General features: G+C 44.4%; 6 protein-coding genes and 1 pseudogene across 9 annotated transcripts; 6 read left to right on the top strand and 1 right to left on the bottom strand.

The window, feature by feature from the left end:
• The first annotated feature begins 4,142 nt into the window (after window positions 1-4,142).
• On the top strand, window positions 4,143-7,208 carry LOC112899227 (nudC domain-containing protein 2). The gene is made up of 5 exons (XM_025967610.1): window positions 4,143-4,303; window positions 4,413-4,561; window positions 4,692-4,740; window positions 5,789-5,931; window positions 6,808-7,208. Exons 1-5 carry the CDS (start codon window positions 4,255-4,257, stop codon window positions 6,889-6,891), a joined length of 474 nt encoding a protein of 157 aa, XP_025823395.1. The 5' UTR covers window positions 4,143-4,254; the 3' UTR covers window positions 6,892-7,208.
• A 423-nt stretch (window positions 7,209-7,631) lies between these two features.
• On the top strand, window positions 7,632-12,460 carry LOC112899226 (dnaJ homolog subfamily C member 2). Its single transcript, XM_025967609.1, has 2 exons — window positions 7,632-7,880; window positions 9,819-12,460. The coding sequence occupies exon 2, from the start codon at window positions 9,881-9,883 to the stop codon at window positions 11,846-11,848; it is 1,968 nt and encodes a 655-aa protein (XP_025823394.1). The 5' UTR covers window positions 7,632-7,880; window positions 9,819-9,880; the 3' UTR covers window positions 11,849-12,460.
• Window positions 12,461-14,330: 1,870 nt separating this feature from the next.
• Window positions 14,331-22,256, bottom strand: LOC112901720 (TBC1 domain family member 13-like). The gene is made up of 9 exons (XM_025970689.1): window positions 21,825-22,256; window positions 21,618-21,710; window positions 20,247-20,351; window positions 16,452-16,604; window positions 15,789-15,887; window positions 15,572-15,700; window positions 15,091-15,270; window positions 14,873-14,989; window positions 14,331-14,788 (listed from the first exon to the last, which is right to left on the bottom strand). The coding sequence occupies exons 1-9, from the start codon at window positions 22,116-22,118 to the stop codon at window positions 14,624-14,626; spliced, it is 1,335 nt and encodes a 444-aa protein (XP_025826474.1). The 5' UTR covers window positions 22,119-22,256; the 3' UTR covers window positions 14,331-14,623.
• A 1,568-nt stretch (window positions 22,257-23,824) lies between these two features.
• On the top strand, window positions 23,825-27,232 carry LOC112900378 (ER lumen protein-retaining receptor). Its single transcript, XM_025969209.1, has 6 exons — window positions 23,825-24,070; window positions 25,074-25,339; window positions 25,460-25,575; window positions 26,460-26,533; window positions 26,625-26,688; window positions 26,798-27,232. Exons 1-6 carry the CDS (start codon window positions 23,980-23,982, stop codon window positions 26,832-26,834), a joined length of 648 nt encoding a protein of 215 aa, XP_025824994.1. The 5' UTR covers window positions 23,825-23,979; the 3' UTR covers window positions 26,835-27,232.
• Window positions 27,233-29,300: 2,068 nt separating this feature from the next.
• LOC112900640 lies at window positions 29,301-30,536 on the top strand (annotated as a pseudogene).
• A 2,325-nt stretch (window positions 30,537-32,861) lies between these two features.
• Window positions 32,862-36,316, top strand: LOC112900049 (protein XRI1-like). 4 transcript variants are annotated; one of them, XM_025968766.1, is made up of 9 exons: window positions 32,862-33,568; window positions 33,998-34,053; window positions 34,153-34,269; window positions 34,354-34,490; window positions 34,670-34,748; window positions 34,828-34,930; window positions 35,021-35,073; window positions 35,455-35,535; window positions 35,627-36,316. In XM_025968766.1, exons 1-9 carry the CDS (start codon window positions 33,372-33,374, stop codon window positions 35,881-35,883), a joined length of 1,080 nt encoding a protein of 359 aa, XP_025824551.1. In that variant the 5' UTR covers window positions 32,862-33,371; the 3' UTR covers window positions 35,884-36,316. The 4 variants fall into 4 exon arrangements, with proteins under 4 accessions (XP_025824551.1, XP_025824552.1, XP_025824553.1 ...); XM_025968767.1 differs by having other exon boundaries at window positions 32,866-33,258; XM_025968768.1 differs by having other exon boundaries at window positions 32,867-33,258; window positions 34,001-34,053.
• Window positions 36,317-40,863: 4,547 nt separating this feature from the next.
• On the top strand, window positions 40,864-45,858 carry LOC112901400 (eukaryotic translation initiation factor 3 subunit H). The gene is made up of 12 exons (XM_025970310.1): window positions 40,864-41,033; window positions 41,138-41,235; window positions 42,068-42,184; window positions 42,302-42,405; window positions 43,230-43,296; window positions 43,729-43,862; window positions 43,948-43,996; window positions 44,071-44,142; window positions 44,242-44,343; window positions 44,437-44,504; window positions 44,678-44,830; window positions 45,586-45,858. The coding sequence occupies exons 1-12, from the start codon at window positions 41,024-41,026 to the stop codon at window positions 45,641-45,643; spliced, it is 1,032 nt and encodes a 343-aa protein (XP_025826095.1). The 5' UTR covers window positions 40,864-41,023; the 3' UTR covers window positions 45,644-45,858.
• The last annotated feature ends 8,488 nt before the right edge of the window (window positions 45,859-54,346 follow it).

The raw sequence follows: 54,346 nt of genomic DNA, 5'->3' as shown, positions 1-54,346 counted from the left end.
TTATTGGAATCTTCCTTCCTTTTCCTCTGCGATGCAATTCCTTCAGCCCGACTACTTTGCTGCTTCCGCACTCTGCAAATCCAATCCAATGCCGATCCCTTCCCCTCTCCTATTCCATTGGGTGCCACCAACACCATGATGACATCGGGGTCGCTGGCCATGGCGATGACTGTCGAGTGGCTGCTTGGCACGTGGATGGCGTAGGCGGCGAGGCACACGACAGCGTTGGTGACCCCTGCAGCCATGGACAGCCCAGCCATCACGGCGCAGCCACAACTGCCACGAGGACTGAGAAGAGCATTCCCATATCATCCTCACGAGATCTGCTCAACCTCAGATCGGTACCCTGCAAAGCACGAGCATCGATCAAAGCTGCTAGAGTCTTCGGCCGCTTGAAAGCTCTGACGGGAACCAGATAGGGGAATTGACGTGATGGAATGTGTGGTGAGCATGATCGAGTTCAACACGGCGTGGTACGTGGGGCAAATACCAAGCCAAGGATCCACCGGTCATTAGGTATCAAAGTTAACATATCGCAGAAATGGTCCTTTTTTAAAAATAGGTAAAGATAATCTGTATCAAATTCTCTATTTTTAATTCAATATCAGGTATGTATTGTTTATAAAATAACGCTATTGAAATGTTAGAGCAAGTGTTAAAAGCATACGCTAACCGATTAAAGCTACGTTGAACTGTTGAAGACAATACAAAACTAAGACTTAATAATTATGGGTGGGTTGCAAAATCAAAGATACATCAAATTTATTATACATACAAATATATATTATGTTGGGCATAATTTTTTATTTCTTAAATTATATTCAGCCCAATGAAGCAATGAAGAACATCTCTTCTCAACTCCTTTCACTAGGCAAGCTGCTCACACACCACAACTAGCCCACAACTTGGCGTCCCCCACCTCCTCCTCGTCTCTCTCTTCCCAGTTGCACAAATCGGCAATTAGTCTCTCTCTTCCCACTTCCCAGTTGCACGAATCGGCGATTAAAGTCTGTTTGGTAGAGGTCCATCTGATTCTAATTCTCTATAAGAGGTGATTGTCTGAGAGAAGTGATTCTGTGGTTGAAATGATTCTTTTTTATTCTCTAGCATAAACTCTTAAAATTATGATAGAGAATCACTTCGCAAAATCAGGAGAAGCTACTTTTTTCCAGCTCCCAGCCTCTTAGTTCATTTCACAGAATTTCTTCATAGAATCAGCAGAGAATCACTTCTCTCAAAAAACTATTCGGCAGAACTTCTGCTGGATTCAGTAGAGAATCAGTTCTAAAAGCTCTGCCAAACATACCCTTAAAATCCCCAAATCACAAACACTACACAAACCGTATGGACGACAGGTATCAAACTGATCGCCAACAATGTTAGATCGGGATCCACATTTGTGGAGTGTTTTTTTTTAGCTTTGAGCGGTAGCTGGGACACGATGGGTGGATCCAAACTGATGAACATACCGTAGGAGTTGGCATCTGGTGATAGCCAACAACAGGGGCGGATCTACGGGGTGGGCTAGGTGGGCCCTAGCCCAACCACCTTTATCCCATATTTTTCTCATATATATATACTTATATATTACTAACAAAAAAATAGCTGCTAGTTATTTTCTTATTTTCTTATGTACAACAATCGATAATTGAATTGAGAAGATGAAATATGAGAAATTATATTTTTTATAAGATTAAATTGACTTATCCACTAAAATATGCCTAAAATTCTAAAAATTGTTCTATTAGACCACCACAAATAGAAATTCTAGATTCGCCACTAGTCAGCAATATTTCATATTAACACATCCAGCAATAGACGCAACGTAATTGATGAGAGCACTAAGCGCCTCACAACCTCTGTAGACTGCAGTCTCGTAAGTTAGTGTTCTTATTAGTTTCATGGATATATTAAATTTGATCAGCATGAACCTTCATCATTTTGATTATCAGTATTATGAGGCTCTTTTAGAATGGACTTCTTTTGAGATGGAAATAACCTAATTTTATAATCATGGCTCTACCATTATTAACAATTTGGATATAACTTAAGTTAATTCACAACAATATAAAGCTAAGGCTTAATACTATACTATGACTTAGATCATATCAGTTGCACAATTATATTGTCAAAATTCCTTCTATTTATTATGTTTGTCAACTCAGCATGGTATCACGACATGTTAAAGCACAAAACTTGAAAATGGATGCAATCGAAGGTTGAGGTACTCTGCTAACAAAAGGTTATCTTTTTGAAATGACCAAAGAAGTTTGGAAGAAAGAATATCTGTTGATTTAAAAAAAAGATACGAGGAGTGATGAATACACTTTAAGACAAAAATATGTCAATATGTTTGGTTGCTGAAACTAGACTAGAGAGATTAATGGAGATAAAAAATCTTTGCTTTTGTGACAATGATGCCAATAGGGATGAGAGGTGCTAATGTGAGAGTTAGACCAAGCCAAAATCATGCTGAGGCATAAATGACCTACAACATCATGTCATAAAAAATAAATGTATCGTGAAATAGGTATTTTATACCTTAATTTTCTTCCAAAGTTTAAATTCATTCCTCAACGATCAGATAGCTCTATTTTTTTCTCCCCAAGCTTGTCATCTAGACCTAGTTTTATCTCTTGTGTGATGTGGCACGTCTATGTGACCTGCAAGTCATCTAATAGTGCATGCAAAGATCTTGTTGTGTTACCAAGTCAAACATCAGTATCCATTCAAATACTATACTGACCTAGAATTCAACACCATATATAGCAAAATAAGTGATTGTTGATTTTGTATCTACGAATAAAATGCTTAGACATTTTTAATTTGTGCATTCTTTTTATCATTGAGCTATACTTGTCACGGTACATAAAATCAGAGACAAAGAGTCTATTTATATTTATTGACCCGCTTTACATCACCCATCCCTGACTAAGCATGCTAACATAGCACATCAAATTGGACCATGGATAAAATTAGTCCAAATAGAAAGTTTGAAGATTAGATTGACTAATTTGATAATTGAGGGACGAATTTGAGGCAGTTGAGAGATCAAACCGACTACACCAAAATTTTTGCTATTTGCTACTCATTTATGAAAATGCTGCTCTTTTTACGTGAGATAAGATAAAAGAGCTAATTATGAAGCAACTCGACTAGGGGGTGGATCCAGCATGGAAGCAGGGTGCTGGAGCTCTCCTGCCCATGAAGCCCATGGAGCCTCCCTCCCCAAATCCTTAACAATTTTAGCCATTGGTGAAGAAGAAAATAAGGGCCTCAAATTACAATAAAAAATTTCTTGGATCCATCCTGAACATGGCATAGATCATCGCTCACTCATGTAGCTTGTCACTTTTAATCATAGAATTATAATATACTCATGTAGTTTGTCACATCTAATCATAAAATTATAATATTATCAGTTGATTTATTCTTCTGTAAATATTTATGTTAGTATTCAGGGGCAAGCCAATCAAGTCATCAGGATCGGCTCTATTGGTACAACGGGATCAAATACAATAGCGAACAATATTTTATACTGAGTTTTGCAAAATTCATCGGGGTCTGACGACCCTAACGGCACAAGACAGCTCTGCCCCTGTTAGTATTACTTAGTCAACCTTTTACTTTTGACGTGGAACCAAGAGGTAGTGTTGTACCGGAGAAAGTGATACTAAGAGGGTGTTGGATTTTAGAGGGCTAAACTTTAGCCCTGTCACGTCAAAGAGATCTTATCATTTATGAGTATTAAATAAAGTCTAACTATAAAATTAATTGCAGAATTTTTAGGCTAATTCGTGAGATGAATCTAATAAGATATATTAATCCATAATTAGCGGAGGGTTACTGTACTATCACTATAACAAAACATAGATTACTTAGGCTCATTAATTTTATCTCGCGAATTAGCACCTATCTGTGAAAAAATTATGTAAATAAATTTTATTTAAATTTCTAAATGGCATGTGAAAAAAATTTGTAAATAGATTTTATTTAAATTTTTAATTGGTAAGATTCTTTTTAACGTGATAAGACTGAACTTTAGCCCTACACGACCAAACGGGGCCTAACCAGTTATCAGTGTTATTTTTTTGAACGAATTATTAGTGTTATTTTGGTGAACGGAATAGATGAAGTGGTACTTTGTCGAGTGGAGCATTTTGCCTCGTCAAAGCAAGCAGTCTTGGAGGGCCGTCACGAGCGCCGGAGTCTAGAATCTTCCAGAAGCGTCAGGAGAGCCGGACGCTGCCAGCAATGGCGGAGAAGCTGGCCCCCGAGAAGCGTCACGCCTTCGTGCACAACGGTGAGCCGCCTCCCCCAACCTCCACGCCCTGCTCCCCCTTCTCCGCGGCCGCCCCCAGGCCCCACCCCTCTGACCTAGGGTTTGATCCCCATCCCCCCGCTATGAGCAGGGCAGAAGGTGTTCGAATGGGACCAGACGCTGGAGGAGGTGAACATGTACATCGAGCTCCCCAAGGGCGTGCCCACCAAGCTCTTCCGCTGCACCATCCAGGCGGGCCACGTCGAGGTCGGCATCCGCGGCAACCCGCCATACCTCAACGTCCGTGCTTCTCCTTATCCTACCCTTGCTATTCGGTTCCACTCGATTCCCTGCTGATAGATGCTTTTTACCCACTTGGATTTCGTCGCTTGTCGGTTGGGAATTGAATTTTTTTGGGGTGATTTTGCAGCACGACCTGACGCACCCCGTGAAGACGGACTCGTCGTTCTGGACAATAGGTGTGGCCCAATTCCATCACCTCTGCAGTTCTTGCTCTTGAACATTTATCGTTTTCTCTGACTCGTGTGGACTTGTGGAATGCTGTGGCGTGATTTGTGGAGCATTTCTGACATCATGCGAGAACAGTTCTTAAAATTGCTGGTGCCTTTTAATTCATCTGCAGTGCGAGCTGTTTGCCTGCTAATTCTAAAATTGGCACAATGCTTTTACCCGTTCAATGTCTACTTGATGGATACAACTTGAGGTTGGTTTTAGTTTTGGTCAGGGTTAGCTGAGAAGTAGAAAGTAGAAACTTGTTGATGAGTAATACTTCTCCTGATTTGGCATGCTTTTTGTTTTATTTGTCATTCCAGACAACACCATATGTCCCCGTCATTTTACTTTGATAGTTTGACAAAAAGAAAATTTAAGTTGTATGCTGGCAATAGTTATCATACTATAATGACATAGATGTATCTTTCTTGACAAATGCTATATGTCAGAAATCATATTAAATTTGTGTATATTACTGGCCAAATATGTTAAAATTTAATTGCACGTATTCACACAACATCTATTGAGAATGAAGGTAGCACTAGAAATAAGATTATTTGTCTTCACTGTTCTGGGAACTACTGGCTGTTTTTAGTTTTTTTTTATATAATCTGAGTTAGTGAAGGAGTAGAAAACCTAACTAACTTTAGTGCATCTCATCTATAAGTCTTTTATTGGCTTAGTTCACTCGTAGAGCCAACTTAAGGACATAGGAAAACACATCCTTTCTTTCAGGGTACATAGCAGGTGAATTTGGGAACCTTCGCTGCCTTTACCAATCAGAATGCTTCTGTTCTGAGGTTATTTTTAGAACAGCCAGTCACCTGTGACTTGTGAGTTAGTGATAGCATGAGAATGATTTCTCTGATATTGATGAAGAATGATATTATAGCAAGAACCTGCAGCCACTCGCATGAAGTTTAGTAATTAGTACTATGGATATATCTGTACTTGCATTTAAGTCAGTAGCACCTTTCTCCGCTCTTAACATGGACAATGGTGACAATAATGCAGAGGATGGTGAGATGCATATCACACTGCAAAAAAGAGAGAAGGGGAAGACATGGTCATCTCCCATACAAGGGCAAGGTATCTTGGATCCGTATGCGGCAGATCAAGAGCAAAAACGGCTTATGCTGCAAAGGTTTCAAGAAGAGGTATACTCACCTTTTTGTACTAGTTTTCTTGCTGTGCATATCTTTTTGTATATAATTGGCCATGCTTTATTTTGGTGGCCAATATGTGGAAAAATGTCTAGAGAATTAAGATAAGATGATTAAATCAGAATAGTATAGAGAAATATGTGGAAAAAATGTTTTGGTGTCTTCGAGTTGGACCTGAGCAGTTTTGCTGCAAACTGTATCTGTTTCCATCTGATTGGTGACTGTGATGGCCCCAAAAGAATGAATCATTCACTTGGGTGTGGGGAGTGTTTATATTGAAAATGGTTGCTACCATGTAATCAGGTGGAGTTGGACAATACTTGGTCTAGCCAAAAAGCTTTTGCATTTACGTCTTTATATTATTGTGAATGCTGAAAAATTATATACTTCATCCCTTCCCTAGACAATGTAATCATCAATACCCAGAATGAGGATAATATCACCCAGCTGTTGGCAGTTATTTGCATTTAGCAATATTCTGACTGATCATACTTAACTCTGCAATTTCCCAAAAACAGCCTAACTGCAAGTATAAGAAGTTTATTAAGAGTATTGTAGTGTCAACTCCATGTTGTCAAATATCAGAAAAAAAAAGATAGAAATACCTGACTTTATAAGTTTGGTAGAAAGAGCAAATATGGCAAAATATTACTCAGATGTTAACAGAAGGTGTAGCTGAAACTATTCGTGCTCATGCCAACTTTTTGGAAGGCCCTTTTGAAAGCTAGAACAACATGAATATACTATTCTATTCTAGTGTAAATCTACTTGAGGTAAAAAATCACTTATAACATGCTCTAGCTTTAACATATGCTTTTCTAGTTTCGATTTGCATGCACCTTTTCTAATTCCGCTATCTACCATGCATAGAACCCCGGGTTCGACTTTTCGCAGGCTCAGTTCAGTGGAACTTGCCCTGACCCAAGGACCTTCATGGGAGGAATACGCCCCTAGTGAAGCTTCATGGCTGAACAACATTTTCTCCAGATGCTCCTGCAGCCACCCCTGCATCTTTGTTAGATGCAGCAGCTGTACTGTACCAATTCATATTGTAAATTGGTTGATGTTTACCCTTCAAATAATGATGGTGTGACTGTGTGACCCCATTCATGACTCCTGCAAGTTCATCAGCTGACTGTAAGTTCCCTGAATCGGGCTACCTGTGTAAATGCTAACTATAGTTGTGATCATCACCGGATGAGTCAGTATTTGGTGAGAACTGATGACATGGCAGTCTATAAGTTGGCTTCTAGGATTCGCCACTGTTTAACTGGACCTAAAGCTTGTGCGACTTTTCACAAATTTAAATTCTCAGGGTATGATGCTTTTGCTGTGGAGTATATCCCCTTTTCCCATCAGCCAAAATTCCGTACTGTCTGTCACCGTTTCATTACAGACTTGTAGCCAAACTGTTTGGCAAATTCTTCAAAAAAGATTCTAATATCTTCGGTGATAATAATAAATTTCTGATACTAAAGAATTACAGAACGGGCATGTGCTTACATAAGATTCTTGATGAAGACAAAATGTACGTATCGTGGGCCTATCCTGCTAAATGAACTCATCAGTTGGGCCTTTCTTCATTTCGGCCGGCCTCGGAGGCCCAGCAGCGGCAAAGCAGCCGAGCCCAGCCCAAGAAAGAGAGAGACGTGAGGGTCAGAAGAAGCGTGCGGCATCCGGCAACGAAGCCATCTTCGCTTCCCTTCTCCTCCCCACCTGGCCACCTATTTATCGCCGGCTGCTAGGGTTTTATGGTTGCCGCCGTGTACCCGAGCATCACCGCCTCCACCCCCGACGCCCCCATCGCGTGGCCGGTCCTCCGCGTCGCCGACGCCCTCTCCTGCGGCTTCTCTTGTCACATCGCGCGCCGCCGCCGCCTCCCATCGAGCTGCCGAGCGTAGCAGAGAGGAGATCCGTCTGGGTCGGTTCCTTCTCTTCTTTCGGTAAGGAAGCCCCCCAACCTGCTTACTTCGATTCATCGGCTCCGTTTGTTCCAATCCGTGTTCAAATTTCGATTTTCTTGCGATTCCTTGCGAGGAAGGGGTTAAGCCGCCCGATTAGTGCGGATGAGTCCACGCGTAGGGAATTTATGATGCTCCACCTGGGATTTTTTTTATTCTTTTTGTACGCACTCGGTGTGGATATATGAATCGGTGGGAGCGGGAGGTAACCCACCCGCCCCGGTTTCTTGTTAGCCTTGTTTTGCTTAGTTTTTATGATTATTATGATCGGATGTGATGGTCTCATAGCTCGTTCTAGGTTGTGTGCATGGTGTATTGTCTTCGTAACCTTGATCAGCGGTTGGGTAGCATTTATTTACCTGCTGCATGTAGTCAGAACAGTTCACTCTTCATTGCAGAACTATGGGCTATTGGCCTTGCAAATTGAACGAAAGGGCCTGCATTTGTTCAAATGGCCCTCCATGCTTACGAATCCCCGGTGCCAGGGCTTCAGCTGGTTTGTGGGCTGACAATTGAAGTATTGCGAGTTTTGTAGCCTTGCAGTATGAAAAGTAGACTTCATTTGTTCAAATGTCTTAGGTTTCATGTTCCATTGAGGCACAGAAGGGCTTGTGTGTGCACTGTTGGACAGTTATTGGTTCTGTAGCCTTGTGAATCAAAAAAGGGCATGCATTTATTGAAATATCCCAGCTTACATATTTTAGGGTGTGTTTGGATGGAGAGCGAGGTAGAATGGAATGGTTCCGTTCCAGATTTTTAGGATGGAGTGATTCCATCTCTACGTTTGGTTGGAGGGATGTAGTGGTTCCATTTTTTGTTCAGTTGGAGGAACCAGGACGAATCTGCTCGTGCTCTGTTAACTCCCGTTACGCGGGGCCAGTTTGTCAGCCACACTGCTTCTCCCTCTCCTCCCTGCCACCGCTCGTCGCGTGCGGCCTGCTGCCCGGTCACCAGCCGCCGCAGCTTGCAGCCCGAGCAAAAATTGATCCGATGTAGCCTGCCAGGAGGGGCAATTTCCAATCAATTGAACCCACACAACAAAAAACTAAGGATAAAATGCAACTTCCAATCAATCTAAATCAAAGTTTGGTCGTGGAGCCTCCGCCCCGCATGCCAAATTCGTCCAGGAGCTCGCCATTCCAGGCAGCAGCTTGCGATACCGGCTAGCAGCTCGCAAATCCGACCGCTCTTTGCAGCTGCCTGCCGCTCACGAATCCATCCAGGAGATGTTGCGCCTTGCTGGCCCTCACTTCCTCAGGCCTCACACATGGTTCTCCGCCTTCGCCCGCGCATGCTCCGCTCGCGCAGGTTTGTAGCTGCGCCTTCGCTCGAGCATGCTCCGCCCGCCCAGATTTGCAGCTGCTCCATGCGTGCCCGCGCGAGAGAGAGGGCGACGGCGCTCACGCCGTTCAAATGGGGAGAGCTCGTCCGGCTGTTTTTTTGGGACGGGCTCGTCCCAGTATCTGAGCGAATATTCCCCTCGGGGAGCCGCTCCGCTCTACAGCTCTCCAACCAAACGCCATCCGGAGCAGAACCACCATTCCATTCCTTCTCATCCCACCAACCGAACACTACCTTAGTGGCAACGAAGCTTGTAGGAGTAGACAGGGATGATTGCTTTACTTTAATTGAATGTTATGATACATAACGGTAGTATCGTACATGCCGTTTTAGTTGTCAAGATGTACTATGGGTTAATATTGGGTTGGTCCTAGTATGTAAGTTATTATACCCTACCACCCTTTTCTTCACTAGATAGCAGATGGCATGCCAAACTTTATATATCGCTATTCAAGTCATGTAATTTCCATTTGGTTGCATCGATTACTTATATTCATTTTCGTCTAGTTTGATACTGTTTTCAGTTTGGAACTTAGTTTTTACTAACTTTCTGGCTAATCAGCTCATGTATTTCTGCAGGTTGTATCCAGTTGTACATCTTGACTCAGGATCTCTGTTAAGAACTTAACATCTTTGTTCATATGGAGCCCAAGAAGAGTTGTCTTCTGATCACTTACTCCCAGGAGATCATAGATGGGGCACCTTTGTATGTCTCATCTAACTGCCTGCCCATAAAAGCTTTGAAATATGAACCTGCTGGTCATTCGTTCCATGCTGCGGCAATGAAGCTTCTTGGTCTTGCGGAGCAAGAAGACACAGAAACTGATGATCGCAGTGTTTCATCGGATGACAAGAGCCAAGATTTTAATACTGCCTCTGATACCTTTAGCAGCAAAGGGAAGAAGAAGTCTTCTGGCAGTCAACAACAGGATCACTATGCATTGCTTGGTTTGGGACACTTGAGATTCTTGGCCACTGAAGATCAGATTCGGAAGAGTTACCGTGATATGGCACTTAAGCATCACCCAGATAAGCAAGCTGCTCTGATTCTTGCAGAGACAACGGAGGAGGCAAAACAAGCAAAAAAGGATGAGATAGAGAGCCATTTCAAGTCCATTCAGGAGGCTTATGAAGTTCTCATAGATCCTACAAAGCGGAGGATTTACGATTCAACAGATGAGTTTGATGATGATGTCCCAACAGACTGTGCCCCACAAGACTTCTTCAAGGTTTTTGGCCCAGCCTTCATGAGAAACGGACGCTGGTCTGTTACCCAGCCTATTCCTTCTCTTGGAGATGATGCCACTCCCATAGAGGAAGTTGACAAGTTCTACAATTTCTGGTGGTACAACTTCAAGAGTTGGAGGGAATTTCCAGATGATGATGAGTACGACTTGGAGCAAGCTGAATCTCGTGAACATAAGAGGTGGATGGAGAGGCAGAATGCAAAGCTACAAGAGAAGGCTAAAAAGGTAGAGTATGCACGAGTGCGTACTCTTGTTGACAATGCTTACAAGAAAGACCCAAGGATCCAGAGGAGGAAGGATGAGGAGAAGGCTGAGAAGCAGAGGAGAAAGGAGGCGAAGTATTTGGCAAAGAAACAGCAGGAGGAGGAAGCAGCAAGAGCTGCTGAAGAGGAAAGGAAAAGGAAAGAGGAGGAGGCTAAGAAAGCTGCAGAAGCTGCTCTCAATCAGAAGAAGCAGAAAGAGAAAGAGAAGAAGCTGCTCCGCAAAGAGAAAACCCGTCTGCGCACACTTGCAGCACCTGTAGTTGCAGAGAGTCACTTTGGTCTATCAGATGAAGATGTTGAAACAGCATGTGCCTCACTTGATATGGAACAGCTAAAGAAACTCAATGACAGTGTGGAGGGTAAGGATGCAGCTGAAAAGGCCAGGTTGCTGAGCAGTGCACTTCACAAAGAAAGTTCCTCAAAGGAAGCAAAGAAAAGTGATGCAAATGGTGTGGAGAGTTCTGCTTCAAAATCCAACTCTACAGGAGGAAAAGCAACACAAGGCAGCAGCATATTGAACAGCTATGAGAAAAAAGAGAGACCATGGGGAAAGGAAGAGGTTGAAATGCTTAGGAAGGCAATCCAGAAGTATCCAAAGGGAACTTCAAGGAGATGGGAGGTTGTTTCTGAGTTTATTGGAACGGGCAGATCTGTTGAAGAGATTCTCAAGGCCACGAAGACGGTTCTTCTGCAGAAGCCAGACTCAACAAAAGCTTTTGACTCTTTCCTCGAGAAGCGCAAACCAGCCCAATCCATTGCTTCACCGCTTTCAACCAGAGATGAAACAGTTGGTTCATCAACTGAAGGAGCTGGGACTGCTTCATCCAAGGTGGCGGCACAACCTGCTAGCAGCCAGACAGCCAATGGGAAAGCAGCTGCTGATCCTGTTCCAGATATTGCACCTTCTATGACTGATCCAGATGCCTGGACAGAGACACAAGTGCTGGCTCTTGTCCAAGCTTTGAAGGCTTTTCCTAAGGACGCAAGCCAAAGATGGGAGCGTGTTGCTGCTGCTGTCCCTGGTAAGACTGTAGTCCAGTGCAAGAAAAAGGTTGCCGCAATGAGGGAGAATTTCCGAAGCAAGAAAAGCGGGGAGTAGTGTTGTGTCATCGCCTCACCAAAGTACATTTTGCGAGGAATATAGCTGTACGGAAATATTTATGGAGTGAGCATCTTGGCTGGTGGCTTGTGCTGGGGATTACACTTGACAAACCTCTTACACCACCAGTGGCGAGAATAATTTTGATCTGGTTCTGTGACAACTCATTCATCCTGCCAGCGATGTCGGGTTTCTTAGTAGTAATGAAGTTTGGGACTGCTAGAGAGGAGCATATGCCATTGAAGCTCATCTACTGTTGATGGACTGATGATTGGCCATTTGTAGCACTGGTACGCATGGGTTTTATTTCAGCTGGCACCTGGGGTTGTCTATGCTTTGCTGGAAGCCATTGGAATATTGCCTTGCTGTGTAGTGGTATGGTCCGGCCTGGCTGAGTAAAAATGTAGGGAACCACATTGTGTTTTTATTTATCTACTAAGATAGAAATATTTGTTACATGGCGAGACCTTTTATTGAAGTGAGCATTATTTTGCCTAGCTGCATTTTGTAGCTGGACAGTTCTTTCTTGGTCGCATCTTAATGCCCCATACTATGAGAATAATCTTTCACCTGCCGAGTGGCTATTCTTGTTAAGATGGTAATTTCTGTGCATCGGTGGGTAATTTTGGCATGTCATCTCAGCCTTAAGTGAATTTTCAGCTGTACCATATATCTCCATGTTGTTTGATACTTTGCCAGGATCTTTGTTTCTTGCCTTCGCACAACAAAGGCAGGCACACATTACAAGCGATTGCCACAATTTTTTACAGTATTCTTTCTTTCTTTTTCATGTCTTGATACAGATTGTAATACACACTGTAAACGACACAGTTTAGCAATCTTAACAACATACGACAGTTTATATGGGTAGCGTGTTCTCACACTAGCTAGACTACAGACTAGTGTAACCATGGTGCAAGTTTAGATCCTATTCGAATTATCTAGAACTAAAGTTTAGTCAGTGCTAAAGTTTAGCTGGCTAAAAAGTTAACTGACTATTTGGATACATAGATGGGTTACACAAAAGAGCGCCTTCAGCTTGTTGGGATGTGAAATGGGTAGGGTTTAGAGGCTGGAGCATTTCCGTCTTTTTTTTTTATCTCTCATCTGTGCCCTCCTTCCAGGCTCCAGCCACCCTTTAGCTACTTTGAAGGATTAATGGACTAAACTTTAGTCACAGTGTGCCTGATTTTTAGTCCAACTTTTAGTCCTATTTGGATAATCTAGCATTGAAGTTGGAGAAACTTGTTTAATTGATACTGGTAAAGTTATTTATTCCTTCATTAAGCATCGAAAGTTCAATATTTCCTATTCGATACTAAGTCTGAAATTAGTTCCCACCGTCTATTTTCACCGGTGACGGTGTTGACGGTGTCAAATTGGGAAGATTGAATTTTGAGGGCTAAGGAAGTAACTTTGCCAATGTCAACTAAGAAATTTTCTCCTTAAATTTAGCTGACAAAAAATTTATGATGGGATTTCTCCTTAAGTTTAGCTGACTAAAAATTTATGATGTGATCCGAAGGACCTTAAACGTAGTATTCCAAAATAAGCACTAAAAGTTAGTCATGGGATCCAAACAGAATCTAGCTCAAAATTGCTCTGACATACAATACGCCTTTAATATTTAACTTTGCAACGCCCTTTTCAAATATGTAATTTCATGGCAAGCAGCATCAAAAGTCTCTACTTCTGTGTTGTAGTTTTGAAATCCCTTAGGCCCTGTTTGGAATCTTGGAATTGAATTTCATTCTAATAATTAATTTAGATACAAATCTATTAAGCTAATATGATTATATATGGAATATATTTGTATATTATTATTGGCCATACGAGAATATTTGCTATATTTTTACTATAGAGAAGTGAGCTAAAAAGCGTGTTACAATTTACTGAATAGAAATATAGTTTGGTGGTGTATAAAATCAATTTTTATCTCCCGCTCTATAAATTTAGGATAGGCTTATATTTAAACTTTAAAAATTCGTTGGAAAGGTTGGTGGGATGTCAAATTCTATACACCACCAACCACCAAGTTATATTTCTATTCCGTAACTTATAGCATATTTTTTTGACTCACTCCTCTATAGTAAAAATATATCATATAAATCTCTCTTATATCATATTTTTTAACTCATTCTCTACAGTAGAAATATAGTATATAAATATCTCTCTCGTATAGCCAGCAATAGTATACAAATATATTTCATATATAATCATATTAGTTTAATAGATTTGTGTCTAAATTATAATTATTAGAATAGAATTTAATTTGAAGATTCCAAGCAATTATGATTATTAGAATAGAATCCAATTCCAAAGTTCCAAACGAGATAGCTTTTTGATAATTCTACCGATCGTTTTGCGAGATTTACCTAACAACTCAATAACGCCAAAGCGGTATTTGTGGTTACCAATAGACTACCCGAGGCCCCAGCATAGTATTACGTGGGAAAAGAAAAATACTCTAAGACCACAAAAGGAAAGAAATTGACAAATTGCCCAGCTCGATGGCCAAACCTTTGTGCACTTCTTTACTTGACCTGCTGAATGCACGTGTGCTCCCAGTGGTGGTGCCTCGTGTTCAGCCGAACACTAAAAACAGCAACCAAGCTATAAAGGGCATCGAACGGACAATGCACGAGAACTAGTGCGCTCAATTTCAAATCAACAATCACCCAGCACCTATGGGAAGTCCATTTACAGAGCTTCTAGTGCACCATTTCTTGGATCGTATGAACCGGCATCAAAACATATGAAGTGGAAACAGAAACATCAGTAGGGAAGCGGCCCTCGCAGCTTGTTAGCGATGTGCAGCAGGTGGTCGATGTTTGTGGGCGGGTAGCTCTGGAGGAGCTTGAGGTTCGCGGTGAAATCTCCGGCCAGGAGCCGCCTTCGGACGAGTATCAGCATCGCGCAGCAGATCCGCAACAAGGTAGCCTGCACCCGGGGCAAGAGAATTTTAGTCTAGCGTGCATCAAAATGCACCTCGCAGCATGGAACTGAAGATGGTAGTTCCCTGACCTGAGGGCCCTCTGGGTCGCCTAGTAGGGTGTCCCATAGGTGGAGGCAGTCACTGAACTTGAACTCCTGTGTTAACAGCAAGGTGATCCATCTGAATGCGTAGAACTGAGGATTAACCTGGAACACAGCGGGTGTTAGCCTGGGAAGTGGGAACAGATGTACATGTACTCCATATGCTCAATCACGAGAAAAGAGTTCTTCGGGATTCAAATAAATACCTTGGTTACGACCTCTAAATGCCGCCAGAGCTCCTCGTCATGCCTTTTCAGAAGTTGCGACAGTCTGGTGATTGTGGAGCGTATACCGACCACACTGTTGTCAAGTTGCTTGCAGAAGTTATCTCGGAACCCACTAAGCAGCTCAACAAAACAGAAAAATGCATCTGCCTCCGCTGAAGCCTGTTCACAAGGTACATCTGGTCATCAGCATTGAAGTTATCTTTGCCTCGACATGTTTCAGAAGCTGAAATAAACATTTGGAGGAAGTGCTACACCAGATTAGAAACATACTCCAACAGGCATGCTATCTTTCAGAAAATCCAAATTAAAGAAAACAATGTCTAACCCATTATGGGATATTAAGGCCAGGAAATATCACACAGGATTGATGTCATCAGTGTTTCTTTCCATCAGCAAATCAGCATGAACACATTTTCATTTTTCTATGTGTAAGCATGTAGTGACATTAGAGGACACTTACAGCATGATTTTCATCTGAATCGTTCTTGAAAACATAAAAGAGAGGTGCCAAAACCTCATTCATTCCTTGTACATATCTTATACCCGGATTTAATTTTGCAAAGATGGTAAGTATACGCTTCAGTGACTCCTGAAAACAAAACAAATCATGTCAGAGAATAGGGAAAACAGCGTGAATGACAACGAAAAAGTGACCTCATGTCATAGGATACACCTACCTGATTAGACAAGGAATCTGAAGCGTCCCCATTGAAAAATTGCATCTCAGGATGAGTACGTTTAACATCTCTATCAATCTGCTCTATAATTTCAGATTCCTGCAGTATTGAATGGTCAATATTTTAGTTTAAACTGCAGAAAAGATATTCGCAATAAAAGTTCGCTAACGCTTCAAACAAAGGGAGGTCAGTGAATACTGAACAGTAGCAAATTGCAATATCAAATCAAACAAATTACAGCTGCAAAGCATGTACTAGGAACAACAGTTAGCGATTCAAGAACCTATAAGTCCAGAGTGAAAACTAGTCAAGTCACTATATGGACCCCTCTCCAGATATAGAAATTCAGACCCATTATTTTCACTTTTCTAATGACAGATGGGCACAGTTAGGCATATTTTAAAAACAAGATGCGAAGTACAATAAATAAAGAGTTGAATCACCATAAGTTTGTTCACATTGCAAGAAAATTGTATATGATAAAATCTGAATGTTGAAAATATGGTCATATAAGCACGTGGCAAAAATAGTCGGGCCACCATGAGCAATTACTATGGAACAATACCAATGATGATACCACAGACTCCACACACCAGAGTGCAACATATAATACAAAAATGGAAACACCCACCAGCAAGTAATTTTAGTTTTCATTAAAGTTACCTGAAAGTATTGGTTCCAAACACTAGTTTTCCCAAGGCTTAAAGGATGCTCATCACGAACAATCTCCGCCCTTGGTAGCACACCAGTTCCTTCAGCATCATGTTTCTTCCGTTTGGAAACAGTCATTTCCTCCATTCTTCGAGTAACTTCTGACTGACCAGAACATAAATGTATTACTACATAGGTGGGTACAACAACAACAACAACTTAGGCTTTTGTCCCAAGCAAGTTGGGGTAGGCTAGAGATGAAACCCACATAAAACAAGAATAAGAAACACAAAAAACACAAAAAGGGCACAAGCCAAAGGAAGAGTTAGGGGTTAAATAAAAAGTAACAAAGGTCACGGTTCAGATACGTTAATTGCTAATCTCCAAGCGCTCCAATCCATAGCTAATTCCTTAGCGATATTCCACTCCTTAAGGTCTCTCTTAACCGTCTCGTCCAAAGTTAGTCTAGGTCTACCTCTACCTCTCTTTACATTATCGCCCCGCTTTAAAACTCCACTACGCACCGGCGCCTCGGGAGGCCTCCGTTGTACATGTCCAAACCATCTCAACCGATGTTGAATCAACTTCTCCTTGATAGGTGCCACCCTGACCCTATCTCGAATCTCTTCATTCCGGACTCTATCCCTTCTTGTATGCCCGCAGAACCAACGCAGCATATGCATCTCTGCTACACTCAGTTGCTGGACATGTCGCCTTTTTGTAGGCCAACATTCAGCACCGTATAGCATCGCCAGGCGAATCGCCGTCCTATAGAACTTACCTTTTAGCCTCTGTGGCACCTTCTTATCACAGAGGATGCCCGAAGCCTGCCGCCACTTCAACCAACCGGCTGAAATTCTATGTCTAACATCTTCATCAATGTCTCCATTTTTCTGAAGCATTGATCCTAAATACCGAAAAGTATCCTTCTTGGCCACCACTTGACCTTCGAGGCTAACGTCCCCATTCTCATGCCTAGTCGGGCTAAAGTCGCACATCATATACTCGGTCTTGGTCCTACTCAGTCTGAACCCCCTCGACTCTAACGTGTGTCTCCACAGCTCTAACTTCATATTAACCCCTGCCCTACTCTCGTCAACTAGCACCACATCATCAGCAAAGAGCATACACCAAGAGATATCACCCTGTATGTCCCTTGTGATCTCATCCATCACCAAAGCAAATAGATAAGGGCTCAATGCTGACCCCTGATGTAGTCCTATTTTAATTGGAAAGTCACTGGTATCGCCATCACATGTTCGAACACAAGTCATCGCATCCTTGTACATATCCTTGATGAGGGTAATATACTTAGTTGGGACTTTGTGTTTTTCCAAGGCCCACCACATGTCGTCTCTCGGTACTTTATCATACGCCTTCTCTAGGTCAATAAAGACCATGTGTAAGTTCTTCTTCTCCTCTCTATATCTCTCCATCAACTGTCGTACTAAGAAAATCGCCTCCATGGTCGACCTCCCAGGCATGAACCCAAACTGGTTTTGGGTCACCCTTGTCAATCTTCTTAGGCGATGCTCGATAACCCTCTCCCAAAGCTTCATCGTATGGCTCATCAGCTTAATCCCCCGGTAGTTAGTACAACTTTGAACATCTCCCTTGTTCTTGAAGATCGGTACTAAAATACTTCTCCTCCATTCCTCCGGCATCTTGTTTGACCGGAAAATTAGGTTAAAAAGCTTAGTTAACCATACTACCGCCCTCTCGCCCAGGCATCTCCACACCTCAATGGGGATGCCATCGGGACCCATCGCTTTACCTCCCTTCATCCTTTTCAAAGCCTCCCCGATCTCTGCCTCCTGAATCCTCCTCACAAAGCGTCTGTTGGTATCATCAAATGAGTCATCCAACTCGAAGGTAGGACCCTCATTTTCCCCATTAAACAACTTGTCGAAGTATTCTCGCCATCTGTCCTTGATCTCCTCATCCTTCACCAGAAGTCGATCTGTCTCATCCTTGATGCATTTGATTTGGTTTATGTCCCTTGTCTTCCTCTCGCGGATCCTAGCTATCCTATAAATGTCCTTCTCTCCTTCCTTCATACCTAGCCGTTGATAAAGGTCATCAAAAGCCTGACCTTTCGCTACACTTACAGCTCGCTTTGCAGACCTCTTCGCTAATCTATAGCCCTCGATGTTGGTTGCGCTCTTGTCGAGGTGAAGGCGTTTGAAACACTCCTTCTTCTCCTTAATAGCCCTTTGCACCTCGTCATTCCACCACCAAGTTTCTTTCACTTCCTGCTTGCCTCCCCTACTCACACCAAACACTTCTGAGGCCACCTTCCGAACACATGTCGCCATCTTTAGCCACATATCATCTACATCTGCTCCTTCTTCCCAAGGCCCCTCGCCTAGCATCCTCTCCTTAAACGTTTGTGCCTCTTCCCCTCTAAGCTTCCACCACTTCGTTCTCGCAATCTTGGCACGTTTGTCCCAGTGGGTACGTACCCGAAAACGAAAATCCGCCACCACAAGCTTGTGTTGGGGGACAACACACTCCCCAGGTATCACCTTACAATCTAAGCAGGCACGTCTATCCTCTCTCCGAGCAAGGATAAAATCGATTTGGCTCGAGTATTGTCCACTATGGAAGGTCACTAGATGGGACTCCCTCTTTCTAAAGAGGGTATTTGCTAACAGCAGGTCGTAGGCCAACGCAAAATTCAAAACATCCTCCCCCCTCGTTCCTACTACCATACCCGAAACCCCCGTGTACTCGCTCATATCCTACATTAGTCGCACCCACATGGCCATTGAGGTCTCCTCCTATGAAGAGCTTCTCACTGATAGGCACGGTACTAACCATGCTATCAAGATCTTCCCAGAAGTGACTCTTGGAGCTCTCACTAAGACCTACCTAAGGGGCATAGGCACTGATCACATTCAGAACCAAATCTCCAATGATCAACCGCACTAGGATAATCCGGTCGCCTTGCCTCCTAACATCTACAACTCCATCCTTAAGGCTCTTATCGATCAAGATGCCTACACCATTCCTACCCGAAGTTGTCCCCGTGTACCAAAGCTTGAAGCCAGAACCCTCCACCTCCTTCGCCTTCTGGCCCTTCCATTTAGTCTCCTGCACGCATAGAATATTTACACGCCTCCTAATTGCTACATCGATTAGTTCTCTTAACTTACCTGTTAGAGACCCTACGTTCCAACTACCTAGACGAATCCTAGTTGGCTCGGCTAGCTTCCTTACCCTTCGCACCCGTCGAGAGAAATGCGAAGACCCTTGCTCATTTTTCACTACACCCGAGCGCAGATGTAGCGCGGCACAGAGGCTGCGACGACCCAACCCTTGCTCACTTATCATCGTACCCGGATCACGATACGACGCGCCCCTGAGGGGATGACGACCCGGCCCTTGCCCATTTAACACCACACCCGGGTTCCGATGTAGCGCGCCGCTAAGAGGGTTACGCCCCAACAAATTTCTTATGGGTTTCATTTCCATTAGAGTGGCTGATTTTTACGCTGGTTCGCCAAACCTAACACAACCCTCCACATTTTCTCATCGCGGGCTTGGGACCGGCAACGGCAGTAAAATAGACAAATCAACAAATCTGCAGCACTCTAAAATACTGGCCATATGCGTGATTGATTGCTCCAAAATTCAAAATTGTAATATATTTACTCCTCTGATGAAAGCTGAGCTCTATTGCTAATGGCTGAGATTGGTCTTTCTTCGATAAATCATATAGTTTGGTCTTTCTTCGATAAACCATATAGTTAGACACTCACTAGCAATAGTAAACAACTAGTGAAATTATATGCATGAAGAACTTACAGGGTTAACCAGAAGCTCATCTTTGAAAGCACTGTACTGGGACCGCTTTTTCTCCAGTTCATAAGGCCATAGAGCACGATCAGTTGGCAAGTATCCCAAGAGAAGCTGCTAACTATCAAAAAAGTCAAATAAATTTGTAGTGTACAGAACAAGGAGAAAATTTCTAAATATCATAACTAGGCAACTAGCACCCCCCCCCCCCCCCCACACACACACACACACCAGGACCAGAAAAATTTTACGTTGATATCTAGTTACCTAAATGCTCTTATTCAATTTCTTTAAGTTTGAAGCCAATCACATAACAGAAGTTGTCCATCACAGAAATCCGAAATGATCCATGCAATGGAATATAATTCAGTACAAATAACACAGCAATGCCAAACTGACGAGCAACCCTGGGGTCTCGTCAGTCAGGTGCTAAAAATACCCGGTTATAGTTTCTACTTAACCACTAGGCCCCAAAATATCATGATGTGATACTGCCAAAGAAATGTATCTACTCAACCGTTTCTTAGGTGTGCACTGTGCATCAATGAAAAAAATGTATGGAACCTATTGGCAACCTACCTGCTAACCAAAACTGCTGCAATCATACCAAACCAGGGTAAAGAACATTTCTTCAGTAATACTAAGCATAGAAGAAAGGAAATAAGATGGTATGTACGTAGGGCCAAAACGGAGAGCATGAGGTTAAGTTGTTTTTGCATCTATCATCTTGGTGTCGGAGTAGCCTAGTCTTTTGTTTTTTCTGTATAATAATTATCTGGCTCGGGTTAAAACCCCACCCACCCCCAGCCCCCACCCCACCCCAACACACGCGCGCGCACACCCCTAAGATCAAAAACTTGTAATCCAGTACTATTTTTCTTCCATCACGGCTGTTATCTGACGGTCCAGGATAGGGGGCCTGAATCAGGAACACCCTCTTCCTTCTGGAGCGATTGGGTAACACCCAGTGTCAAGGAAAATGTCAAGGCAGCATTGTTTGTGCCTTCAATCTCCAGCTTAGCCCTACCATCTCACTCTGCTGACAAACTCTCCCTACCTGTCCAGGCTCTTGTAACAACGCTGTGGTATTTTCATTGATCCTTGATGGAAATGGGGTTCAACTCGAAAAGAAAATGTATGTGATTGGCATTCATATACAACATGAACTTTCAAAAGAGTTAACAGAGAAAAATTGCCCATGTAGATGTGACTATCCAATCCGGAACTAGTACAGGACTACAGGGCCATCAACATGATCACCAACATAGGCAATGCCATTTCTCTAGCATGTAACTACGTGAGTGACAGAACAAGCACTCGATCGGGCTAAACATGCAGTTATGCAGCCAATAGAGAAGAGCATAAGGGAGATGTCCGGACCTTCCAGACGACCGGCCGCAACCCGGCGGCGTCGGGCACGCCCTGGCACGCGAGCCTCCGCAGCTCCGCCAGATCCACCACCTTCCTGTCCAGCTGCAGCGATCGCGGGGAAGAGGCACAAGGACACGAACAAGCGAGGTGAGCCCGAAACGTTCCCGAGCTCAACAATCAGTAAGAATCCCATCCCGATCGCCGAAAAGTACTCACCGCGACCCTGAACTCCGCGACGAGGTGGGCCCGCGACCGGCCGGCCGCGCCCGCGCCTTCGCCGTCGTCGTCCGAGCCGTCGCCGTCGCTATCGCGGGGGGCGTTTGGAGGAGGGGTGGGGACCGGATCCCGGGGCGGCTGGGGCGGGGGCAGGGGAGGCGGCGGCGGCTGGGGCGGGGAGGGCGCCGCGCGGGGCGGGGAGCGGTGGCGCGGGGACGAGGGAGGCGCGGACCAGATCGGGCTGTTGAGCCAGTCCGGCACGGATTTGCGCCTGGGCGTGGCGCCGTCGGCCATGTCGCCGGCGGCGGAGCTAGCTGGCGGGGTTTTGGAGTGGGGACTGTGCAGATGGGGGCCAGGTGGGGAGCGGTGGCGGCCGGTCTCTTTCTCGGGGATCCAGCCCGACCGCCGACGGGTGGGTTGGACCAGGGACCTGGTGCGCAGCGGCCGATGGTTTTTTCTGCTCTTTTTGCTTAGGTAAACGGCATCGGTAATTTGGATTGATGCCACTAATTCAGAAGCTAAACATTTATTTAATTTGAAGAATGGACTTATGAACTTATTTCCCACGGGTACGGGTCTATTACAGGAAACGAAACAAATATTATCAAAAATAAGTCAGGTGACAGAGAATTCTATCTAAATTGCAAATGTGAAATTTCAAGCATGATAAAAGAAAGATTTGAAAAGATGATCAAGATCCTGCAAAAGATGAAAAATGATATTTTGAAGAATAACTCATGACTGCTTGCCTACGTAACGCAATGCAAGTATAGACACATTCCAAAATTATATACATGTTGATTTTGTGGCGTGAGGAAACTATTGAGCATGCTCCGCTAAGATGCTAATATGTTGATAAGATATGACAGGGGTAAAAAGGACTTATGAGCTTAAAAGAAATGTCAAATCCTTTAATTTGATTAAGCAATACCTTTTTATTTTATTGTTGAAGCACCAAATGAGAACATGACATTCTTTATTATGAATATTTAGCACTTGGGAAGCATGAAATACAGCTTGAAAGCTAGATTCATTACTGTTGTATTGCTGTGAAGGTGAAGGGATATGTACAAGTGGTATTTTGCATATATTTAAACCATCAACATTGCATAGTGTTGCATCTAATTTATCCATAGCAAAAATAAGTTCCGCCGTCAAATAGATGTTGATCATCTTTGATGACCCACCATGGGTGAGTACTGGCATTGTGATTAGAAACTGATTCTTTTATGCTGCTAGAACTTAATATTGATTAAATCTTATTCGGAAGATACACTCTCCGGTGAAGTATAGATCTAATGTTGGAGTCATTATTCAAGATATAAAAAATTATCTTCGAGATCTCTATCTCTTTCGTCCATATTAGCAAATAGTGCAACGAGGCACTAAGCAACCGATTTGTGATGGTTGTATTTGGATTGATGAGACCTGCAAATTTATCTTCTTTATAAACCATGAGTTTTATATCATATCATACGGCATTTTAAGAAAATAAATAAATGCTATGCATTTAAGAAACTAAACTTGTATAGTGATACTCAAAGAACATAAAATATGGGTGTGATGGTTCTCAAACATGTGTGTTCACACTTTATACGGATATAGATAATCATATAGATAATTATATATATGCGTGTGACATGCTACTTATCAATCATATAAATAATTATATATACGTGTGTGACATGCTACTTATCAATTGTATAGATAATTATATATACGCGTGTGATATACTACTTATCGATATGCCACCAGAAAACAACTTACACAAAAAAAAGTGATCGACAAAAATGCAACCAATACAAACTTCAGGAGATAAGGAGTCAGCTGAAAAAAGAAAACGTTGTTGGTCAAGGCAAAATCACATGATCGTCCACTCAAAATTCGCACAAACACCTTCCCCATCTAACGGACGGCCAAAGCTTTAATCCGACGGCTGAGAACTCGCGAGCGCGATCCTGCCGTCCCCGCGCGGCACCTCTCCTTCGCCCCCACTCCGCCCGCCTTCTCTCGCCAACCTTTCCGAGATCCCACGTGCGCGCGCGGATCGGCAGGCGGGCGGCGGCTCACCCACACCCGAGACGCCGGCGGGAGGGGGAGCCGGAGCGCGCGGATCGAGGACGGGAAGCGTGGTGATCCCAGGAAGGCCGGCGAGATGAACGCCTTCAGGCTCGCCGGCGACATGACGCACCTCATCAGCGTCCTCGTCCTCCTGCTCAAGATCCACACCATCAAGTCCTGCGCCGGTGAGAGACACCCCCCCCCCGCCCCGCCCCAACGATAATGCATCTGCTTAGGCGAGTTCCACCGCCTCCCGTATCGTTGCTCCCGAGTCCCGAATCGTGGAATAGGCTGCCCGCTGGCAGCTCCAAGAGGTTACTCGTTGCATTATTTTTAAGTTCGGTTCTGGAACTGTATGGGTAGGAGGCGGGGAAATTCTGATCTTGGAGGCCATGGGATTGCCTGTATTTTGATGCATTTTGAGGTTTTAGGTAATTTTACGGTGGAAATTCAGAAGGCAGTAATGGCCGTACACTGCAATTGGAGGGGGCTTTTTTTGAGCTGTTGTATCTTTTCTCCCTGTTTCTGGACATTATTTAGTACTTCGTATTTGTAGGTATTAGGTTGTTGGATCATGTTCCACTCCAGTTACAGACTTGCAGCGTCGGCCTAGCAGATGGCCTGAGTCTTAGAAGATTTTGTCGATACGGCAAATCAACTGCAGTAAAGTTTCGAGTTCGGTAGCTAGATACTTTTGAAACTTACAATTTGAGGAAGTGCTGTTATGTGATCAGTACCTTCTACTGATAAATTCATAAATCAGTGCACACTGGTCCACTGGCTTGTCACGGCATTGCGAACCTTTTCAAATGTATGTATTATGTTGGCACATTCTAGGAGTATAATATGATTTTTCTCAATGCAGTTGGTATAAGGACTTTTTATGGCATTCACTTCATTGCTTGTTGTAACTGTTTGGTTCTTGCATATTTTAACTGAATGCATCCAGCTTCCACAGATGTTAGGAAACTTTAAATGAACTTATAGTAACTTTTAAGAAATTCCCCTCTCCAGAGCTATTACCTTCTGCCATCATTCAACTTCTTGCGGTTTATGGTGATCATGCATAGAGTTCACATCCAGGCAAAATGATAATTGTTTGGCAATTATTATATCTGTTTTGGATATGCAATAAGTATATTATTTATGTAAGAAGTATCATGAATAAAACCCAATTTTGTTCCTTAGGCGTTTCCTTGAAGACACAAGAGTTGTATGCTCTTGTTTTCTCCACTCGCTACCTGGACATATTCACAGACTTTATATCCCTGTACAATACGGTCATGAAGCTAATTTTCCTGGGTAGCTCATTCTCAATTGTTTGGTATATGAGGCACCACAAGTTGGTCCAGAGATCATATGACAAGGATCATGACACTTTCCGCCATCAGTTTCTTGTTCTACCCTGTCTTATATTGGCCTTGCTCATCCACGAGCAGTTCACTTTCAAGGAGGTAATGCATTGAAATTTTTTTCTGAACCAAACCATAGGATAAGCTTTCAAACAGGGTAGTATATATCAAGGTGGTATTTCTATAACTAGTGACTAGGCTCTTTTTTCGGGATTTAATTAGGTAATGTGGACATTCTCCATTTATCTGGAGGCTGTTGCAATTCTTCCTCAACTTGTGCTACTACAGCGTACAAGAAACATTGACAATTTAACTGGGCAATATGTATTTTTCCTTGGGTAAGGCTTAATTTTTTCTATATGATTTTTTTTGTCCAGACAAAGCTTTGTCTTATTTTGCATGATTTAGCAGAAATATGACTCCTTACATTGGCACACACCTCCAAAGTGATTATAACCCCCAACCTTTACTTTTTGGCCCTAGTAGTATTTGTAGTATAACCCATGTTTCGGTGATGAAGGCTGAAGCGTTGCATGACATTATTCCTTTCCCACATAAATTCAGTGCTGCCTAGAAACTTTTTATTTATATATGGTTAACTTAATGTTTCCTTTTAGGTTCAAGTTTGACATGGCCAAGCACTGAACATTATGTTAGAATCGTTTGCTTACCCCTTTCTCGTGCTAGGTTTTATTTTTGAATTCTTCCATGGATAGTATAGATCTGCAATGCTATTTTTCTTGTAAAAGTATCAAATGATGAGCATGATAATATGCTTTTTTTTCTCATCTGGGTCATCTAATGGAACAAGATTATTATAACATGAGCTATCATAAGGCTCTGCCTAGTAGTGCTGCTGTATAGTCTAAGCAACTCTCTCTTGTTTCATGAAACAGCAGCTAGTCAGAATTGATATGGTTTCAGTCAGGAAAAATCCTACAATGCAGCCTTATTGTATCTGTATGGTACTATGGCTCTATCTTTAATAATTTTCAGTTTCACAGAATTCGTGTAGAGAATACACGAGATAAATTGGAGTAGTTCTGACATCTGTATTTTCAAATAATCCTCCTTAGACAAAGTTTAAGATGAGACTTGAACCAATATTTGTTGGAACACATACATATCCTACGATTGTTTTTGTCAAGTTTGGTATGTACTTTCTGTTTTTATTGTTAGGAAGATAGCTATTTTTTATTTATAAATTGACTGTTATATGCAGCGCGTACCGATCGCTATATATTCTCAACTGGATTTACCGCTACTTCACTGAGCCACACTATGTACATTGGATAAGTACAACATCTATGTTTTGTGTTGTTTTGTTTTGTTTTGGCTTCACCATATTCAAATGGTACCTAATCTCTGTTATTGTTAACATTATCAGCTTGGATATCAGGATTTGTGCAGACATTATTGTATGCAGATTTCTTCTATTATTACATCAACAGGTAAATAGTTATTATGCTCTTAAAACATTCATATACTCATTTACTAAATGTTCATGTGACAATGTCTTATGAACCTTCCATAACAATATACATGTGACAAATTTTGCAGTTGGAAGAACAACGTTAAGCTCACTCTACCAGCTTGACTGCTGGATTGGTCAATCGCTCTCTTTTTTTTTTGTCGGCATTGTATCATCCAGGATATACTATGTACATGATCTGAGATCTGCGACAAGGGTGCAGTTCATTTGTCAACTGGGACACATTGCCTAGATCACAATCATGTATATTTAGCTTTGGGAAACATAGAGAATATACTGTACATGAAATGGAAAATAGCTCGCTGCATCATGGAGATGTATTAGTTGATAGATATAATTATGTTCAGCTGATTGTGATTTGTGAAGAAGGCTTTGGCAACACTTGAGCTTCTGAAATAGTTTCAAGCAGTGTCTTAGTCACCGTGTTAGACTCTGGGACTACCTTTTTTTCGAAGAAGACTCTGGAACTATGTGTATTACATCTCTGCATAATATCAATTCTATAAGAGAGCAAGATTTGATCAATTATGCAACCCAATTGAAAATCTGGCGTTTTTTTTCTAACATGAGTTTTTGTTTGTTTTCTGAACAAAACGGCAATCAGAGTTCAGAACACAGAAAAGCCACCTAACACCAGGATAGCAAACCTGCTGAACGGAATTGTGTCTCATAGTAGACGTCAGATGTCAAAATCTGTATTTGTGATGCGTATGACTTGACAACGCAAAGTAATCCTGCAAAGGTAGAGAAAAGAAAATGAAAACCAAGCCAGATGAACTGTGCCCGAGACAAGCAAAACCATGGTTGGAGATGGAATTGCAGATCTTCTAAGAATGATGCATGGAATAGTAAGTGCCTAGGAAGAGAAAAAAAAAAACGAGACGTCATTCATAACTGTGAACTGTACCGGAAACAAGCAAAACGGCAGTTAGAGTTCGGAAAACAGAAAAATCACCTAACACCAGGATTGCACATAAATTGAATTGTGTCTCGTAGAGACTTCAGATTTCAAACTCTGAATTCAGGCGACGGATAACCAGGCAACGTGGAAAATTAGCTTGCAAAGGTAGGAGAAAAGAACATGAAAACCAAGCTGGATGAATTGTATCCTAGGCAAGGAAAACCATTGTTGGAGATGGAGCTGCAATCCTTTTAGGGATGATCCTTGGAATAGCAAGTTCCTAAGAGGAAAAAAAATGCTGGTACCTCATTCTTACGCAAAAATTGAAAATATCTCATTGGCAAAAATCTTGAGGAACATAATTCAGTTGCTGAACAATTTCACCGTCCTCTTTCTGAACAAGCTTTTTGAAGAGTTTCAAAGCTTGCAAAAGATTTTCTTCAGCAACTCAAAATTGAGAATAGCTGGCATTGCTATCGGGGTACAGAAAATTATTACTCGTCACAGCAAATCTACGGCAGACCATTCTTTGGATGTTGGACGTCTAAATGTTTGGAAGAAGTTAATAAAAAGGTTGAATCCAAGAAACATTAAGCATTTCTATGTCAGTGATAACAATTTCATTTTTATTTGCAGAGAAAATAGAGAAGAAAAATGTAGCAAAATCCGCTACCTGATGTACCAACTTGTGGTATCTGTCATGTTTGAATCACCGTGAATACCACTGGTACCTTTTTCCAAAGACGGTAAAAAAGTGCTCGTAGAAGAATCAGGTATAGCAACACTGATGTATGGTCACAAAAAAAAAATACAATGTTGTCTTTGTTGTTCTGCTCCCTTCCTTTTCCATTGCAATTTCTTTGCATGAAGCATGGCCGCTGCTGGTCCCTGCAGTTTTATGTGTCTATCCTTCTGTGTCGTCTGTCATGGTCATCACTCATCAAGCAAGCGAGGAGGACGAGGATGACAGAGAGGAGGTAACAACGGTTGCCTTCCTTCATTCCATTCATGGCTTGTTCGTTTGGCCAACTTGTTGGCTCAGCCAGGTTGTCACCATCATCTTCTCCCTTCTAATCATATCCCGCGTGCTGTACTTCATTTCAAAAAGTCGTCGACACAGCACCTTGATATCAAACCCTAAAAAGGACATGCCCACCGGTACCGGAATCAGGAGATTTTACGTGACAACAGAAAACAGTTATGAAAATAGCCACCATTACCTCCATAAAAATGCATGGTGACGCCCAAGAGTCATGAAATTAAATACTTTTACAGAGCGAGGTCCACGCAAATGGTGCGGCGCGCACCTCCTTTCGGTGATGCTTTCGGCGGCTAGATTTCGCTCCGCTCCACGTGTACCGCCGCCACCCTGACCGGCTTGCACGCCCTAGAGCGAGGGTTATGCCCACCATCTTTTCTCCTCCTCCTCCCATAGTTCCATCGATAGCGGCGGAGATGCGGCACTGCAGTTTTTATGTGTGCGTCATTTGGTGGCAGTCGATCGTACAGCGACTTGATCAGGCAAGGTTGCCTAAAATTAGGCGGCAGCCGGACATTTTTCTGCTCTGACACCTCCGGCCGGGGCTACGAATTGAGGCATTTTGGTGACTAGATTTGGATTTCGATCTGCATGTGCAACCGATCAAAGCGAGGAAAAAATAGTAAGCGAAATGGCTTTCACTAGTGCCACGCTTCTTCGACCGCGGGGCACCCTGCAGCTGGCCACGAGCCCCCGCCGTCCCAAACCAGGGCTCCCGGCAGCCGCACCACCGGCGGCGACACGGCCCAGCACGGCCACGGCCACGGTGGCCGCCATGTGGAGGCAGGTCCAGGGTTCCGGCGACTGGGCCGGCCTGCTGCAGCCGCTGCACCCGGTGTTGCGCGACGAGGTGGCGCGGTACGGGGGCCTCGTCGGCGCCTGCTACGACGCCCTGGACATGGACCGCTCGTCGGCGGGGTACATGCGCTGCAAGCACCGCAGGGAGCGCATCCTCGAGGAGGCCGGCGGCGGCACGGCCGGCGCCGCCCCCGGGTACGAGGTGACGAGGTACATCTACGCGGCGCCGGACGTGGCCGTGCCGGTGGCGGTGGCGCAGCCCGCGGGCGCGTGGGTCGGCTACGTCGCGGTGTCCACCGACGAGATGACCCGGCGGCTCGGGCGGCGCGACGTGCTGGTCTCGTTCCGCGGCACGGTGACGCCGGCGGAGTGGACGGCCAACCTGATGAGCCTGCTCCGCCCGGCGTGCCTGGACGCGCGCGACCCGCGCCCGGACGTCAATGTCGAGTCGGGCTTCCTCAACCTCTACACCTCGGCGGTGGCGGCGCCGGGCGGCGGCACGGGGAGCTGCCGGGAGCAGCTGCTCCGCGAGGTGTCCCGCCTCATCGCCTCCTGCCCCGGGGGCGAGGACGTGAGCGTCACCCTGGCCGGCCACAGCATGGGCGGCGCCCTCGCGCTGCTCCTCGGCTACGACCTCACCGAGCTCGGCCTCAATCGCCGCGCCGCCCGCGGGTCCCCGTCTCCGTCTTCTCCTTCGGCGGGCCCCGCGTCGGCAACGCCGCCTTCAAGGCGCGCTGCGACGCGCTCGGCGTCAAGGTGCTGCGCGTCGCCAACGTCCGCGACCCGGTCACCAACGTCCCGGGCGCCCTCCTCAACGAGCGCACCAGGAGGCTGCTCGGCGGCTGGGCCGGCGGGCGTCTGCTACGTGCACGTCGGCGCCGAGCTCGCGCTCGACTTCGCCAGCCTCCACGACCTGGGGAGCGTGCACGACCTCGGCGCGTACGTGAGCTGCCTCGAGCGGGACGGGGCACGGCCCAGGAGAGCTCGCCGTCGTCCCGGGCGGCGAGCCGCGGCGGCGGCGCCTCTGCAACCGTGCGGCCTCGTGATCGGCTACAGCTCACGGCTCTAGGCTTCCTCTTGTTCCTCTACGGCTACTTGCTGCATCTTTGGCCACTTGTTATCACTAACCCTCTTCTTATTACTCTTTTCTCGAATCTCCTTGTGGCCGCCAAATAAGGTGATGCATATGCATAATCGCTGCTACCATTTTAGTTGCATATTTCGAGCATGTTGATCACACACTTCTACAGGGCTGATGAGCCGCCATGTTTGCTGATCATGACCTCGCCCGAAGAATCCGCCCCACTATGTTTGTCCATTGAGGATGTCAAGAGTGTTGTTGTAAGTAGTATTTTCACTCTTTAACTCTAATTAATGGATTTGGAATAAGAGAAGTGGTTGTATCATGTTGTTCAATAAGGGGCATATTATTTGTTTCCTTGATATTGGTACTCCCTTGATTCGTTGGAGCGAATTGTTGGAGTTCAGCGTGTTTTGAGTTGTGTTTCAATTGCGAGGAATGTTCGTTGGAATTTGAAGACGCTTGAAGGGGTGAAAAATAAAAAGAAAGGCCAAAACCATTGGATCGCAAATGGGTGGCTGAGATTTGTCGCTCCAGATGAGCTCAGAATTCAAGAACCTAAGATATAGCACCTCCCATGGATGGATTGTTGTCAAAGTTTCGTTGTTCTAGTTACATCCATATGCAAAAGGTAATTTCAAATCGATCCAATAAACATACGAGTTCGAACTAGTACAATCTAAGAACCGTTGGATGCATATATGCATTGGTTTCTAGCTAGGATCCACGTTCACACTGGTCCTTGTACCCTCAATCTATGACCTCCAGATGCAAATAATAAACGGTACTCATTTTGAGGCACTTAAAATGGTAAGTACTTTTAAGTGAAGTTTAGGCAATTTTCAATAACAAACTGAAATATGATACTCAATTTAGAAGGCAATTTAAAGATGGACACTCAAGTTGCCACCAACACGTTGCCTCTCAACTCTAATCTCAATATGTAATACAATACTCTTCATCTACCCGAACCATAATTCATATGTGCAACTGCTCATGATACGGGACCTCGCATGCATTATTTTTTTTTTATCAAAGTTCACTTGTTTTCATATAGTTACATCCATACGTAAAAGGCAATTTTAAATCAGGCCAATAAACATACTAAGCTCAAACTAGTACGATCCAAAAAGAACAGTTGGAACCATAAATGTGTTGGATTATTGTGTGATCCATATTCACGCTAGCAACGTTACACCAGATGCAAATAGTAATAGCACTCGTTTTGAAGGTAATTGAAATGGTACATACATAAATGAAGTTTAGGCAATTTTCAATGATAGTCTGGAATATAGCACTCAATTTGGAGGGAATTCAAAGATGCTCACTCAAACTGTCAGTCTGCCACCTGCCACCAACATGTTGCCTCGTGATACAAGTGTCAACAATAATACAATACTCCCCACCTACTCGAATCATAATCCACGCGTGCAGTTGCTCATAACATAGTGTAAGAAGGTGACTAAAAATCATATTTTTATCCTTTTCCCATAATTTCAATTCAACTGACTGAATAACTAGCGTGAAAACCGTTTGTGCGTTACCATATCCGTTTCCTTACTTGATTGAAAAGGAGAAGGAAGGTTGATTGAAACTAAAAAGAGTGGGATATCCTATCCGTTGGCTTTTAATCGAACCATCCACAACCCATCAAGCACTGATCGCCTTTCTTCTACCTTGCGTTCTTCTTCGACAGGCAAGTCGGCTCATCCATCCCGCACGCTCCTCGTCCTCTACTCGCTCCCCCTAAACCATCCCTCCTCCTCCGGCGGCATGCCCGCTATTGGATCCATCAAAACCATCCACCTTCACGCTTATCCAATAACGCTGTTGCCACTACGCTATCCCTCCCCAACCGGTTGTCCTCCGCCACCAACCATGGGGCCAGCGGTGCGCCTCCTCGCCGCGTTGTCTAGCACCCGCCACCTCCATACGAGGCTATCCTACCTTCCGCTGCTTCCCTCTGCAAACCGTGATGGGTGGATTCCGCCGGAGAAAATCTACCTACACTATCTTCTCCCCAATCCTCAAGGAAACTACATTCATACGATTTTTTTCTATTTTTCCTGGAATTCATACCCGGTTCTTCTTGGTTTATAATTTACAGTTTGTCAGGTACCGAAATAAGCAAGACACCATGAAAATGGGATGGCAAGTACCAGCCCAAGGAACCGGAAGCGCGGAGCTGAACAGGGGTGGTGCGCGCCGCGCGCTGGGCTTTTGGAAGGCCCCATCAATTCGTTGCCCTGGCTGGCCGGCTGGCGCCCACAGGGCAGCCAGGGCGCCGCAGGGAGAGCCGCCAGCGAGCGAGCGAGGTGGGGGATTTGAGCTGGGCACGCGGCGCGAAGGCCGAGGGGTCGCGCCCAACGGCCTTCTCGCTCGCCCCGCAGCCCATCTGCGCCCACCCCCCTCCCCATTCCCTTCCCCTTTTCGACCCACCCCTCCCATCCCACCACACTACAAATGCGGCGCAACCGCAGCGGCAGCAGCCAGCAGTAGCGACCCGTGCTAGTAGTACACCGCCGCGGCGTCGCCCGGACATGCTCTCGCATCCACCGCCCTCGCACCGCGCACGCTAGGCACGCTCGAATCCGGGGGGCCGTTGCAACGGCTAGTTGCGGCGGCGCGGCCGATCGATGGACCCGTACGGCGGCGGCGGAGGCGCCGATGCCGGAGGGAGCGGCGGCGGAGGCGCCAATGGCTCTCAAATGTGGGTGAGGGGGGCCCGGGCCGTGTTTGCTTCGTCCTTGCTTGCTGGGTCCGCGGTTCTCGCGGGGGACTGGTCGGCTCCGTGTCTCGGGGGGGATTGGGGTGGGGGATGGGATGAGGGGTTTTGGCTGGGGCCGATGCGCCGCCGTCCGGTGCGGAGCTGGCGGTGGGCGGAGATCCGCTCGCCGCCGGCCGGTCCCGGGTGTTCGATCTGACGGTGGAGAAATCCTGCCGTGGCGGCGATCTGGCCCGGCGCGCCGGCTCTCGGCGGATCGGGAGGATGATCCGTGGGGCGGTCCTCGGGCCCCTGGGTGCGTTTCCCATTTCTCACTCGGATTCGGTTTGCTGGTTCGGGATTTGCGTCCGATTGGGGGATTAGTCCGCCGCCGGCCGGCGTAGCTCCGATGGGGAGGGTACGGGCTCACGGTGGGACTGGAATCGGGGCGCGCGTGATGCTTGTTGTATTGCCGATCGGTGAGAATCAAGGTGCTGTATCGCGTGTAGATGGGTGTAGACCTTTGATTGCGGAGTTCGGTGGCTAATCCACCTCACATGACAGACTAAAATCTGATAAAACCTGGCTAGAACATACAGGAGTAGCTCCATGGCCCGACATCTTTGTGTGTGATCCCAATCTCAGCTCTCCCCTGAACTGAATGCTTGCAAAATTGACCTGCTGTTCCAGTGAACCGCTTTTGTGGAATTTGTTGTACTTATGCTCGATCTTGTAACGCTCGCAGCAGTCTCTGGGATTGGCAAGCAGGAGAGCATTGCGAAGCAGATGATGCGAGCCATGGTACTTCACTCACATCCATACCCTGCATCTGTGTTGCAAACAAACTCTAGAGTATCTGTCTGGACTTGATCTCTCATTTTGTCTTGTCTCCTTTTACAGCGGATGCTACCAAGTTTGTGTGGGATTGCCTCAATCAAGATGACGATGAGCTACTGGGATTGCTTGGGAATCAAACTCCGCTGAGGGACTGTCGTGACTTCTTCGCTGATATACCAGGTGAGACGCCATTTCTTCTGACATCTATCAACTGCTTTCGCTCTTGAATGCTATGCTTAATTGAGGTATTTGTTGCTTGAGTAGATATCTCCTGCAAGGAGACCCTGGACCCGGAGGAGTCTCGCGAAGCAAAGCGAAGACGTACGTTGGAGTACCCTCCAGAGTCTAGTCAGTCGGAAGTTGGAACTCATGAAACCGCTTCTCCTTTTGTCGCATCTGAGGTTGTTCGCCAGCTCCTAGCTATGTTTCAAATCTATCTCTTCAGCTACTCAGTACTTATCACATTTATGCTTTGTTGCATCTGAGGTTGTTTGTTAGCTCCTAGCCATGTTTCAAATCTCTCTTCGGCTACTCGTTACTTATCACACAGTTATGCTTCTTTTGTTGATCCATGGCTTAGGTAACAGAGGTTTCATTGCTTTGTACCGACGAACCACAGAGCTTAAATTGTGATATACAGTACAGTTCAAATAATATAGGTTTGTATTTCACCATGTGTGCTTGAAAATGACCTATTGCTGCCCCTCTTCTGTTTGCTAATTGAAAATTTTGCATCAGATACAATAAGTTCCTTGTCAAATCAAGCATCCTACTGGCAAGAAAATAACCATTTGGAACATTGCTCTTATGGAACTCCAGTGTACGTCGAACCTGATCAAATGTTGGTTCCTCTCTGTTTCCACTGAAACCACTTTAAACTGATTCATCACTACTTGACAACCATGACATCTTCATCTCGTGTTTGCTGCAGGCCTTGTACCCAGGAAAGCGTTGCATATGTTGATGATCAAGCTGGTATTTCAGGTCGGTGCACACCAGTTTTTCCACAGCATTTTGTTGCCAATTTTTCATTTACTTTTTCAACACAGTTTCTAGTCAATGCTTGGGTTTCCAATTCCATCGGCATGGGGAATAATTAACCATTTTCCATCCTTGCGGGTGGAGTGGCAGCAATGTGTCAATGACTCAGATGACCCGCATTTGTTTGTTCCCAGGTCCCTTGTGTGATATAAAATGAGAATTATTTCTTTCCTATTTCCCTTTATTGCAGTTGTATTTTGGTGTATTTGTAGCTGCTGCAGTTTTCCATTATGCCTGGCAGTCATGTAGTTTTGAGTGCCTAGTTGACACCGACATGTAGCAGTTTATCCAAGCAACTTACCTATTCTTTCTATCTGGCTACAGGATCAAGCGAGATTGCACCAGTGACAGAGCGTTTCATAATGCAGGAAACTAGGAAGCTTTCTACGCTCAAAGTCTCTAAAGGTATTTCAGTTTGATACTGTATTATGACTTAGAGCACACTTGAACTTGCAGTTTTATCAATGCTGATCATTTGGTCCTGCTGGCTTACTAGGAGGAAGCTCATCGCTAGTCAAGGCAAAGCAAAACATAACTACAACCGTAGCATACCCTTTTACTCTCATCAAGCCATCTTGGAAGGAAGGCGATGTTACTCTGCAGGACATTAATCAGAGACTGCGTGCTCCTCCAAAGAAACCTCCTGAAATCCTGGGAACTTCTGCTTTCTCTGGCAAGCCCGTGATCGGCAAGACAAGGATCAAGACAGATGGGGGCAAAGGCAGCATCACAATACTAAGAACAAAGGGCTGAGAGCCCTGAGAATGACTTTGATCCTTATTTATCTGCCATTCTCAACATTTATCAGAACAGAAGGGGGGAAAGCAGCTCCTTGGTGGTCAATTGTGCAGGCCTGAGGACCTGAGGCTGCCATTGACCCAGACATATAACAGTACAAGGGACAGAGGGCTGAGAACATGAGACTGCCATTGATCCTTATCTACCTGCCATTCTCTCGATTGCTTCCGGCGCTCTGGTCAATTGCGCAGGCCTCTGTAGCTTCCCATTTATTACAATTTTCCATTTCAATTTTGTGCCGTGGCTTTGGTGTTCTGAAGCGCACTGTAGATGCGAAACTCTTTGTTCAAAGATCCAGCATTCTTCCGGTGTATTTATGGCATGTGGCCAATGATATATAGGGGAAAAAAATTGAAGTTCAAGGTATTGTTGTGTTCTGCCCTGTTTACTACTTCCCTCTGATGCTGCTCTTCAGGCCATCTGTGTCTTTTGATTGCTGGTAAGCACCCTGATGCATCCATCCTGCGAGGCTGCGAGAGCGGTAATCCCTTGCTCAATTCTGCACTGTGGGTTTTTTTTTTGTTTTCTTCTTCACTTGTATATTATATCGTGGATATCGCTAATGTGCGATGAACTTCATGGCCCAGGGTAGGGATGGATCTGAAATCCAATCGAAGTTTTAATATTTTTTTCCCGATTTGCAAGGTTTCCAAAAAAAAACGAAAGGTTCTATCTGAAAATAATAACACTGGTCCCCGAGCTTGCCGCCTTACTTGTACTTTGCTCTTAAGTATATTTTCCGTGAACACGAACAAAGAAAAGAATAATGAGCAGACCATCATCCACGCAGATTGTCCCGTACGTGGACACAAATCAAGCATGAGTGTAGAAGGCGTATCCAACATTGGCCCGACAGCGTGGCGGCGGCGGCCTCTGCATAATCTCCCGGAGCCGGCTGCCGGAAGGGGACGACGACACCGGCGGCGGCGGGGCGATCGCCTTGTTTCCGGTGGGAGAGCACGAGCCTCCGCGGGGAACACGTACGAGCACCTCCCCCGCGCCCCCGGTGATGGTCTCGGCGAGGAGCTGGTTCGATGTGGTGACGAACCCGGCCTCGGGGACGAAGCCGACCTCGCACCTCGCAGCATGCGCGTGCGGCGCGTTCTGGCCGCCCGGCCGGGCCGGACATGGGAGAGGGAGGAGCCCTGCGGTGTGGACGCCCGGGAACAGCTCCGCGTTCGCGGCGTCAGGCTGCCGGCGTCGCCGGTGCTCTCTTGAGAGTTGAGGCCCGCGAGGAAGAAGTCGCCCGCCCGCCCTGCACGGTAACCCGTACGTTCAGCTCGAGCACTACGCGCGTGCACGCATGCTACGCGACGCTGCCCTACCGTGCATCGCCCAACAGCCACGGACCAGTGACTCGCGGCACGTGACCAGAGAAGCGCGGCGGCGAACGTGACGTGGTCACTGACAGACCCGCATGTAGGCGACCACGTCAACCTCAGAGCAACTGCTTCCGGCCATGGAGTTTCCCATGGCGTCGCAGTCTCACAGAGTCACAGACAATGGAGTTTAGCCTCTGAAGTAGCTTCCATCCCCTGACATTGGGCCAATGCTAGAGGGAAGGGACCGTATCCGTTTGCTGTTGCGCAGAGCAAAACACTCTTACGAGTTACGGTAGATACCTCTGAGCTTCTGTGAGGACTTCCGCTCCTCATTCAAAGTTGATCGTGCAGCTACGCCGGCATTAGTTGCAATCATCCAACCGATCTGGTTCCGATCTGATGCGAACCCGTTACGGTTTGTTCCCAATCTTTCGGTGAGAGGGGATAGATAACTCGATTGGTGGATGGAGACGACGTTCACGGCCCGACTACAGCCTTCCAAGGATGGTGCGCCTTAGCAACCGATACACCACCTCCAATGGCTACTGCGATCTTGTGGAGCGCAACACCCGGCCACTAGGGCACTCGTCCTGCAAGCAATCGAAGAACAAGCAAGAACAAGTAGAACAAGCAACTCAATTGCAAATATGGAGATAAGAACCAATCTAAAATCACAAAGGTGGGATTCTGAATCGAGTAGAACGGATGGTCTAGCCGACACATGCGTCTACAAGCAAGTAGCAATGGCTAAACTTTCAACAAAACAAAACCCAATCTGTTCGTGGTGGCTATGGGGGTATATGAGAGGGTAGAGGATGACCAGGACGTGGTGGAGGTCGTCCCTAAACCCTAGGACACGCCCCTATTGGGCCCCACTTGATACACGCCCCATTGGGCCAAAATCAGGTGACGCAGCACCGTGGACAGAAAAGGTCTTTGTAGTAAATCAACGATTGCGGCCGCCTCGGAGAAGATATGAACATGAGTCCAGATCCATATGAAAGTAGACTTTATAAGCTTTCCGTGAAGTCCAAGAACTCCCCAATCGGAGTCCGTATGAAGTCATGGCAGCCGTTACAACTTGATTCTGTCCTGCAGTCCGAATCCAACATCCAAAACGTGTTGGATTTGGACTCTTCCTTTCCTTGCACCAAAAGTGACGTGGTGGCCTGGTGGAGAACATTGGGAAGACTTGGGCTTGGTCCCCAATCAATTTCTTTGGTCCTCCGTGTTTTCCATGTAATTTCCACACACGGCTTTATCCAGTCAAGTAATTCTGAAAACGAGAATGCACAGAAATCATAGTGCAGCATTAATTGTTCAAATGTATCAAATTTAATCTTGATATAGAGTTGATTCACCTTTGGGCAAGAAGGCACTAATATGGTCGTATCCAGGCTAGTGATGTCCTCATCACGATCCATCACGAGATGTACCGTTGACTGTCCCGATGTGCTTCCTAAAAAGAACTGTTCTGCTACGTACCAGAACCTCGCTTCAGGATTCTCGCTCGATTTGATCAATAGCATGTATCACACATGCAAGGTTTTTTTTGTTCTTTTGCAATCTTGCAATACACATGAACACTCATATTCACGTACAAGTACTCGCTCGTCCATATTAATACACGTACGCGTACTATCTTATATATGAGTATCTGCGAACTATCTTATATATTTATATAAGTACCTATGAAATAACATACTTTCCATACCTTGATATTGGTGAAGTCACCACATATGATTCACCATCAACAATTACGTTGCCAACCACAAAAACTTTATCTATGGTTGTAAATCCAAACACATGTATTGAGTTGACTATTCGACCCGCTGGGGGTTGTCTTACACAGGGTTTTTGTGTTGTTGCTAGTTACGGTATTTGATGTATCCCATGTTAATTAGTGTCATGTTTGTTTATTCCCTAGATTATATAATCTAACTGATGATTTAAGGATAATAAGATAAAAGTAAATTATAGACCATAAAAATAATCTAAAATAAGTTTGACTAGGGTAGCTTATTTCAAATTATTTAGGTGATCCAATGTGACCTTTTACCTATTATCCTTAGAGTATAAGCTAAGTTGTATAATTTGAGGAGGAAACAAATACGCTTTAATTTTTTTTCACGAACGTGTTTGAGCATTAAGAGGGAAGCAATACGACCATTATAAAGACAGAGGCTATTTAGGCGGATACAGAGCACCACCAAGCAAGTGGCAGACGATCCCAACAACAAACAAGTAAAGCAATGTGTCATGTTGCTAGGTTGTTTGGGTTCTAAAGCTATGTGGAAGAACTGAAATGGTTGGACAATAATGTTGGTGCCTCAATTATTTTTTATGATGTATTCTGTTTTGTATTCACTTTTATTTTTACAAGAATGACAAGGTATATAAGGATAAAATTTTGGACATATGTGTGAAGCAGCTTTAGCAACACACCTGTTCAATGCAACTCGTTATTCTAGAGTTGGCGAGGGGCCTTTCTAAAAATTGGAGCTTATGAGATAAGGAGTTAGAAAAGAGCTACTGGGACATGACTCTAGCAACCCGTACTACGAAATTCAGCCCACTATAATATTAAGCCTTCCACAACAAGTAGATCCACATTAGTAACTAATATTTTAGTCTACAAATCTTTTTGCTTAGTAAGTTTGAAAGTTATATTAAAACATATTTAAGTTGAAAAATTGTACTACCATTTTCAAATTACTTGTCACTCTACCTTTGTTCTAAGCCAAACATCCATAACTTTGATCAAATCTTATAAAAAACATAAACTTCCACAATACCTAATAAATTCATTATCAATATTTATGGTGGATTTAGTTTTCTATAAACTCGGTCAAAGTTCGACAAGCGTGAGTTAGAACAAATCTAGTATAATGGAGGGAATACAAATAAGAAAAAAAATATGCACATGGAGCAAACACATGGGAACTCACAAAAAATATACGCATGCAATAAATTATGCAAAGCCCAATTCGTAAAATCTAGAAGTAAAATTTTATACACTTGGAATAAATATTGCATGCAAGGAGAATAAAACTAATACAAGTACACAAAATAAATTTTATATGTCGGAAAGAACAAGATGGGATGAAAAGAACATCTAGGCTGCAATATTTGGGCATGGGAAAAGAGAATTAAATCTAAACCGGAAATATTTATTTTATCAAATAATTAGAGAAGAGGGAGGGGTGGTCGGAAAGACCGGTGAAAATATTTATACAGTTAGGATTAGTTTGTGAGGGTTTATACTAGCTTCGACTTCACCTAAATTTGACGAAATTAAGATAAAGTAGCGCGAAATCATTTCACGAACCGAGATGAAAATAATATTTTTAGTTTTAACGATTTGACTTCATCAACCGAGATATTTTTGGAGAAGGTCCCCCAAGGGCCGAGGCCCATATATTTAGCCAAGGTAACCACAAGAATTTATAAAAAATGCATTCTTCTGTCAGTTTAAAATTGATTAAGTCCAATATTTTTTGTTCTTAGGATTTTTTATATTTATTTTGCGCACTCACAGCATAGTCCTAATAAAAAAATTGTTAAAAAACGCATAAGAAAATAACGACAGGAGTGCATCCCCACCGCACATCAATTGGTCTCGCACGACTCTGCTCTCCCGCAGCCAAAAACCCTAGACTCCCCTGCCGCCGCTCTCTTTCCCCTCCCTCCAGCTCGCGCCGTCCTCCCAACCGCCCTCGCATCCCCCCGCCTGCTCGCCGCTGCCGCCGTCGAGCACCGATCAACGAGCAGCCATGGCGAATCGTAAGAGGCTCCCGAACCCTATCCTTTGCCCCGCTCCCATCGTCTCGTCCGGTTCGCATCCCATCTCGCTCTCTAACCCTGGGGTTTGGCTGGCTGGTCTGCAGCAGCGGCGCCGGGAGGAGCGAGGTCGTTCCTGCAGGCCGTGTCGAAGGTCACCGAGGAGGCGCCGACGCCGCTCCGCGTCGTCCAGATGGAAGGCCTGGTGATGATTGCTGCCGAACCCCACTCCGGTTTGCTGTTTGCTCGTTCGATTGGATTGTTAGAGCACCGAGATTTGAGGAGCTAGGGCATGCTCGGGGGATGGATCTGTTTGTGTAGAGGAGTTGTTGTTTTGGGATGGAAATTCGGGGGGGGGGGATCCCTTTTCGCTGGGGGGTAATTGTAGTGTTATTTGCTATTTATGTTATTTGAACATGATCTGCATGTTTTGATCAGCGATTACTAGATTGCCAGGTTATTTTTGAGTTATTTTTTGTAAGAATATATTCAAAGTGCCTAAAACCTTACCGCCATGTGGTAGTAAAACAAGTGAAATTCTGTCTGATTTATTGTGCGCTAGAAGAGTACTGCCAGTTTAGATCGATTAATCCACAATGGTAATGCCATCTCTTTCGCATACTCTCTTACGCAGTTTCATTGCCAGTATCATTAGCACGACTGATGTAGTACAGTTGAGCCTACATAAGATTTTACTCATCTTGATGCCCATGGTCGAATCAGTAGTGCTCTGTATTTTTGGACATCTATATGCTATGTGCACATATAAAAAAATGTAAACTGGAGCAACACTATATTGGAACATTGTGATAGATCACACTGATCTGATGAACTGTATTATCTGGGTGCCTAGAATTATTTTTGGCAAGAATCTCTTTCCCACATAGTTTACATCAGTTAGAGTATCCTAGATAGATTTTGCTGCCTCCATGTATTAGAAAGTTTTCCCATATGACAAGATTTTTTCTTTCTAATCTTAATTTCACAACATAGGGTAATTTGTATTCACAGTCATGTTGTTTTGCTCTTTTGCACAGGCCGTACTGAAGATCATTAAGCACTGTGAGGAGTTTGCACCTGCTCTGGTTACAGGTCAACTGCTTGGTTTGGATGTTGGCAGTGTTCTGGAAGTGACCAACTGTTTCCCCTTCCCTGTGAGTCTTTAACATTTTAGCAGTTGCATGTGTATTCCTCTTCTGCTATGACATTCTTCCAGGTTAGTTGTGTTTTATTTTCATAGGCTAATGACTTCCTTACTATTTTTACTGCAGATCAGAGAAGAGGATGATGAAGCAGATGCTGATGGTGCAAATTACCAGCTTGAGATGATGAGGTGCTTGCGAGAAGTTAATGTTGACAATAATACTATTGGATGGTAAGTTAAGAGATTTCATGTTCCACTAACTCCATATCTTTTCAGTTAATTCAGAAATAGTCAGTGGTGGTTTGAGTTTTCTAACATGCACATTGACAAACATTATATACTTGGTAACATGATTTTGTACTTGCACAACTAAGCAGCTTTTGAGTATATATGACTGATATGCTTGTCACTTTTTGTTGCTCTGTAATTGATGAAAATCTTAGCTTTCTCAGCAATGAGAGTCTTTCGTAATTCCCTTTGTTTCACCATTTGTTGGGTATGGGCATGTAGGAAGTAATGGTTTAAAAAAAAAATTCGAGATACATTTTCTGTGTAGGTTATTGCCTTTAAGATTCTATCCTGCTGAGAATAACAATATTGAAATTGTTACCTAAATGCTGTTCATTTCAAGGATTTATCTTACCTAAATCAAGTTCTCTTAGTGAAAATTGTTTGAACCTTGTACCGAAATTGACATTTGAATATGGTTATATGTTGGAAGCACTAGTTAGTGGAAAAGTGCAAATTTGTTTGTGCTGTGGGGGCAGTATGCAGGCTGCTGCGTTGTATTTTATTGAGGATCTGGCAATTGGCATTGATGGGCTTCTGTACGGTGCATATATGCTATATTTACTCTCTTTATATATCAGCACGTGATACTTGCTGTGTGTTAACAAATGCAAGCTCTAATACTGCATGCTATCAACCACTCACTATACAAGTGTGATGTTGTTACTGCTCGTCCAGCATTTTAGGAGCTTTGCATTTTGTTTCAGATTGCTATTATGGTGGATTCTAATGCCAATCATTTGCATTCTTTTGGTCTATGCTTACAGGTATCAATCTTGCTTGCTTGGATCTTTTCAAACTGTGGAACTGATTGAAACATTTATGAACTATCAGGTATGGGGCAAATAAATAAGCTGTGTTAGCTATCCAGCCTTTTCGCTGATATTCCCCAGCTTTAAAAATTTTATTTTCACCGCTTCATTTCATTCTTTATGGTTAATTGTAACTTGATGGCTTCTGACTAGTAGATTAAAGATCCATGATCCTACATGTTGCCACATCTAACCGCTGTTAACATTACAAGCGATTGAACAATCTAGCTTTATTGCTTATGGGAGCATCTGGCACTTCTCTCATGATAGCATAGTAATGTTGAACATGCATGGTGCATCTTTTCCAGTTCAGTTTGGCTCTGATTGAGATTTTATGTTGATTTTTCACTTGGAATGTTTTCCACTGTCTGATTATCAGATGCCTTCCTAACAGAATCATGGTTGTATATTTTCTCCTGTTTTCCATTCTGAACATTACATTTGCTTGTTGCAGGAGAGTATCAGGAGATGTGTATGCATTGTCTATGATCCATCTAGGTCTAGCCAAGGAGTGCTAGCTCTCAAAGCCCTGAAGCTTACAGACTCATTTATGGATCTTTACCGTAACAATGGTTTAACTGGAGAGAAGTATGAACTCTTTTATCTATACATCGTCATTGTACTGTTGTATATACAAGCGGTATTTTATACAAATGTCCTTTTACTGTTGCAGGTTAAGAGAGAAGAAATTATCGTGGGTTGATATTTTTGAGGAGATACCGGTATGCACTCCTATTTTTTCCATTCAAGTTATATGGATGTAGTCTCCTTACATGCTGTCTTATTTGTGTCACAGATTAAAGTTTCCAACTCGGCGCTTGTCAGTGCCTTCATGAAGGAGCTGGAACCTGAGTCTCCTGTTACTCAGGTTCATTTTTTCTGCTTGCAAAAACTCTTGTATGACATTTCCCCCACTAATTCTCTTAAAATCTATTTGAGTTACATAACCTTTTTTTTTGTATTTCAGTGTGACTTCGACAGACTTAAATTGTCTACTGCTCCCTTTATGGAAAGGAACTTGGAATTCCTAATTGGGTGCATGGATGATCTTTCATCAGAGCAGAACAAGGTATTATTTTGTTTTTGACAAAAGAGCTTCTTCATAATTTGTCCAAGGCTTCATAGTCTATTTGTTTGACTGAGTTCCTTTCTCGCCATTCAGTTCCAATATTATTACCGCAACCTCTCAAGACAGCAGTCACAGCAGCAGGCATGGCTTCAAAAGAGAAGGTAGGAAAATGCCTACTTTGTAGTCAATATTTACAGTACATTGTTAACTCATGCATTTATTTCATATCCCTTAGGATTCTACCATGGTAGTTTAAGGAAGTTATTTTTTAGTTGTTTGAATGCATGCCTACTGTTCATTCACATTGACTCCTTGGTATTTTGTGCTTGTACAGGCAAGAAAACATGGCAAGAAAAGCTGCTGGTGAGGAGCCATTACCAGAAGAAGATCCTTCCAACCCTATTTTCAAGCCTATTCCTGAGCCATCACGATTGGAGGGCTATCTTGTTACCAATCAGATCTCCAGTTACTGCAACCATATCAATGGGTATATATTCTATTACATTTACACCTGTCTTCAGTAGTTCCAAAGCTCTTGCATGTTTCTATTTTAGTTAAGCAGTCATTGTTAGATTTATGAATCTTCTAGTGATACGATTTGCTCAACCCAATTTTTCTTCCATTTACAGTCATGTTCTAACAAAAATTTGCTCATAGCATCCCTCCTGTTTATGTAAAAAAAACTTGCTCCTAGAAGTTTGATCTATTCCTCTTATATAGTTAAACACTATATCTTATACAAAGTTTACAAATGCCACCTGCTTTTTTTTGTCCGACTTGCCCCATAACTTGCAATTTGCATTCTAAATGTGATTGATGCACGTCCTCACAAAATAGTTTGCCCATTCCTTCAGTAGTTGATGAGCTAAACGTACTATGGTTGGTTTGGTAATATGGAGGGATGAGATGTCGGTTGATCCCAAAGCAAAAATCTGCACCTGTGAATTGGAGTTTCATTATATAGTTTAATTTGCACACATGGTTATAAATGTAAGTAAAAACTATAATGAGTTGGTGGGTTGATCATTTCATTTTTAGTAGCATGTAGCGATGTATTTTCTCCGCCTTGCTTATGTCAATAGTATTTTATACTAACAAATGAGACATTTTCCACCGAGAAGGGGGTTTGCACTGATAATTTTCCCTTGAGATGTTGCCTTTTGCCTATCCTAAAACAGATAGTAAAATTTCATGTGCTTCATACTGCACTCGCATTGATTGTAACTTGTGTCACAATGACAGGGTTGCTGGTCAGAATTTCAATAGGCTATACCTGATGAAGGCCCTGCATGAGGACTAGAAGACTGGGATATGAGTGGAAGCTGCTGTTAGATTTAACTTGTGCCACTGCTTAAAATCACAATTTTGCGATGTACCTGACATGAGCGTGCTAGTCTTCTATTTCCGCATGTCTCCGTGACGCCAGATGGATAGCTTCCAGTGAGATGCACTTCCGCAATGTATCAGCATTCTTGGTATTATTTCTGAAATGGGCAGGTTCATTACTATTAGTCATTGTAGTTGCATCTGATCGTGCTACCATAGTAATTCTGGGATACACAGTTTCGTCATCGTCAGTTCATATTAGTTGGTTTCTGTCGTGCTTTTGCGACCAGAGGCTTGGTACCATGTTTGCTTGTTACAAGGGAGGCATATTTGAGCAACCTCTGGTTAGATGTTTGCACACCGTGAATGCTCCCAGTTTGATTGGCTATTAGCGTGTAGGGGTCCTTTTTATGGTCGAATTTGCGTTGACGGAGCCGCCTCCACGTTGGCCAGGCCTGTCTGAGCTCTGATTGCGCGGAAATGTACCCGATCTATTTCACGACGTTTTTTCTCTGTTTTATGGTGGTGGGAGAAGGTCGCGCACCAAACTGCACCGGAACTTCGGTTTGCACTTTCCAAGAAGCGGAAAACAGTTCACCGAAGAAACCGAACAGCTTAGTTGTAGAAAATACCTAGAGGGACGGAGGGAGCAACTTGGAGAGAAGGGTTGTTATAGACCGTACATGGTTCCGACGCCTAATAGAAAACATTTGTTCACCGACCGAGCTGAAGCAAATGAAAAAGATCAAATGCTCCAGGGTGTGTTCGTTTCTTGGGGCCTAAATTTTAGAGGGATCACATCAAAGAGAATCTTATCATTTAGAAGTATTAAATAAAGTCTAATTACAAAACTAATTGCAGAACCCCAGTGCTAATTCGCGAGACGAATCTAATGAGGTATATTAGTCCATGATTAGCGGATGATTACTGTAGCATCACTGTGGCAGATTATTGATTAATTAGGCTCATTAAATTTATCTCGCAAATTAGCACCCAGCTATACAAAAAGTTTTATAAACAGATTTTATTTAATACTTCTAAATAGCAAGATTCTCTTTGATGATGTGATGGGTCTAAAGTTTAGAGAGTAGGAAACGAACAAGCCCCTAAGTCTATACCCCCTCCGCCACAGAACGATTGTCACACTAGTTTTGCACCAAGTCAAATAATTCTAAGTTTGATTAAATTTATATAAAACAGTATCCACTCGATCATGTCACGGATGTGCATGCCATGCCAGAGGTTCTTCAAATTTATCCATGCCAATTATACGGACAACGCATAAATACTAAAGTCAATTTCTTCGGTGCCACGGAAATTAAACGAGTTCCCTTATGGTATTTCTAAAATACCTTCAGTGCCATTAAAATTTAGATTTATCCTCTCCGTGCCATTTCGTCCATAATTCCATCCATAAGCTGTTAAGTGTGATTGAAAAAGACCATTTTACCTCTCTCTTAAGTCGGGCTCACCTGTCAGGGCTCTCCTCGATCTCCTCTCCCTTTCCCCTCTCTCTCTCTCTCTCTCGCGTCCGTGCTGGTCCGCCGCCGAGATCGTATGCATCACCGGCGGCGGGTGGGAGCACCACCCTCCGTCCATGCTTCCAGGGGGTTCTCCGCCGACCGGCCTACTCCGCTGCCCGCCCACGTCCAGAGCTCCTCCGTCCTCCTCGGCTCCTTCGTGGGGCGTGGGCCTCCGTCAACGCCCGGCGCAGGGATGGAGGGAGGCCGGGGCACGCGGCGCTGCGGCCGCCGGCGTCCGGTTTTTCAATAAAAAATTCCAATGCTCTTGCTTCTGCTGGTCCGCAAGCCTCTTCACATCTATTCCCTTTCTTTCCGTTCCCCGCGCCTCCACCGAAACAACAAAATCCCCTCCTCTCGATCTCTCTCGACAGCAACGAATGCGCATCTCCTTCCCATCAATCGGACTCCAGCCTATTGGATTGAGTTGTCCTCCAGTCCAATCGAGTTCCCCCAGCCTATCGCATCGAGCCTCCAATATTTGGCGGAATGGCGTCCACGAGAACAATTATTAGAGAATCTCTGTATGTTAGAGATCGAGATAATAGAAGGGGAAAGGCTAGAAATCGGAAGAATTTGGGGAGGAGATTGGAGCACGGCAGAGGAATGATTAAGGAATAAGATTCGGTTACAACTCGGTTCATATCCTTTTGAGAAAAAGATCCCTCTACTGATACACTCACGCCACACACACGAGTGACAGCTAAAGTCTACAGAACCCACTCTGAACCTGTAACTTGGTGTTAGGGCCGAGTCTTCCTCTTGCCTCTGCCGAGCTCTTCTTCTGGGCCGCCGTTAAGTGGGCTGCCCGGTGGACTGGTAACACTCCTCCGTGCTTGAAAGCCTGCTTGTCCCCAAGTAGGTGCCCGAGGAAACTTCTGCTTCAGGAATTCAGCATCTTCCCAAGTACACAGAGAGACAGGAGTACCAGACCATTGCACAAGAATTTGAAGTATAGCTTCAGTGCCGCGAGTGACCAATCTGCGCTACAAGATCTTGACAGGTATCTGCAGGGTAGATCAGTAGGTGGTAAATCGGGGAGGATTGAAGAGTCTTTACCAGGTGCCTTCTTTTTTTTTTTTGGGCAAATAAGAGAGCTTCATTAATAAGACTCAATATTACAATCCTTGTTAGCGACCTCCATCAGCCAGTTTGGGAGATCACCAACCCAGGATATCACCGGTGAAGACGCTGATGGCCTACGTGCACACAAGTGCGCTGCCTCATTGCCTTCCCGGTTAACATGAGCACAAATAAAAGAAGCAAAAGAAAGACTAAGCTCTCTAATTTCATGCCAAACGCCAGCGATAACGCTACGGAATCCATCATCTGAGCGAACAAGGGTAGCCACCGTTGCATTGTCCGTCTCCAGGACCACCCTTGTGGCCTCCTGCTCGGCTGCTAGGATCAGCCCGTCCCTCACTGCCGAGGCTTCTGCCATCAGAGCATCTGAAACACAGGGGTAGAACCGTGCTGCAGCTACCCGGACACTCCCGCTGTGATCACGTAGTACAGCCCTAGTACTTCCGGTCGAATTACTCAGTGAGAACGCTGCATCCGTATTGACTTTCATCCATCCAGAGGGTGGTCCTGACCATCGCACTCGGGTTACCTCCTGCCTCGAGGACGTATCTGTACCAGAGCCAATGAAGTCTTCAAGCATCGAAGATATGTGCCTAGCTGCTGCCGCCGAACGCCATTCCACTTTGCCATGCTTCCTTGCATTACGTCCTGTCCACAGCGACCACACCCCGCAGATGATCAACTCAGCTGAGCTTACAGAGCAATGATCACCTGTTAGCAAGTCCTTCACCCAAGTCGCCTGGTGGAGCTTTGGAATTTTAATCCCTGTCAGCTTCTTCACCTCGTCCCAAAACATCCTTGCCACCGGACATTCAAAGACTATATGAAACAGAGATTCAGTAGCAGCTCCACAGGTATAGCACGTAGCTTCCGGTTCCACATGCCGTCGGTGTAATTCCATCTTCGTAGGGAGGAAGTTGTGCACAACCCTCCACCAGAAGATCCGTATTTTTGGCGGGATTTTCAGTTTCCACAACCGCTTCCAAATCCAGGAGCCATCAGATGAATTTGGCTCATTCAGTTTGCTCGCCTCCAACTGAATCTGTTCCTCTTTGAGAAGGCGATAGGCAGATCGAACAGTATACATCCCAAACTTCTCATGGCTCCAAGCAAGTGTATCCTCAACCATTCGTAAACCAGGTCTGAGCTACAAAATTTCATTTGCATCAGACGGTATAAAGGACTGCCGAACCAAGTCCTCATCCCATGTTCTTGTTCCTGGAAGAAAGAGCTCATTCACATGCTGAACCAGTGAATTTTCCAGATGAACAAGCGGCTTCATAGGCCTGATACCTGGGATCCAATTATCATTCCATATATTAATCGTGTCCCCAGGGCCAACACGCTTGATAATCCCCTTCTGAAGAACCAGGTGCCTTCTTCAGTTGCAACACATGAAAGACAGGATGAATGACACTAGTAGATGGAAGCTGCAACTTGTAAGCAACTGGACCAATCTTCTCCAAGATCTCATATGGGCCAAAGAACTTGAACGACAGTTTGTTGTTCGACCGGGGTATGACCGAAGTTTGAATATATGGCTGGAGTTTAAGGTAGACAGATTCACCAATTGAGAAATGACGTTCAGACCGGTTCTTGTCCGCTTGAGACTTCATACGCTGTTGGGCACGTTGCAAGTGTTGTTTCAATGGGTCATTCATGAGATTGCACTGCTCCAACCAATCAGACAACTCTAGGACTGGTTCGGCTGATGTAGGAGCAATACCAAAAATGATTTGGAGCATACCCATAGATAGCCTGAAAAGGTGTAGTCTGAAGAGCAGTGTGAAAACAGGTATTATTGTACCAATATTCCGAGAGTGACAACCAAGAAGACCATTGGGAGGGGCAAGCGTGGACAAAACAATGTAGATATGTTTCCAAACATTGGTTGACTCGCTCTGTCTGACCATCTGTTGTGAATGATACGCCGTACTCATTCTTAGCTGTGTACTAGACAACTTGAATAGCTTTTGCCATAACTTGCTTGTCGGTGTTTAACCGGCTGCCCACCGAGGGATATGCCCAAGGTGGTAAGTTTTGGGTGAGGAGACGCCGAGATCAGGAACTCGAAGGTGCAAGGAACACAAGACTTAGACAGGTTCGGGCCGCACGGAGCGTAACACCCTACGTCCTGTATGGTTTGTATTGCCTTTGATGTAGAATGACCTAATGATCTTCTATTTTGAGGGGGGTCCCTGACCTCCCTTATATATCCGAGAGGTCAGAGTTACAAAGATGCTAACCAACCCCCTCCGAGGGATCACACCAGAACTGATCTCGAGTAGATCCTCTCCGTGTTGGTTAGCTCTATCTCCTATTTAAATGGGATAAACAAGAGATAAACAAAATGAATAAGAGATAAGACGGGCTTAATCTCTTAAACTTCGTAATGTGCCCAGCCCGGTGGCCCCGGGTCTGACATTGCTCGTGAATATTCTGTCCCGATCGCTGATAATGGAGGTGAGCGTACCATGTAGCTTGTAGATATTATCCATGAATGCATGGGCCACTGTGAGGGCACTAAAGGGATGAGAGAGTGGTAGAAAGTGAGCATACCGAGAGAAGTTATCCACAACCACGAGAATACAATTGAAGCCCTTGGATCTTGGTAGCCCCTCAATGAAATCCATAGAAATGGTTTGCCAAGCATGATCAGGTATAGGGAGAGGGTGCAAGAGACCAGGATACGTAGCTTTGTCTGGTTTGGCTTGAGAGCAAATTCCACATGATTGAAACCAGTTTTTGATCATCAGTTTCATACCAGGCCAATAAAATAGCTGCTTGATTCGTGCATATGTAACTGGAAAGCCTGAGTGGACTCCAATGGCACTTTCATGAAGGGAAGTGAATATTTTGTGCTGCATGGCAGTTTTACTGCTCAACCAGATCTTGCCCTTATACCTTATCACTCCCTGATGCAAGGTGTAATTGCCAGCTGGGTCCCCAGTAGTGGTCAACTGCTGCAGAAGTTGTTGGGCCTTCTCATCTGCTGCATATGACTCAGTGATAGAAAGCAACCACTGGGGAACCACTGAAGAGATAGCCATGATTTGAGCACCAGGAGCAGGGTGCCTGGACAAGGCATCAGCAGCACTGTTCTCAACTCCTTTTTGATAGATAATCTTGTATTGGAAACCTAAGAGTTTACTAAAAACCTTTTGTTGCCAAGCTGTGTGCAATCTCTGAGTGTTAAGCTCCACCAGACTCTTTTGATCTGTATAAATAGTGAATTCACCATGCTACAAATAAGACCTCCATTGTTCCAATGCCAAAAGTATTGCCATGTACTCCTTCTCATAAGTAGAGAGTCCTTGAGTTCTAGGCCCCAATGCTTTACTCACATAAGCCAATGGGTGACCCTTTTGAGAGAGCACAACCCCTATACCCAGAGCACTTGCATCAGTCTCCACAGAAAAAGGCACACTGAAATCTGGAAGAGTCAGAACTGGGGCAGTTATCAGGGCGTTTTTCAGAGCTTGAAATGAACTTTCTGTTTCTGTCGTCCACACAAAAATTGTACCCTTGCGTGGCAGATTAGTCAGTGGCTTATTGATAAGACCATAGTTGCGCACGAATTTCCTATAATAGCCTGAGAGCCCCAAGAAACTCCTGAGTTCTTTGACAGATGATGGTGATTAGCTGAATCTGTCCCCACACCTTCAGCACTAATAACATGTCCTAAATAAGCAATACTTCGCTGTGCAAAGGTACACTTACTAGGTTTCACTTTCCATGAGTCTGGCTAACAACTTGAACACAGCTTCAATGTGGGCAATATGCTCCTCAAAAGTGGCACTGTACACCAAAATATTATCAAGGAATACTAGAGCACAATGTCTAAGCAGAGGTGCCAAGGTAGAATTCATTGCAGCTTGAAAGGAACCAGGTCCCCCAGTCACTCCAAAGGGCATGACCAAAAATTCATATTGGCCAAGATGAGTAGAAAAGCCTGTCTTGTAAACATCTCCTGCCTTGAGCAATATTTGGTGAAATCCTGACCTTAGGTCCAACTTGGTGAACCAACTTGCCTTGGATAATTCATCGAGAAACTCATCAATGATAGGCAGCGGAAATTTGCTTTTGAGAGTGAGGGCATTGAGGAATCTGTAGTCTATGCAAAATCTCCATGACCCATCCTTCTTCTTGGTCATCACTACTGAGGAAGAAAAGGGACTAGTGCTTGGTCTTATGATACCCTCCGCCAGCATCTTGTTGACTTGCTGCTCAATTTCAGATTTCAGGGCTGGAGAATATCCATATGGTTGAATCACAAAGGGTTGAGCACCAGCAGTCAATGGAATGGCATGATCACATGGCCTTGATGGTGGTAACCCTTGTGGCTCATCAAACAATACGAAATACTTGTCAATCAGATTCTGAATAGCAGCAGGAATTGGATGTTGTGGAGTGTCTTAGTGTCTTCAATCTGCACCATCATTTCAGACAATTATGCAAGAAGTTCCCCTTTGTTGGTGTTTTACCGCCACGCCCACCGAAGGATACCCCCGAGGTGGTGAGTTTGTAGGTAGGGTGTCGGCGAGATTAGAAACTCGAAGGTGCAAAGGAACATAAGATTTTAGACAGGTTCGGGCCGCTGAGAGCGTAATATTCTACGTCCTGTGTGGTTTGTATTACCTTTGATGATGATTCTTCCTGAACGGGTCTTGTCCGCCCTTATATAGTCTAGGGGGGACAGGTTTACCTGGAAGTTCTAGTCGGGTACATGCTTAGGAGTCCTACCCGAGTACTTCTCGGGTAGTTTCCTACTGTATCCGACTAGTTTCACTACTGTACGAGTAATCCTACTGCATTACGAGTAGTTACAACAGATGTAGGGCGTGGGTCATGTCCCATCCCGTATCCTAAGAAAGTGTGCTACGTGGACAATCCCGTGTGTCTGGGTCTGACAAGCCCCGAGCTCTTCGTGGCCGAGTACTGCAGGCGTCCGAATACTTCTGCAGGCGTCTTCGAGTTCTCCCGAACTCCATCCTGAAGGTGTCCTCCGAGTACTTTCTTGGTTGCGTCGAGGCTGTGAGGTGCTCACGCCTCGAGTAGTTGTCCAATCTTTTTTATATGGGGTGCGATAAAACTCACACTCCATATGAAGTAGTCTCCGAGCTTTAGGTTGACTCGTAGAATCAGGCTGAGGGTCAATTTAATCTTGAGTCTTCTATCTTTATCTTCCAGCAAATTTTAAAAATAAGTCGCTGATGACACGTGTCCCACAGTTCCCGAGCCTTGAATCCAAATCCCCAGGTTATGGAATAAAGGATCCAAAGAATCATGCTATGCAATGTATGACATAAAAGATTTGATGGTGAACATGGGCAAATTGGTGTAGTAAATTTGAAAACCTCTTTCTTTGGGATGAATTCTCTGAAAAAATGGTTAAACAAATAACATCCCAAAAAACACCCAAAATTATCTCTCGAATCAACTTTTGTGCCTAGAGCCAATGTCTAACTAAGTCCTTTGGGTAATAATTTGAACAAACCCCTTATTTCGCAATAAAATCCCTAAAATAATGGTTAACAAAGCATCTACCCAAGATAGATCTTAAAAAGCCTCTTGGGTCGGGTACTGTGGAGTTGTTGTACAGGATCCAGCATGTAAGTATGAGAGCTGTCTCTTGAGGCACGCTGAGTGCCTTGTCGCATCAAGCCCCCGAGCCAGGAACCAGATGATAAGCATAAAGTAGTCGTAGCAGAAAGGTTGCGCTAGCCCCAAGCCCAAGCATGGAGCAAGTAACCGCTAGTGCTTGAGCAGTCGATGAAGGCCATCTAGTCGGAGTCGGTTCCGACTAGGATTGTAATTGAAAAGAGTAGTCGAAGTAATCGAACATATATGTAACTAGTCGTAGACTAGTAAACTTCTTGCCATGGGAGCGAGGCCCCTTCAATAACATAGTGTACAAGTCAAAAATAAGTAATATGTTACTGGAAAATAAGGGAGCGAGGCTCCTTCAGCAGACTTGTGCGCAATATTCCGAGTAGGATTGTAATCGAGAAGAGTAGTCGAAGTAATCGAACATATGTGTAACTAGTCGTAGACTAGTAAACTTCTTTCCATGG

Source organism: Panicum hallii, chromosome 7, assembly GCF_002211085.1.
Source record: "Panicum hallii strain FIL2 chromosome 7, PHallii_v3.1, whole genome shotgun sequence".
NCBI classification, from domain to species: domain Eukaryota; kingdom Viridiplantae; phylum Streptophyta; class Magnoliopsida; order Poales; family Poaceae; genus Panicum; species Panicum hallii.
This window is presented reverse-complemented; position numbering and strand designations above follow the sequence as displayed.

Coding starts and splice junctions, on each gene's coding strand:
- LOC112899227 (XM_025967610.1), top strand. CDS start 4,255: ATGGCGGAGAAGCTGGCCCCCGAGAAGCGTCACGCCTTCGTGCACAAC. Junction 4,304..4,412: donor TCACGCCTTCGTGCACAACG/GTGAGCCGCCTC, acceptor CGCTATGAGCAG/GGCAGAAGGTGTTCGAATGG. Junction 4,741..5,788: donor CTCGTCGTTCTGGACAATAG/GTGTGGCCCAAT, acceptor ACAATAATGCAG/AGGATGGTGAGATGCATATC.
- LOC112899226 (XM_025967609.1), top strand. CDS start 9,881: ATGGAGCCCAAGAAGAGTTGTCTTCTGATCACTTACTCCCAGGAGATC.
- LOC112901720 (XM_025970689.1), bottom strand. CDS start 22,118: ATGGCCGACGGCGCCACGCCCAGGCGCAAATCCGTGCCGGACTGGCTC. Junction 15,888..16,451: donor TTTGGAACCAATACTTTCAG/GTAACTTTAATG, acceptor TCAATACTGCAG/GAATCTGAAATTATAGAGCA. Junction 15,701..15,788: donor CAGATTCCTTGTCTAATCAG/GTAGGTGTATCC, acceptor TTTTGTTTTCAG/GAGTCACTGAAGCGTATACT.
- LOC112900378 (XM_025969209.1), top strand. CDS start 23,980: ATGAACGCCTTCAGGCTCGCCGGCGACATGACGCACCTCATCAGCGTC. Junction 25,340..25,459: donor AGCAGTTCACTTTCAAGGAG/GTAATGCATTGA, acceptor GGATTTAATTAG/GTAATGTGGACATTCTCCAT. Junction 25,576..26,459: donor CAATATGTATTTTTCCTTGG/GTAAGGCTTAAT, acceptor TGTTATATGCAG/CGCGTACCGATCGCTATATA.
- LOC112900049 (XM_025968766.1), top strand. CDS start 33,372: ATGAGGGGTTTTGGCTGGGGCCGATGCGCCGCCGTCCGGTGCGGAGCT. Junction 34,491..34,669: donor CTCCTTTTGTCGCATCTGAG/GTTGTTCGCCAG, acceptor TCCATGGCTTAG/GTAACAGAGGTTTCATTGCT. Junction 35,074..35,454: donor TGATCAAGCTGGTATTTCAG/GTCGGTGCACAC, acceptor ATCTGGCTACAG/GATCAAGCGAGATTGCACCA.
- LOC112901400 (XM_025970310.1), top strand. Junction 41,236..42,067: donor TCGTCCAGATGGAAGGCCTG/GTGATGATTGCT, acceptor TCTTTTGCACAG/GCCGTACTGAAGATCATTAA. Junction 43,297..43,728: donor AAACATTTATGAACTATCAG/GTATGGGGCAAA, acceptor TGCTTGTTGCAG/GAGAGTATCAGGAGATGTGT.